The sequence below is a fragment of the Vombatus ursinus genome, unplaced genomic scaffold (assembly GCF_900497805.2).
Source record: "Vombatus ursinus unplaced genomic scaffold, bare-nosed wombat genome assembly UNPS02009918.1, whole genome shotgun sequence".
In the NCBI taxonomy this organism is placed as follows: Eukaryota; Metazoa; Chordata; class Mammalia; order Diprotodontia; family Vombatidae; genus Vombatus; species Vombatus ursinus.
The window spans coordinates 1,371,156-1,442,964 of record NW_020949696.1 but is presented as its reverse complement, the minus strand read 5'-3'; the positions used below and the strand labels follow the sequence as shown (position 1 = coordinate 1,442,964).

The window sequence follows — 71,809 nt, the reverse complement described above, 5'->3', positions numbered from 1 at the left end:
GCAGCTAGGTGGGCTTGGAATCAGGAATACTCTTCTTCCTGAGTTCAGATCTGGCCTCAGGAACTTATTAGCTGTGTGACCCTGGGCAAGTCACTTAACCCTGTTTGTCTCTATGAGCTGAGAAGGAAATGGCAGATCACTCCAGTATCTTTGCCAAGAAAACCCCAATTGGGGTCACAAAGAATTGGACACAACTGAACAGCAACAACATCCATGTAGAAGACTTTATATTTATCCCTATTAAATATCATCTTATTAGATTTGTCCCAATATTCTATCCTGTGGAGATCTTTTGGGTCTTGACTCTATTGTCCAACATATTAGTTATCCCTATCAACTCTGTAGCATCTGAAAGTTGTTTTTTTTTCAATCATGTCATTGATATCTTCACCTAAGTCATTCAAAAAAGTATTGAATAGCTCAGGACCAAGTACAGTTCCCTGGAACATTCCATTAGAGGCCTCTATCTGAGTTAACATGGACTAAGTTGACATAGACTGAGCTAGGTGGTTCAGCGAGTAGAGTTCTGGGCCTGAAGTCAGGAAGACTTGAGTTCAAATCCAGCCTCAGACGTTACTAGCTGTGTGGCCCTGGGCAAGTCACTTAACTTCTGTTTGCCTTAATCCACTGGAGAAGGAAATGGCAAACCACTCCAGTATCTTTGCCAAGAAAACACTGTGGACAATACTGATGTGCTACAGTCCACAAGGTCATGAAAAGATCGAACACGACTAAATGATTGAATAGCAACAAGAAGGAGTTGACATTAACGGCTACTCTTTAGGTCTAATCATTCAACCAATTCCAAATTCATTTCACTACTCTTCTCTGGCCCACATTTTTCCTTCTTGCTCACAAGGACAGCAGGAGAGTCTTTGTTAAACTTGTATGGATGGATGCAAAGCAAAGTTAGAAGAACCAGGAAAACAAGGCTACCACCTACAATGTAAATAGAAGGAATGGTAGCAGCAAAAATGGAACTGCATTGTGGTCTTATGACAAATCCTGGCCCCAAAAAGAAACTAGAAAATATACCCCCCTTCCTTCTTTGCAGAGGTAGAAGACCTCTTCCAAATCTATATAATGTTATCTGCTGCTGTTTGTCCTTACTTCTTGAAGAGGACCATGACATCAGGAAGGTGATGCCATGACATGCAAGTGAATTGGATTTAAGTGAGGCAGGGCTTTGCAAAAGCACCAGCCTCACTTTCTTCTCCGGAGCCATCTTGGTCCAGTGGCCAAATATGGATCAGGATAACTGGAGATGGTCCAGGATACATTGGGGAACCTTGGCCTTTTCAAGCTAAGGTCCTTAGCAGGTCTCAGTTTGACTGAGGTAAAGTCTATCTATGCTGTCACACATGGATGGATCATGTTTGTGAATGACATTATGCCAATTGCATCAAGCATGGAAACATTGAGGAAGGAGCTTCTTGGAAGAGACCTGTAACCACTGGAAGGAATTTGGCCAAACCATCAAGGCAGGGAAAACTAAATGGACAAAGACTGTCTATTGTCTAGATTATGATATGCAGTTAGGTAGACAGCCTGGAGAGCTTGTCCATCAGTCTATATCTCTGGGGACAAACAATACAAATGAACAGCTAATCAGGCAAGCCCGGAAGCAAACAAGGGAAGGAAGAGCCAACTGGATTGCCTTGAGTCAACTGCAAAGCTCTTCTAATGACCCCAGGCTTCTCTGAAAAACAAAGGCTATTTAAAAAAATAAAAATTAAAACACCAATAGCTTACCTGTGTTGTCAGGTAGCTACAAGTCATTGAACAATACTGCCCCCAAGGAACTAGTAATGAGTATTACCCAAAGGGCAATGAAGGGGCACATGGTGGGTATGGGTTGGCTGCCACATGTAATAAGTAAGGAACTTTGAAGAAAAGCTGGAGAGAAGGAAATGAACCAGTGGAATATAGGGATGAAAAATAAGATAGGTCACTTCAAAGTCAAGAACTGTGCATGAGGGAATGAGCCTTGCTTGGCAACTGTATGGATCTGTTTCAGGGAAGCGTACAGGACTGCTTCTGTCCAAGATGACCTCACTATGTAGGACCAGCCTTTCCTGATACTGTGAGCCGCTAGCATCCTCCCTCCCAAAATTGCCCTGCATTCATTTTGTATGATATATATATATGTGTGTGTATGTATATGTATATAGCACTATATATACATATGCATACATATACACTTAAGTATATCTACGTATATAATACACATATGTTTTATATACATATATCTATGTGTATAATATACATATATCTATGTATGTAATATATATGTATTTATATGTGCCTGTATACAAATAGACAAGTATATATATATATATACTTACATATTTATATGTGTGTATATATACTTCTATAAGTCAACAAGAAGAAGAAATTGATAAAGAAAAAATATTAACATTAATTTTACAAAAAACCAGATTCATTTAACATAACATTACTCTATATCCAAGTTGTTTCTATGCTGGAGAGATATGTCCAAAATGGCATAATCCTCCATACCTCATGACATGACTCTCTGCCCCGAGACAACTTCAGGTGACATTCATAGGAATTTTGAACAAGAGAAACATGTTTTAAAATACAGCCTGGGTTAACATTCAAGAGCTGAGCAACCTCATCTCCACCCCCTTCCTTCTGGAATTAATGTGGTTCCTCCCAAAGATCTATATTGATAATCCAAATTCAATAGAAGGCAGATAAAGTACCTCTTCTTGAATGAAAGAGGGTCCTTTTACAGGGTGGAGCCTGGTCTGATTCTTTGGAGGCATAGAAGAAGGTGACTGTCCCTAGATGTGTCAATACCCTGATCTGGTTCAGATCTAGAGAAAAGTTCTTATCTGGACTTAAAAGTAGTCTGCATTAAGTTTTTGTTTGTTACCCTTAATCTAGTCAAGTAATGAAAGATCCTTTTTCCTTTTGGTCTTAACCTATCTCATCCACCCTTCTAAGAACTTCCTCTTCCCCTTCCCCTCACTTCTGGGAAGAACTTTAGAGAAAAAGAATATTTTTTAATATTTTTCAAGAAACAACAGAAAAAGAGATTTTAAAATATGTTTCCACAATGTCAAGTCAACAAACAGTTATTAAGTGCTTACTATGTGTGTGAAGTGGGCGGCCAGGTGGCGAAGTAGATAAATTGCAGGGCCTGTACTGTAGTCAGGAAGACTGATCTTTCTGAGTTCAAATCCGGCCTCATATACTTACTTGCTGTGTGACTCTAGTCAAATCACTTCACCCTGTTTGCCTCAGTTTCCTCATCTATAAAATGAGCTGGGGAAGGAAGTGGCAAACCACTCCAGTATCTCTGCCAAGAAAACCTCAAATGGGGTCATGAAAAGTCAGACATGACTGAAACAACAGCACCCTGTTTAAAGTAAATGATAAGATGACCAATCCATCCCTTTAATCATGGCCTTAGAAAAAATGCTAAAAGTTCTTTGAACTGGAAAAATCCTCTTAGGAAACAACCACAAAGCGTAACTGCTGATTCAGGCATTGAAAACTTCTTGTAATCTGCCTCCAACTTGCATTTGTAGACTTACTTCAGAGATTTTCGTTGTCATGAACTCTACCTTGACGACAATAGTTTTCTTACCCCATCTTCCTGTCCCCAGTGTCCATCTTTCGAAATCTTTCACATCTGCTAAGGCCCAGATTAGGTACCACTTCTTCCTTGAAGCCTTCCCAGATCCCCTAAGGTTATAAATGATTTTTCTCATACCTCCCTATCTGGATTTCTGCTATACCATTTTCAGTTACATGTTTGCTGAGCTCTTTTTAGGGCGGCTCATTTACCTTTGCTCATTCATCTATCTGGCACTTATTTCTCACCTGTGGCTCCAAGAAGCTATAGCATGAGCAGTGGCCACACCCCAATAAACCGTCTTGACAGACTGGCTAAACCAGGTTGAAGGTAATTGAAGGGCCTCAGACATGTTGGTGAATTGGGGAGGAGGGTGTCTACACCAAGCACATGAAAATTTCCCCTGGTGGAGTGGGCTGAAAAAACAATTTGTTCCAATGGCCATGAAGAAGGTTGAAGCTTGGTCAGACATTGAAGATGCCAAGGTCATCCACTGCATCCTGGGCCATCCTGACTTTTGTCCTGACACTGGACTTGGACGACTTTGGAAGACAGAGCAAAGCTGATGACTTTGTGCAGCTCTGCCTCACTTAAATCCAATTCACACAGGGGTCAAGACATGACCCCATGACGTTATTGGTCCTCTTCTAAAACAAAGGAAAACAACAATACACTTACTATTTCCTAACTTGTGTTATAGCTATTTTGTCTACTTACATCGTTTTCCCTTCTAGACTGTGTTAGTGTGATGTGCTAGAAACATCACTAGGCTGATAGTCAGCCTATCTGTTACAAACTCTGTAACTCTGTTACAAACTAAGTGACCCTGTTTAGCTGAGAGAAGACTTAGAGGGATAGGATTGGTGTCTTTGAGTATTTAAAAGACTCACGTAGAAAATAGATTAGATAATGTTCGATAAATTCAAGTATAGAAACACTGGGGTAAAGATGCCCCAATTCAGCAAAAACTCCTGGGAAAACTGGAAGGTAACCTAGCAGAAATTAGGTGTAGAAGAATACATTATAGAAGATACCATAATAATCTCCAAATGGATACATTGCCCAAATGCTCACACCATAAAAAAATAGAAATGGGAAGGAGATAGCTTTCATAACAATGACTAGAAGAAATGATTGTAGAAGATAAAGTGAGCAAATTTTAATTACATAAAATTAAAAAGTTTTTGCTAAAGCAAAATCAATGCAGCTAGAATAAGAAGAGAAACAGGTAACTGGAAAAATCATTATTGAAAATATCTTTGGTAAAGGTCTGATATTCAAGATATATAGGGATACAAATATCTAAAAACAAGTGTCATTCTTAACTAGTTAAATGGTAAAAGGATGTGGAGAAATTTTCGAAAGAAGAAATGCAAACTTTTGACAACCATAAGAAAGACTGCTCAAAATCATTAATAAGAGGATAATTACAAATTAAAATAGCTTTAATGTCTCATTTCTGCACACCATCATATTAGCAAAGATGACAAAAGATGAACATGGTAAACTTTAGAAGGTCAATGAGAGGACAGACACATGGATGCGTGATGGAACTGTCAAATGGTCCAACCATTCTGGAATTAAAAACATATATTAAAATAGAAAAAAGAGAGGAGTAATGAACTCAATATGTATTTTTTAAAGTTAGAAAACCAACACATAAAATAAATATAAGCAAAGGAGGAACTTTTGAAAATTAGAGGAGAAATAGATGAATTGTAAACAAAAAAATTTTTAAACCTAATAAACAAAAGTAAAAATAAAATTGATAAGCCCTTAACCAATGAGGTTGGCAAATCAAATTAACAATAAAAACCCAACAAGATGACATCACAATAAACCTATTAGAAATAAGAATGATCATAGCCTCCCATACACAAATATATGCTAACGAAACTTAGAATTCAAAAGAAATAAATTACTTACAAAAGCAAAAAATACCCAAATTAATAGAACACCAAATAGAAATGTTAAATAATCCAATCTCAGAAAAGGAAATTGAACTAACTGGGGGGAAAAACAAAGAAACAAACAAATAACTCCTTGCCCAGATGGATTTATAGGAGAATTCTATCAAACTTTAAAAGAACAATTAATACTTATACTGAACAAATTATTCTCAGAAATTGAGAAAGCAGGGTACCATTCTCCTTTGACAAAACAAATACAGTCCAAATATTTAAACCAGGGAGAGATAAAGCAAAGAATGAAATTAATACTATTGATGGATATTGTTTCAAAATTAATAAATAAAATCTGACCATTCTGGCAAACAATTTGGAACTATACTCAGAAAAGGACTAATCTATATACATATTCTTCTTGGCCACCTACATGCTGTGTTACCGGCTTTTACCTCTCTCTGGAACTGATAGTCCCATCCCTGTGACTCTAAGCTCTGACTGGTTAGCTTGCCATGATGTCATCATCCCTTTTCCCTGATTTCCAGCATTGCCTTCTCAGAACAGTGCTCTACTCAACATCGCGGAAAGAATATCTCAATCAATTGTTCTACTATTCCAGTAGTCATTGTAACTGACTTCTAGTAGCCTCCTCACTGTGAGATGCCTTTGCCCTGGGGTTTGCAGCTGATGGGTGACTCCAAACAAGGGACCCCATAGCAGATATGCTCACTTCCTTCCCAGCTCAACTCATTCTCCTAACTGCTCTGTCTCCTCACTATCTGCATCCCTATTTTCATAATGCCAGACATATAGTAAGGGCTTAATAAATTTTCTCTCTCTGTATGTATGTATATATGTATGTGTGTATACACACAAACACACATATAACTGTCATCCTTGGTCACCAATCCTAGAGGGAGTTAGATGGCACATGGACCTGGAGTTAGGAAATTGTTGTTGTTCAGTCATTTCAGCTGTGTCTGACTCTTTGTGACCCCATTTGGGGTTTTCTCAGCAGAGATATGGGAGTGCTTTCCACTTTCTTCTCCAGTTCGTTTTACAGATGAGGAAACTGAGGCAAACAGGGTTAAGTAACTTGCCCAGGGTCACACAGCCAGTAAGTGTTTGAGGTCAGATTTGAACTTGGGCCCTCCTGACTCAAGGCCTGGCACTCTATCCACTGCACCACCTAGCTGTTCCCAGAGTCAGGAAGACCTGAGTTCAAATCCAGGCTCAGATACTTACTAGCTCAGTGACCCTGGGTAGGTTAGCTGGTCAGTCAATAAGAATTTATTAGAATGTCCAGGAGGACTAGCACCTCTGGTGTGAGGGCTTGATGAGTCTTTTTCAGAGCTGCCCAGAAAGCTTTAGTATCCACCTTTGGTGTCCACATTTTATTCAACTCTCACCTGTGGCTCCAAGAAGCTGTAGCATGCACACTGGCCACACCCTGGCAAGCCATCTTGGCACACGGGCTAAACCAGGTTGAGGGTAACAGACATAATTCAAAACTTTTGGTGAGCTAGGGGGACATCTACCCCAAGCGTGTGAAGATTTCCCCTGGCAGAATGGGTGGATGAGAACAATTTCTTCCAATGGTCACGAAGAGCTTGGTCAGACATCGAAGATACCAAGATCATCCACTTCATTCTGGGACATCGCCGGTCATCCTGACTTTTGTCTTGCCGCTGGACTTTGATGACTCTGGAAAAGAGAGTGAGGTTAATGACTTTGTGCAATTCTGCCTCATTCATGAAATAAGTCAAGATATCAACCATGATGTCATTGGTCCTTTTCAAAATGAAGGACAAACAACAAAGAGACAGGGAAAAGGATCCATATGTACATAAATAATTTTAGCAAACTTCTAATTATAGTAAAGAACTGGAAGGAAAATGAGTGTCCATCAATTGTGGACTATGGAATATTATTTTGCCATAAGAAATGATGAATGTGAAGTATTCAGAGAATTGTGAGAAGACCTAAATGAATTGATGTAGAGTGATATGAGATGTTCAATCAACAAGCATTTTTTAGAGTGTCTACTGTGTGCCAGGCACCGTGCCAAGCACTGAGGATCCAAAAAAAGAGGACAAAACCACAGTCTCTGCCATCAAGGACTTTACATTCTAGTGGACGGACAGCATGCAAATAATTATATACCTAGAAGACATACACAGTGTAAATGGATAGTCATCTCAGAGGGAGGGAATTAGCAGTGAGGAGTGACTGGGGAAGACCTTCTGTAGAAGGTCTGAGTCTTGTAGGAGGCTAGGGAAGCCAGAAGGTAGAGGTAAGGAGGAAAAACATTCCAAGAATGGTAGCGACAGGCAGCCCCAAGGTTTGGATGGAGTTTTGTGGTCAAGGAACAAGGTCAATGTAGCTTCATCGTAAAGTATGTGTGTGTGTGTGTTGTGTATGTAAGAAGACCAGAAAGATAGGTTGGGGCCAGCTTATGAAGGGCTTTAAATGGCAAAGAGAGCATCTTATATTTGAGGGAGTCATTGGAGTTTATTGAGTAAGGAAATCACATGGTTGGATCAATTAGGAAGATCACTCTGGCAGCTGAGTGGAGGATGGGCTGGAGTCTTGAAGCAGAGAGACCAACCAGAAGGCTATTGCAATAGTCAGGAGTGAGGTGGTGAGGACCTGCACCAGGGTGGTAGCTAAATGAGTGAAGACAAAGGGATGTATATTAGAGAGAGTGTGAGAGAAAAATAAGACTTGACTACAGATTGGATGGGGGTGGGTGAGGGGTAGATGAATGAGAGAATGACAGCTAGGTGTCAAGCCTGGGTGGCTGGGGGAGGGGGATGGTGGTACCCTCAATAATAACAGGGAAGCTAGAAAGAGTGGAGGGTTTAAGGGGAAGGGTAATGAGTTCTGTTTTGAACATTTTGAGCTTGACATGCCAGAAGAATGGAACAATTTACAGAATGAGCACAGAGCACAATAATAAAAAGGAAATCAAAACTCGGACAAACGGTGTCATGAAGCATGACTTCAGAAGACTGAGAAGGAAGCATTCCTCCTCTCTCTTGGCAGAAAGGTCTTGAAATAAAGGCATGGAATGACACATACCTTTTCAGACATGTCCAATGTGTTGAATTGTTTTGCTTGACTAGATTTTTATATATATACATATATGTAATATAAATTTATAATATAATATAATAATATATAAATATACAATATAAATTTATAATCTAAATATTATATATATATAAAAGCAGGGGTGTGCTGCTAGTTTAAAAACTGACTCTTCAGGAAAATATTATTTTCAAATCCCACCTTCTACAGAAAGTCTTCCCCAGTCACTCCTCACTGCTAATTCCCTCCCTCTGAGATGATTATCAGGAAAAAAAAAACCACAGGCACAATACACATTTATTTTTAATCTGCATTTTAACATTTTCTTTTGCTTTCTAAAGTTTAGACAATCAATAAAGCAATAAATCAAGCCTTCATTTGTAGTGTTTGCCAATTTCTGAGGTGTAAATATTTAATATATCTTAATCTTAATATGTTTAATATTTAATAATTTTATCTTTTTGGGGAGAAGGAAGAGATTTTTCTCTCCTCTCCTCTCATTGACCGTAACTTTTTGCAATAGAACTACTTGCCCAGATGGAGACATCCCACTCCAGTTCAAGGGACTCTAGCATATCTCTGGTTATAAAGGAAAGCTTTTTTTTTTTTTAGCTAGGCAATGGGGTTAAGTGACTTGCCCAAGGTCACACAGCTAGTAAGTGTTAAGTGTCTGAGGCCGGATTTGAACTCAGGTCCTCCTAACTTCGGGATCGGTGCTTTATCCACTTCACCACCTAGCTGCCCCGGAAAGCTTCTATTAGCTGTGTTTGTGTATGGGGGGCGGGGTTTGGGGTGTGTAGAAATGTATTAGAGGGAAGTGATATATATGTTGTTGTTTTTTTTAAAGAGAATAAGTAAAACAAAAATTACACAGTACACAAAAGAAGTGCAGAAAGGGACATGAACAAGGCAATTTTATTACTACTTAGTAAATTTAACATGAAATTTTAAAAAACAAACTATGTAATAAAAGTTGATGATCTTATACAGAATCCTAATTTTTTCTTTGTATATTGTAATGTTTCTTTGTTATGATTATTAGGTTCATACCAAAAGAGGAAAAAAATATTTTAAAATAAAAATGAGTAGACTTGTTCTCCTGAGTTCCAGAGGGCAGAATTAAGGGGAATGGAGGGAGCATTTGAAGAGGAAGATTTGGTCTTGATGTTTAAAAACGTAAATCTTCCTAAAAATCAGAGCTGCCAAAATGCAGCTCTCCATCACTGGAGGTCTTCAAACAAAAGCTAGATGACCTCTTGTTGGGAATGGTATAGAAGAGATTTCTAAGTAGGAGAAAGTAGGATTTAGTGCTCCTTGGAGTGCCTTCTAACTGATTCTCGTAAGCCCCTTCCCTTTTTTGGGTCTCAGTAAAATGAGAAGATTAGAGTCTAACCTTTAGTCTAACTATTAGTTTGCAAAGGTCCTTCTCAGCTCTGACATCCTATGTTCTAAGGGCTCTCCCAGTCCTGACATTCCCTGTTGTAAGGGCCCTCCCAGCTTTGACATTCTGTGTTCTAAGGGCTCTTCTACTGGTCCTCCCAGCTTTGATCTTTTCTACTCTAAGGGATCCAAATCATCACAGATGATGGAAGGTAGGATAATAAGGATAATAATCCACAGCGATCCCTTTACAAAGTATGACCGCCTCTCTCTGAGTTTAAAAGGTTAACATGATTGACTGACCTGAAAATTGTCCAGTCCCCTCAAAGCTTCAAATAGCTAAGCCCTGAAGACAGTTGGTGTAGTTTGAAAGTTTATGGCACAACTTACTCCATGGAGGTGGAAGGTCAACAGGTGTTAAACATTATACATATTTTTGGACTCCTTCAATGTATTGATCAGTTTTACTGATTTTTTTCTTCCCTCTTTAAAAAAATATTGTTATATGGGATAGCTCTTGAGGAGGGCAAAGGATACTGGGGATAGCTATAATGATGGAAGAAACAGAATAAATAAAATTTATAAATAAATAATATTTATATTGATTTATTAATATTAATTAATAAATAATAAAAATGTACAAATAAAAATAAAAATGTATTTAAGAAAAAAGATAGTTTGGGGCAGTTAAGAGGGAGAGCAAGCAGTCAGGCAAGAACCCAACTTTTCATCTTTTTTGGGAGAAGGAAGAGATGTTCCTCTCCTCTCCCCTCATTGACCATAACTCTTGCAGTAGAACTACTTGCCCAGGCAGGGACATCCCATCCAATAACTGGAGAGAAATATTTTCAAGTCAGACAAGGATATAGAAAAGCTGTTACTGGAATCCAGACACACCTTCAAAGAGTGGGACTCCTGGCAGCAAAGAAGACAGTCAACTGCGAGCCCTAGCAATTCATAGTCAAATCGCAGAGAAGGGCAGACTCATGAGTAATCCACACAGCAAAGCTGTTGAGCCCAGGAGAGACCTCCGTGTGTATTCCACAGGAGAGAAAAGATTCTGAGGCCTGGCAGTTTTGGAGTTGTGATTTGCTTTGGTCACATGTGTTTCCTACACATTGTAGAAATTAATTAATTAACTAGTATATATTAATTTAATACAATTAATTGTAGGAAACTACCATTGTACTCTAAATGTGTGCTCACTCTTTCTATGGATTCTATATGTATTAATGGGAGATTGCACTCCAACTTTATGGTATCTTAGTAAATAACCTTTCCTAAAAGAGATATGAAGCTATTGGCTGACTGTGGGGTCTTGTGAGCTATAGTTTTAGAAAGAGCCCGTCACAATAGAACCCAAGGCAGCAGCCATCCTCTGGGGCACCCAAACTATGAATGAGAATGTGGGTCAGGGGAAGCAATTCTATACTATATACTATACGCTTCACCTGGATTTGAACCACAGACTTCTGGAGAAAAATTAATTTTTTTTTCTTCTGTAAATAAGCAGTTTTAAAAAATGTTTCCTATACAAGTCAGGCCAGCTTCTTTGAGCTAGATCTTTCAGTGTTGACTGTTTATGCCCTGATAGCAGGAGTATTTCTCTGCACACCGTGAGTATTAGTAGTAAGGCTTTTGAATTCTTTAAGTACTGCTGTCTCCTAAGTCACAAGAGGCTATGGGCAGTGCTATAGCTATGTAAGCCACCAGATGGTGATCTAAGCTCAAGTTTCATCAATTCATTTCCACCGTGTATGGGCAAGAAGGATCAAATTTCCTTATCACCCCAGCATTTTCCTCTTCATTTTTTCCCCCAGTTTCCATGTTTAAAGTCTAAGAATATAGTGTAGTTTTAGGAGTACAGTTTTAAGCTTTCATAGCTTAAAACTGCACTGAGTCTTTTGGGACAACCTATATATTTTCATAATTTATATAAAGATGTGCTCCACTTGGGACAACTAGGTGGTGAAGTAGATAGAGTGCCAGGCCTGGAGTCAGGAAGACTCATCTTCTTGAGTTCAAATCTGGCCTCAGACACTTACGAGCTGGGTGACCCTGGGCAAGTCACTGAACCCTGCTTGCCTCAGCTCCTCATCTGTAAAATGAGCTGGAGAAGGAAATGGCAAACCACTCCAGTATCTCTGCCAAGAAAACCCCAAAAGGGGTCACAAAGAATCAGAAATGACTGAAAATGACTAAACAACAAAAGCACCCCATTTAGACTGCAGCAAATTTGGAGGTGATAAGGAGTAAGAACAGAGAATTTGAGATATAAAAGTGAGGTCCTTTCAGGTATGATTGAGTCATTCTCTGCCTGATAAAGGGTATGTATGAGGTTTTCAGTAGATCATTTGCACATTTACATCATTTGCAGAGACAAGGAACTTGCTTCCAGAACACAGTTGCCCCTATCTTTTCCCCAGCCATTCATTAGTATAGGTCATCAGTAGAAACTTGGAGTTTTTTAAAAAACTAGAAGACCCTGCACTCCGGAACTCTGTCATGATTGCTGGGCAAACAGCCATTGTCTGGTTATGGCTTAGCCTACAGAGGCAAAGATTTAGGAAATATACTGGTAGATCACCATAAGTTAGGATGAGGTCCCTCATTGAGAAGACCTAACCCTGAACTGAGTTACTGAGAGCAAAGCTTGAACCTTTGCTCTATTAGTTATCACGGTAACAGCTCTGCTTTCTGTGTCTTTTTTGGTGCCCAAAGACACAGAGATGCAGGAGGAAAACCAAAGCCACAAGCTGAAGCATCTTCAGATGAGAGTTATACTCAGGAATCAATAAGGAGCCCCTGAAAATCCACGACATGGTCAGATCTATACATTCAGATTACTTTCCCAGTTGTGTGAAGGACAGATTGGAGAGATATCACCGAAGCATAGGATTTACAGTTGGAAGGGACCTTAGTCTAACCCCCTTCACTTTACAGATGGGGAAACTGAGGCCCAAAGTGACTGGACCAAGGTCACACAGGTAGCAAATGACAGATCAGGGAAAGACTGAAGGTAGAAGACATCAGTTAGGAGGCTACTGCCAAACAAGATGGTAGACTAGATATTTTCTCCAATCCTTACTACCTCTCAAATGTCTCCAGAACAGAAATGATGCACTGAAGATAAAGCAACTTCAGGTGTTTCCGTTGTCTCTGGGACAACAAGAATCCAAAAGAAGGTTAAAAAGAAACCCAGACCCAAGAACTGATGTTCACTGACCCTGAGCTTACTCAACACCCCTCCCTCACCTCCCATGCAGTAAGGCTGCATTAGAAGACCCAAGAACATGACATAGGCTTACATCAATAATTCCTCCTACACTCTGGTTCTCTCTAGAGCCCTGATTCCAGGCTGGAAGTTTCTTTGGGTCTCAGCAGCCAGCTTGACCACAGTCCTTCAAGAGCAAAAGTCTGCTGGGGGCTGACACCTGGAAGCTCCAACACCAGTGCCAAGGAAAAACAGACTCTGCCAAGAGCAGTTGCAGTCTCTGAATTGCTGGTCCTGAGACAGAGAACTTAGGAACAGAGAGCGTGGCACAGGTCACCAGGACAGGACACCGTGCATGTGAGGAGCTGCACAGCATTCTGCCAAGCCCCAGGGAAGAGCACAGCATCCAGCTGGGACCAGTTCTGACCACCCGAAAGTCGGTTGGGGCAGAGACCTATGTTAGTGAACCCTGAATTGCCCGGTGTGGAAGGAGATTGAGACACTTTGAGGTCTAGCCCCCATGGAAAGGGGGAGGGATTCAAAAGTGAATGATAAGGAAAATAAGGAAGGAAAAGTGCCAGAGATTCCAGGAAGAACACTCAAAGACTTTGAACATAAACAGATAAATCAGCAGGAAAAATAGTAACAACAGAAGGAAATATGGCCTCTAATTCTGGTAAATGAGTTCAGACATCTATGAATAAATACTGCACAATGAAGGGGAAATGATCCAATGCTTAAGACAGAGGACCTAGTGGGATTTGAGGAGAACATGGAAATACATCACATTGTTCCTGAGTGGTTTAAATGAGAAACGAGAATTGTGAGAGCAGAATTTATGTCCTGCACAGTAAAAATCACGAACAGAATAAAAAGCTTAAATCTGAAAGGGCAAGCCTCACCAAAGAAATAAGAGAGAGCAATAAATTGGCAATGCAAATGTACAGAAGTGGAGGCCAATCTAGAAGAAGAGAAGCAAAAGAAAAGAAAGAACATTAAAAGAAAAGATGATTATAATGTGAGCAAAAACATACAGATCTCAAAGACAGGATGCATAGAGACAACGTAAGCATAATAGGTGTTCCAGAAGAACACGACGGGACCAAAAAACCTTAACACCATAATAAAAGAAAACTTCCCAGAACTTTGGAACATAGAAAATGAAATTCCAATTGAAAGAATTCATAGATTATCTCTAGGGGAAAAAAAAACCAATAAGCCAAGGCTGTAAATTCCTAGACAGAGTAGTGGTTAAATTTAATAATTTAATTCAGAAACAATCAGCTCTGTAAGCCATCTGGAAAAATACCTTCAAATACAATAGAAAGGACATGTGAATGATGCAAGACTATTCAATCTTGACTAGAAAAAGGAGGAGGGAATAGAATAATGTGTTCCCCGCAGAGCACTGGATGGAGCTCAGGATGTAGTCCAGGGTGAGCTATCCTGAAAATCTGAGCTTAGCCATATAGACAAAGGATGGATGTTTAATCATGAAGAAGAGCTCAAAATATTTTTAGAAAGAAAACAAAAACTAAAGAGACTCTTTTCTTCTCAAATACCTCCAAACAACAGAAATGCCAGAGTGGATAAATGCTGATAGCAATAGAGTGACAACAGAAAGACCAGTGAGAGATTTCTTTCTAAAAGGATACAAGGAGAAGAGATGGGTGTGGAAATCTGGTAGAGGTAACAGAGGAGAGGCAGACAGAAGGCACTCTGGACAGAACCTGGTGACTACAAGTGAATGCTTCTTTTGTGAGACTCCATTACAGCATGGGACAATTCATGAAGGGGGGAAGGGAACAAGGGGATTCTGAGGAATGTGTGATGTGCCTGGGTCAAGTTGAGGGCTTCCAGTGAGGGGAAGATGACTTCTGTGATCTCAGAAAGAGAAGAGATTACAGGAGAGAGGGAGGGAGGAGGGGGGAAAGATTGAAAAGGGAAGGAAAGGAAAGAGGTCTTACTGTGGAGGTGGGAGGGGGTTCCACTGATGAATGCCCCTGTGGTTGAAGGGAGATGAGGACCTTATACGCCATAAGGCCTGGGGGAAGTCAGAACCACAGGGGGCAACTGGCACCGGGAGGAGCAGGAGAACACGGACATAGGAAAGAGATTTCCAGGCAAATGTAGGGGGAAAGAGCCATCAAAAGAGGGTATAGACGGGTTGGGGCAGGGAGGGAAGATTATTGGTGTGAAGGCGTCCTACCATGGGATAGTATCCTCTCAGATAGATAGATTGTTGTTCAGTAATTTCAATTGTGTCTGACTCTTTGTAACCCCATTTGGAGTTTTCTTGGCAGAGATACTAGAGTAGTTTGCCATTTCCTTCTCCATCTCATTTTACATTTGAGGAAACTGAGGCAAACAGGGATAAGAGACTTGCCCACAGTCACACAGATAGTAAGTATGTGAAGCCAAATTTGAACTCTTCCTGACTCCAGGCCCAATGTTCTGTTCATTGCGCCATCTACCCGCCCAATAGCCAAAGCAAAGGCTCAGAGAATCATCCACTGAGCTAGAAAAGCCTAGCAGGAAAAAAAATTAAAATAAAAATAGGAACTGGCCCTAGGCCAGAGCCGCCATTAGCTGGTGTTTAGAAAAATAAGCAAACCACGCAACCTTCAGCTCTGAAAAGTGGAAAGAGTAATGGATTTGGAGTCAGAGGAACTGAGTTCGAATCCTGCTCTTGTTACTTGTGTGACCCTGGGCAAGTCACATCTCCTCTATAGACTTCAGTTTCCTCATCTATGAAACAAAGTCACTCTGAACACCTCTGGGTTCTCTTTCACTTTTAAAACTCTGATTTTATAATTCCTTGAAAACCAGTAAGGGTTTAGACATAGGCTTCTTTCTACGTAGCGTGTGACTCCCTCTCCCTCACCATCAAACCTAGACCAGGACTAGGGTCAAGACCATACAGGCTTCTTGCCATTTGCCCCGTTGCTCTACCCATTTCCCTTGTGCCTCCCCCAGGACCCCCACTTCTACCTTTTGTTTGGGGAATAATAATCAAATCAACTCTGAGCTGAGGTCTACGGCTCAGCTACCATTGCAATTGGGAAGAATGAGACGATATTCCATCCTCCCTAGCCAACTGTCCTCTCCTACTCAGAATCCCTATGATCCAGAGCTCACCTAGGCTGCCGAGGGGAGGCTCTCTCACCGCCCCTTCCACCCTCAACCCCATCCTGATCAACCTCCTCCATTCTGTGCTGCTTCCTCTTCCATCATGCCCCATGGAATCTCCGTTCTATTGTATAAGCCGCCCTCCATATTGGAACTCCTCCTCTCATACTTCTAGGTGGTACAGGAGATAGAATGAACTGGGCATGGAGTCAAGAAGACCTGATTTCAGATCTGGCCTCAGTCACTACCTAGCTGAACGACCCTGGGCAAGTCACTTAACTGTGGTCAAACTCAGTTTCCTCAACTGTAAAGAGGGGGGTAATAATAACACCTATCTCTCAGGGTTGTTGTGAGGATCAAATTAGCTAATATTTGTAAAGCACTTAACACAGGGCCTGGCACATAGTAGGTGCTATATAAGTGCTTATTTCCTTCTATATTTTTTCCATCCCAGAAGTCTAGTACCAAACAAAATACAGTGCATTCCTGGCCATCTTCTCCAGTGCTGGATGTACCATTTCTCATGTCCCTCACACACTGTGTCGGGAGGAGAAGGGAGCATCCTTGATTTTCCTTATAGATACCGCCAAACCTTCCCTACCATTGCCGCTCACCAACTTCTTGTCGGAGGAGGTTGACCCCATCCCGTCTTGGTTAGTAGTCAGATCCCAGGAATAGTTATTTACCAACCTTCTTCTTTTCTCAAGGAATTTAATACATGGACCACAGTATTCCTCTCCTCCCCAACACCTGCCCTTACACTTGGGCGCTTCACTCCATGTGTTGACGTCCCTTCAAACACCCTTGCTTCTAGTTTATCAGACATCTCACACCATCTTAGCCCCATACAGGGATGGTCGTACCCTTAATTTCATCATCCATGAGTGTTCCACCTCCACAATAGCTAACTGAAAATTCCCTCTAACTGTCCTCTCCTAGCATAGTGGGATTTACATCTCTGTAGGGGCATGAAGGGCTTTTACCAGGGAAACTGAGACTACTACAGCATGAGCTTGGGACAGAGGTGAAGACGCCAAGACATCAGAGACACAGGAGTATAAAACTCAGACCTACTACATTTTGCTTTTCATGGATTTTGCTCCTGGATGAAGATTCCCAGTTCATCATTTTATCTCTTCCATGTGAGTGGAGGCTAAGAGCTGTCAGAGTGCTGGGTGGCAATGTATTGTTCCCAAATGCACCTATTTAATACCAAAACACTTTGCCATCAGAGGTGAGACAGATCCTGAAGAGCTGTGCTGGCTGAGCTAGAGACCCTGGGGCAAAAACAGGATCATGGCTTTAGGTTATTAAGACAGACCAGTGGATGGTCAACCAGAGGCAAAGACAGAGCAGAAGTGGACTTGGCAGCTTCCATGAAAGGAAATTCTGTTTGTGATCTCAGCATTAAATCTCTTCTCATCCACTGAAAGACAACCCTCACCTCCCATGTGCCTCCCCACTACTTTTTCCAATTGTTTGTGGTCAGGCTTCTTGGGTTCCAAACAGACCGTTCTTTTTCCTCGTTCATTCAGATAATCTACTGACTGAGAGGACGCTTGGGAGAAATGACTGGACTCAACAATTCCTTTACATTATTTTTTTTGCTCTATTTTAATAAACCTTGTGGCCGCTGAAAAAGCAATTGTGTGAGGCTTAAGAACGAGGTTGATTCTTCTAGGCCTAAACCCCAAAGAGCTCAAAAAAAGAGGAAAAGGATTCATATGTACAAAAATATTTATAGCAACTCTTTTTATGGTGGTAAAGAATTGGAAATTGATACGCATCAGCTGGGGAATGGCTGAACAAATTATGGTACATAGATTTAAAGGAATATTATAAGAAATGAAAGAAAGTTTTAAGAGAAATCTGGGAAGACTTGTAAGAACTGATGCAGAGTAAAGTGACAAGAACCAGAAGAACAATTTATATAATAACAACTGCAGTCATTGTGAAGACGAACAACTTTGAAAGACTTAAGAACCCCAACAAGCACAATCACTAAGCACAATTCCACAGGATGGATGAGAAAGTGTACTCTCTGTCACCTGACACACAGGTGACGAACTCAAAATTCAGAATAAGACATACATATTCAGACACAAGAAATGCAGGAATTTATTTTGCTTGACTATACATATTTGTTATAAGGATTGTTATTTTCTTTTTAATGAAGATGAATAGGAAGGAAAGAAGGGAGAGAGAGACGATAACAAAAAGAAAAGAAAGAAAAGTCAGTGGCATCTTTTTACAAAATGCACAGAATAGAACAAAAGAAGTCCACAAAGAAGCACAGATAAGCAGGACGGCTTTGAAATCCACACATTGAATTTATTTATATATTTTAAAAGAAAGCCAGATGTCCATGATAGAGATTCACAATGTTTCCAGTTCTATCATTTCTTTCTGTTCTACTCTGTATGTGCAAATGCCCATTCTGTTTGGTGTTTAAGTTCAGAATTTTAAAAAATTTTAGGAACAGCTAGATGGCACAGTGCATAGAGAACTGGTCCTGGATTCAAGAACACCTGAGTTCAAATCTGGCCTCAGACACTTGACATTCACTAGCTGTGTGACCCTGGGCAGGTCACTTCACCCCAATGCCTCACAAAAAAAAATTAAAATTAAAGGCAAAAAGAATAATAATATTGTGGTTGGTCAACAGAGAGAAGGGGCAACTAGGTGGCGCAGTGGATAGAGCTCCAGTCCTGGATTCAGGAGGACCTGAGTTCAAATCAGCCTCAGACATATAACACTTACTAGCTGTGTGACCCTGGGCAAGTCACTTAACCCCATTGCCTAGCCAAAAAAAAAAAAAACCAAACCAAAAACAAATAAACAAAAAAAAAAAAACAGAGAGAAGGAAATCCTCAGACAAGTGAGAATGGGGGCTAGAACTATATCATAATTTCCAAAATTTTAATATTTCAGAGGAATATTCTCTTTTCTTTTTCCATACCCTTATATTAATAATAATAATAGCTAACATTTATATAGCATTTTAAGGTTTGTAAAATGCTTTACGTATGTTAACTCATTTGATTAGAGGCTCTTAACCTGGAATCTTTAAACATTTTTTGTTTTAAAAAATTTTTTGAAAATTGTATTTCAATAGATTTTGAAAACTATATTACAACAGGAGAAACTGGTCTCAAATTTTTAAAAAATATTTTTCCCTTCATTGTACTAAAATCTGCCTCTTCTCAACTTAATCCATTATTCCTGATTCTACACTTTGATGTCAAATGCATGGGAGACTGTTGGTAAAAAGGAATAGAACTGGGAGATGGAACATTGGGTTTGAGGAACAGAAAGAAGACCAGTGTCACTGTATCATAGAGTACGTAAAGGGGAGTAAGAGGTAAAAAAAATTGGAGATGTAGGAAGGGGTCAGGCTGTGAAGGGTTTTAAAAGCTAAGAAGAGGATTTTAATTTTGATCCATTGTAGCTTATTCAATAGAAGAATGACTTGATCAGATCTGTGCTTTAGGAAGATCACTTTGGTAACTGAGTGGAAGATGGCCTGGAGTGGGGAGAAACTTGAGGTAGGGAGACCAACCAGAAGTCCTGTAGTCCTGTAGTTCTATTTGCAGGTAATATAATGATGCAGCACCTCAAGGCAGACCCCAACATGCATGTGGAGCCATCCCCCCAAGACAAGCTATCCCATGCCTGAATCCTCTCAAAACCATAGTTCATGACCCCCTAACAATGCATTTGCTCTTATGTGTTTGTTGAGGACACAACTAGTTCAAACCAAAGACATTTCATGAAATAACATAGAAAAACATTGCGATAGAACATCTCTCCCGTAGACCTGGGGCACACAGTCCCACAAATAAACCCATTAGTAAAAAGAATGGATACATCTAAGTAGCATTCACGGAAGGGCCCACGTATAGGGAACATTTGCAGCCCGCATACCTGAAGAGAATGCATGTAGGAAACACATGATCAGAACTGATGTATGGAGTATCAGTTCATGACTCTGGTTCAACAGAGCTGAAGATCTCTTCTGATGATGTTGTTATGCTCTCCAGGGGCCTGATCCCAGCTGGTCTCATGTGGCATGCAGTTTCTTCCAGGTGTTGTGGAGGGTGAAAGATGAAATGACTGAAGAAACAAAGGTTTGATCTTCCAAGCATATTGATTTATTAAGCAATGCATGACAATTGCCCAACAAAGTGTGAGGAGGCCCCTTTCTTAGTTTATGGTTGAACCCCTAATACAAGGGGAGACAGACTTTTATACATTAAAAAATAACTAATCAAATGAGGCCAATTAATGAAAAGAAAACAATACAACATTAGGTAATCTGATTTCTAATTGGAGGAAAGACTAAGGACTAAGACCCTTAGTTAAGGGTCTCTAAGCAACAGGTACAGGTGGTCCAGCTTCCCAGCCACACAGGAGTAGATTGAAACAATGCAATAAAGGTTTCTCCCACTTCCCACAATTGAATAAAGTTTTCTCACACGACAGAAGTTGGATTGTACCCATAATTGAGCAGAAATGGAACTGCGCAATCTCCAGAATTGAGTAACAAGATGGAGTCAGTGTGGTTCACCCAATTTCCACAATTAACCACTTGCTGTCCTAATCCCTTCAATTCTCTCAATTTCCCCCCTTTGATTTATGGGGAATGGGCAATCCACTCCCTCCATGGATCACTTACCTATGAGCCAAATCTGTAAGGTTTTTCATATGTTCATAATCAGAATTACATGTCAGGTTACTTATCAAACAATTTAGAGGGTTCACAATGGACTAATTTTGGGAAGGGAAACGTTATATGTCACCAAGGTAACCAAGAAAACTTAAACATAAACATAAACACTGTGAAACAAAAGGGCAAGCAATACAATAGTAATAATCAATATCAACTAACATCAAGTCCTAATAATCCATTCCCAATATCCATTTAATCAACACCTTTTGAGTCCCAAATGTCTCATGTAGTCATTCGGTTCCAAAAATTTCTTGCACTTTTTGGAACAGGCTTCATTCTCAGAATAGCTCTGAAGGAGCTCAGCTTCTCTGGTTCCAAATCACTTTTAGAGGTTCCTACATAATTCTGCCAAAGTCTGCTAGTAACAAGACAATACAATTTAGTACAGTCTCTTGGATTTGGTTATTCAATCCTGAAACTTTAGAGAATTTCAGTTTTTTTGTACACCACTTGCTGATTCTGTCTTTACCTAAATTCTGTACCTGATATAAGAATTCATAAGCATCTAACTATAAAACAACTCTTTTGTCTTTTTAAAATTAGTGGACAAATACTTTAAAAATGAGAAAATAATTTAACTTTTTTACAATTAATTATTAATACAATTTTATATGTAAAATCCTTAATCTAATTTTGAGAACCTAAAACATACTCAAAGCCTGAATTTCTATACTAAATATATTTGGTAGCCATTCATAGATATGTATACACACACACACACATACATATATATGTATGTATGTATGTATATACACATATATATGTATGTATGTAGTTCTTAGAGAAAACAAATCTAATCCTGTTGCTTTCTCAAAATTTGTTATTCCATTTAAAATTTTGCATTACATCTTTGTCTCATCTCTTGGTCTAATTCCCCCTTTTGGAGGATATGATATCTATATTATAATTTGACTACAAATACATATTAAAATTATATGATTTTTCATACTTGCATTTTATTATAGTAACTCAGAGATGTTCCAGTTATCAATCTATTAATTTATAGATTTAGTATTGTCCTTACAAAACTTCTACAGCTTACTTGCCCTTATTATAGAAATTTACTTTGAAAGGAAAAGGAGGAACATAGTTATAACAATGTCAAGACTTGTCCCCTCAAAAGCACAGACTGACCTAGAATATACCATAACAGGGGAAAAACTCCCTTAGCTCTGTTTGATTCCAGGAATGAGTCATATTTGACAGCCAATTATGCAGTCACAGGGTATCACAAGCAAGGCTCAGGATGACCCAGATGAGGAAAATTCTCATTCAGAAAGGATAATAACACAATGGGGAAACTGAGTCAAGAAGATCCTACCTTAGGCCATGTGAAGGTCATCTCCAAAAGTTTTCCTAGGCACAGACATCCACCTTTAGCAGTTTTCAGACTGCAGCACATGCCATTTTCTATTACTGCCTTCATGACAATTCAGACAACCATCCCTGTAATCAAAACTCAAAACAACAATAAATTATAGTCCCAAGAGTTTTTACCTCAAATAGCAAAATTTCACTAACCACAACTTAGAGCTTGAATATCTTTACTTATATTTCCTTAATAGCTAACATTTCATTTGTCTTTTATTTATAAGTTAAAACCAACCACATTCTGGGACAGCTAGGTGGCGCAGTGGATAGAGTACCGGCCTTGGAATCAGGAGGACCTGAGTTCAAATCCGGCCTCAGACACATAACACTTACTAGCTGTGTGACTCTGGGCAAGTCACTTAACCCCAATTGCCTCACCAAAAGAAAAAAAAACAACAACCACATTCTAATGTTTCAGACATATGGCAAATTTCTGATAGTTGATTTATATTAATGTATTGAAGTTACATCTTTAAACCACTCTATATACTTTCATAATTCTCATAAGCGATAACCAAAAATTTTCAAATGAAAACTCCTTCTTTATTATAGTAATTAATTATTATCATTATCTGTCTTAAAACAAAATATACTCCATTAAATATTTGTTTTCAAATATCTATTTGAATCACATTCTTTTAAAAGCTTAATTCATAATCTAACAACATCCAGGTTAAAAAAACAGTTGTTTTTCTAACAGCATTTCTGATAAAATGATCTCTCAAATTTTACAATATAATTTATTAAACTAAAAAGTTTTCCCACAACCAAAACCAATGCAACCAAGATTAGAAGGAAAACAGAAAGCTAGGAAACAATTTTTACAGCAAGTATTTCTCAAATATATAAAGAACTGACTCAAATGTATAAGAATACAAGTCATCCCCCATTGATAAGTGATCAAAGGATATGAACAGGTAGTTTTCAGATGAAGAAATGAAAGCTATCTGTAATCATATGAAAAAACACTCTAACTCACTATTGATTAGAGAAATGCTAATTAAAACAACTCTGAGATACCACCTTATACCTATCAGATTGGCTAATGTGACAGAATAGAGAAATAATAAGTGTTGGAAAGGATATAGGGAAATTGGGACACTAATGAATTGTTGGAGTTGTGAATTGATCCAATCATTCTGGAGAGTAATTTGGAACTATGTCCAAAGGGCAATCAAACTGTGCATACCCTTTGATCCAGTAATAACACTACTAGGTCTGCATTCCAAAAAGATCATAAAAAGGGAAGAGGACCTACATGTACAAAAAAATTTATAGCAGCTCTTTTTGTGGTGGCCAAGAATTGGAAATTGAGGGAATGTCCATAAATTGGGGAATAGCTGAACAAGTTGTGGTATGTGAATGTAATGGAATACTACTGTGCTATAAGAAATGATGAGCAGTCTGATTTCAGAAAAACCTGGAAAGACTTACATGCACTGATGCAAAGAGAAGTAGAACCAGGAAAACATTGTACACAGTAAGAGTAACATTGCGCAATGATCAACTATGATTGACCTAGCTCTTCTCAGCAATATAAGACAATTCCAAAAGATTCATGGAAAATGCTATCCACATCCAGAGAAGAAACTAATGGAGTCTGAATGCAGATCTAAACACACTATTTTCTCTTTTGGGGGGAGGGGGTTTTGGTTTTTTTCCTTTTTTTTGGTTTCTTCTTTCACAGCATGACTATGCGGAAATGTTTTACACGATTGCACATGTATAACCTATATTAGATTGCTTGCTGTCTTGGGGAGGGGAGGGAAGGAGGAAAGGAGAGAGGGAGAAAAATTTGGAACTCAAAATCTTTCAGAAAACGGATGTTGAAACTATGTAATTGGAAAAAATAAAATACCATTAAATTTTTAAAAAGAATTTTTACTAGAGAATTTAGAAATACAATAATAACATACATAACACCATTTATATAAAATATGAAGCAAAACTTACTACCAGATGATGTCAGTTTAGCTGAATGTATTTCCAAATTATCATATATAGAAAATCATTAATCTTATTGCCTTTGGGATTTTATACTAATCATATCTAAAACCTGGTATAGAGTTATCAAGCATGGAACAATTACATCCAATTAAAGAAATAATAATAATAATAACAATAGTCAATATTTATATAGAGTTTACCATACACCTGTCACTCTGTTAAGCACTTCACAATCATATCATTTTAATCTTCATGACAACCCTGGAAGGTGGGTACCATTATTATTTTCCTCTTTATAGATCAGTAAACTGAGCAAACAAAGAAGAGGGTTGCTCAAGATCACACAACTAATACATTTTCCAAGACTGGAATGTAACTCAGATTTTCCTGCATTTTTCCAGCATTTTTTCCCAACACCTTTATTGGGAACCTGATCTGACATGAGAAAGGTTAACAGGGTCAGAAGAGGAGGGTCTCTAAACTGAGGGAGTCACAGGGAGTGTCTGAATTGGGATAAAATGGGTGGTCTCTGATTTAAATAATCTTTTCTCTTTTCATAGTCAAGGAAGAGATACTCAAGTTTCAGATAAATTTTAAAATGCAAACTGTATTTTTTTTTTTGTTTCTTCATTCTGGGATTGCTTTCAAACCAGCTACCTGCCTTCATTACACTAAAACAATAGGGCTAGCAATCTTGGGGGTGGGGTGGGAAGAGGGTGGTCTAAAATCTGTTTACCCTTAAAACTTTTACAGAATTTAATTCTTATTTTTCCTTAAAACAAATTCTACAGAATAATAACCAAAACCTCACTATGATATTTCAGAAGGGGGTAAATTCCTGGAATTACCCAAAGTCTCAGGAATTCTCCTTGCATTCTTAAAATTATTAATTTCCAAGCTCCTTCATCTCCAAACGTCCAAAATCCACTAAGATGTTCTTAGTAGTTCCACAAACTTTTATTATCTGACTTCATTTCTGTAATTCCAATGTGGCCAAAGCTGAAATGACAGGAAAAAAAGTAACTTGCCAAGGTTTCTCCCACTTTTAGGGAGAGGTGGGCAGAAATCATCACTTAAAACTGACCAGAAAAACCAAAAGTTCATCTGATCAGAATAAGATTTTTAATGACTAGTCTTAATTTCTTTACCTTGCAGTAATTATAAGAGCTGAATTAGTTAAAACAAATTACCAGCTGAATCTATTATAGTTTATGGCAATTGTTACATAGCTCAATTGCATGTTGTTTAGTTATTCTCATAACTATCAGGGGAATTCCCTGGTCCCATGCTATCAAAAATCTATCCAAAGGAGACAGGTATCTTACTACCGCTGGAACCCATCTTCTGTTGCTACTTCTGAAAACCCAAAACTTAACTCTCGATCACCCTATTCCCTGGGACAAACCAAATAAATCCCTAAACTTCCCCAATCCCTGGGGCAATTCCAGATTTCCCCAATCTCTAGGGCAAACCTGATTTAACCCTAAATTTCCCCAATCCCTGGGGCATACCTGAACTCTAAACCACCCCATTCCTTTGGGCAAACCTAAAACTAGATCCAAACCTTTTTAAAAAGCCCCCAATCCTTAAAAATCCCTAAAAAGCCCCAAAAGAACTAAACTTAAACTTCCCCAAACCCTGGGACAAACCTAAAATTTTCTGGGAAAAAAACAACCTAAATTCCCCTCTTCCTTGGGGAGTCCATCTCATAAGGGCACCAAAATCCAAACCTAAACATCCCCAATCCTTGGGGTAAACCTGAACTCTAAATCACCCCACTCCTTGGGGCAAACCTAAAATCAGATCCCAATCTAAAAAAATGTCCGAATCCTCAGGGTAGGCCCTAAAAGAGCTAAATCTAAACTTTTCCAATTCTTGGAACAACTTCCAAGACTTAAAATATAAAAATACTCCAAAACTTACCAGGGCTCAGAAGAAAATGGGTTCAAGAGCAGGAGTCCAACCTCCAAAGGCAGTTTTCCTAGAGCTCTCTAGGGAGTTTTTCTGGAAGGCTGTCAGTTGGGGTCTGAGCCCTAACTCAACCTAGCATAGCTCACCAAAAACTGTGGCAGCGAAAGATGAAATAACTGAGGAAACAAAGGTTTGATCTTCCAAGCACACTGATGTATTAAGCAGTGCATGCCAACTGATCAACAAATTAGGACCAGGACCCTTCCTCAGCTTAGGGCTGGACCCCAAATACAGGGGGAGATAGACTATTTTACGTGAAAAAAATCAAATAAGGCCAACTAAGGAAACAATACAATATTAAGTAATCTGATTTCTAATTGGAGGAAAGATCAGGTGCAATTCCCTGAATTCAGAAAAAGAGATGTCCCACTTCCCCCAGGTGTCTGTAAACTATCAAAGGAACATGGAAGCAGTAACTGATTAATCAGTTCAGGCCAGTTTTCAGATAAGACGCATGGGTTGCTTGAGATGTACAATTGTGAGAAAACTCCTTGCAACAACCTTTGGATTTGACCAGGTTTCTAGTCAGCATAGCCTACGTTCTTAGTTAAGGATCTCTAAGCAGAGGTGCAGGTGGTCCAGCTTCCCAACCGTGCGGGACTAGATTCAAACAATGCAACAAAGTCCTCTCCCAATTACCACAACTGAATAAAATTTTCTCACAAGACAGAAGTTGGACTAGACCTATAATTGAATAGAAATGGAACTGAGCTAGCTCCAGAACTGAGTCACAGGATGAAGTCAGTGTGGTTCACCCAATTTCTTTGGGGTCCTAATCCCCTCCAGTCCCTCAGTTTTCTCAGTGTGTAGAATTTACAGGTCATATGACCATGGCATATCATCTCTATGTCTGCCGGTCTCATGAACTGTCTGCTGGATGATGCTTTCTGGGACAATGTGGTCATGACTATCCCTTTCCAGACACAGCTTCAGTGGGCACCAGGTTGTCAATCAGCCCTCTGTATCCAGCTTCTGCCTTTAAACATCATCCTTAATTGTGGTACTACCTCTTCTCCCATAGAGGAAGAGTGGCTGTCAACACATCTGTCTTAGCTTTTAGCCTGGACAATTAAGTTAGAGATCTTTTAAATAAGTAGGGTCCTCTCCTACCCAGTAATCAGAAGAAGGATAAGTCCTTATCTTTTTTTCTTCCTTAGAAGATTCAGTTAGTTTCCAGAACCTTGTCTGCGAAAGACTTGTCCTCTTCAAAAAGAGAGTCTTTACTCCAGACTTAAGTCCTTTGGAACACAGAATAGCCAACCAGCTAAATATGATGCCAAATTCATAGCCCCAGGTATGAAGTCTAATTTTTTAACTGAGATTCTCTTTGATTTAGGATCGGAAAGTCCCTGTAATGCCCTTCTTAATGTCCAATTATCAAAATGTACCCATTAAAGATCATTTGAGGGGTTGTCCCCCAGCAACTGATTAAGGGCTAGCTGGGCCTAAGGCTCCCTAGTTTTCTTAACCTGAAGATTACTTTTGCTTCTCATACAAGAGAAAGGGAGGAACAAAATCCCCTAGGTGGGAGAACTGTTTTAAGATACTGTCATCTATCTTTGTTTCAAATTCTTGTCTATTGTGTATAAGTGACTGGCATAAACCTCTCTAAACTTTGAACTGCCCCCTACAATGACTTATTTTTAAAAAATCTCTGAGGTCCTTTCCTGCTCTGGCATCCTTTTTGTCAAGAGCCTTTCTAGCTCTGACATTTTCTGTCCAAAGGGCCCTCCCAGTTCTGAAATTCTGTGTTCTAAGGGCACCCCCCAACTCTGACATTCCATGTTTTAAGGCTCCTCCTAGCTCTGACATTCTGTGTTCCAAGGACCCTTCTATGCCTTTCAGTCTTCTGAAGTTTAACCTACAGAACATTTTCCATTCTGTAATTCTGTGATCTTTTGAGAAACAGGAAGGCATTGTAGACTGGTGTAGATTAGCTAACATGACAAAAGCTGTATTAAAACATGTTAATATTGGAACCTTCAGCAGTAGCACAGGATATAGAAGGAATCTGCCTGCTAGAACCAGGAATATGAAATGTTGGGAGTGTAGGCAGGTAGAAGGTCATCAATAAGGTAAGATGGTCATGAGTACAGGCAGGCATACAGAAACTAGGAGAAACACAACAATCAGGGCAAATCATGGCAGAAAAGTGTGAGGCACCAGTACCCAGGAAATGTTTGTATTGACTTAGATAGGAGGCAGTATTTGTAGGGAATTTGAGATTTTCTATTGGCCAAAATATACCACCAAAGCTGGAGGATGGGTTTTTGGGTTTGGGTTTTTTGTTTTTTCCCCAACAGATATACATAATAATTGCAAGAAGACTAGTCTCCAGCGGGTAGAGAACAATGACCTTGCCTTTTTCAAATACCTTTTGTTCTGGTTTCATATACCTGTTTGTTTGTTTGTCAAATTCATATGCACGCTAAACCAGAGGATATCTTTGGGAATTTCTGACCTTGATAGTTGTCTGGGACAAATGCAATTCAATTTGAAGAGAATTTATTAAGTACCTATGACAGGGGTGGGGAATCTGTGGCTTTGAAAACACACTTGGCCCTCTAGGTTCTCAAGTGAAGCCCTGTGACTGAATCCAAACTTCACAGAACAAATTCCCTTAAAGAAGGGATCTGTCCTGTAAAACTTGGACTCAGTCAAAAGGCCACTCCCAAGGACCCAGAAGGCCACATGTGACCTTGAGGCCTCAGGTTCCTCACCTCTGACCTATGATGTGACAAAGGACTACGAGTTTAGTGTTAGACAAAGAAGTTAAAAGAAAAAAACTTGATCTTTTTTTTTTTTTTTTTTTTGCTTTTTGGCTAGGCAATCAAGGTTCAGTGACTTGCCCAAGGTCACACAGCTAGTAAGTGTCAAGTATCTGAGACTGGATTTAAACTCAGGTCCTCCTGCCTCCAAGCCAGAGCTCTATCCACTGCGCCACCTAGCTGCCCCAGAACAAACTTAATCTTAGTCAGGGGAATTTGTAGGCTTGGTATGGTGGCTTATATCCTCTAATTATGGTTAAAGACCACTTAGCCTGTTTTTATCATGAAGACATTCTTGAACTACTACACTCAGCACACTGGAGTAGATGACTGAAGGAAATGAGACCCGGAAGGCAATAGTAGGGAATAATATCAATCAGTGACCTCAAAACTAGCCTAGAAGAGAGTAGAAAGGTCCAGGACACTAAGAGAGCTGGAAAGCATCAGCATTGTGATACCTAGTGGAGAGCAGCAAAGAGATGATGTAATGCCCAGTAATAGACCCAAGAAAGAAGAACATTCACAAGGCAGCAGACCTAGGAAGAAGCCACAGGACATCACCAAAAAAATGAGTTGTTCTGACATATATTCCCTGTGTGTATTTGTGTGTGCCTGTGTGTGTGTGTGTGTGTCCTTCCACATGTAGGCCTTAGGTATTTATACTCTTACCACTGATGATTTATGCATTTGAGGGAGAAGGTATCCCAGGTTTATGGAAGAAATTTTCTATTGGCACTTTTTTTTCTGCGCTAGTTCATGATTTAACTTTGCTTTGAACCATTTGGGTCCTCTGGCTGACTAGCAAAAGAAAACACACGGGTGGGGGCTTATGAGCTATGATTTTGAGTAGATGCAGACCTACAAAAAGGACCTTGAACCTGGGGTAGTTTTTTCTGGGGGGCCCTTCTTGTAAGAGTGGAATGCCCCAGGTGCTACATGTTATGTGCTCCCTCCCCAAATCACACACACATATAATGTATATATATATAGAGAGAGAGAGATACATGTTTAATATCTCTCAAATATGTTATATATTATGTACATACATAGTATATATTAGATAAAATTATATCGTGAGAGATCTTAGCATTGAAGGTGTGGATAGATAATGACTTGGGGAGCATATAAGATATGTACATATACGTGTATATATGTACATACATATACATATATATCTACATATGTAATATATGTGTGTAAATATATACATATATTATGTATACACATACATGGAGCTCCCCTCTGCTTTGTGTGCCCCCTTCCCTCCCAGGACAATAAGCTTTCAGATCAGATTTTGCCCACTGCAGCTTATCCAAATCATGAGTGACTGAGCTTGCCCCTGTATTCTGACCCTGTCAGTTTATGCTAAGGTAAATGGAGGAACTTGGCTAAGTTAGACAATTGAGGAGTTTTGAGCATAGGCTTGACATGGTCACATCTGTGCAGGAAGACTATGATTCTAGTAACAATTCAAAGGGAGGCAAGGGAATGGTGAGCTAGTAACTCTCAAATCACCTTTAAGATATCTCAAACTAGATATCCCAAAGGTACCTCAAACTCAACATATCCCAAACTGAATTCATCCTCTCCTCCCATCCATACTTCCCTCCCTCTTCCCTATTACTGTCTAGGGCACCCCCTCCTCCCAGTCACCCAGACCCAAAACTTCAGTATAATTCCAAAATCCTCACACTCACACCAAATGCCTTATCTGTCGCCAACTCATCATTTCTCCCTTCATAACACTTTTTGTATATATCCCCTTCTCTCCTCTGACCCTGCCACCACTCTGATGTAGGCCCTCATAACCTCTAGCTGGGTGGTCTCCATGCCTCAGGTTTCTCCCCACTCAGATCCATCCTCTACTCAGCTGCCAAAGTGAGCCTTCTAAAGTGAAAGTCTAACTTCGCCACTCCCTGACTCAGTAAACTCCGATGGCTCTCTATTACTTCTAGGATCAAATATAAACTCCTCTGTTTGACCAGAGAGTGATCAATAGTGTCAAAGGCTGCACAGAAATAGAGGAAAATGAGAGTTGAGAAAATGATGCAATGGAGAGAGTCCTGGGCCTGGAGTTAGGAGAGACATAGGTTCAAATCTCATCTTTGGCATTTAATAGCTGTGTGAAAATAGGTAATTAATTCACTTTTAGTTTCTCTTGGACTCAGTTTGCTCATCCATAAAATGGAACTAATAGAACTAATATAGAACTAATCTCATGAGATTATCAAGATGAAATGAGATGAAGCATATAAATTTTTCTGAAACCTAAGGCATGATACAAATGTCCAATGTTTCATATGATTATTATTACATATTCTTCCAGGCAAGGCTGACTTCCCAATTTACCAAGAATATAAAGGAGTCAAGACAATCCAAGGGTCAAAGGCTAAGCTGCACTCAAGACTCTTGCCCTCCTAAGCCCCCATTGAACCAAAAGGCTCAGGTTCAGGTTCAGCTGCAGCATGGCGGTATTTTCCACGAGATCCCCACCTACTATCTCCAGCCCTATATGCTCAGTTTTTACCGCAAAACTCAGCCTTTTAGTAATGTGCTGGTAGACGAGATGGATATGATGTTGACCAAAGCAGCCACAGTTATCCAGTCAGCCTGGCGAGGCCACCATCTTCGACAGAAGATGTCTGTGCAGTCAGAGGCAGGCAAGGCAGCAGAGGCCATTGAGAATACCTGGCATCAGCTTGGTGTCCACCAGAATCTGCAGTCTGCTTGGGAGCCAGGGCGCACAGCACAGGAACAGATCCGGGTCTTCAGAGGGACTTCTTGTTCACAGAATGTAATAACTTCTGAGACAGTGACTGAGACCAGTAAAGACCAAAAGCAGCTTTGGAGACCACTGGTACATTTCCATCAGCAGAAAGTAACGATCTCTACCACTGAGAGCCATTCCTCCAAAAGTACCGTGGACAGACAGACACAAGTCTCCCAGGACCAACTTTCCAAGTCATATCTAGAGACCAGAGCATACTGGATACAGTCTCAGGATCAGCTAGGGGCTAAATCTGAGACCACTAAATCTCAAAGACATTTCAATGATAGAGAGATCAAGGTCCCACCCCAAACATATCCTACTGATACAGTGGTCAAGACCTCTTCTCAGATATATCCTACACCTGGAGAGGCCAAGGCCCCATTTCAGGCACCACCCACAGCTAGATTACCACAGGAACACATAGCTAGAATGACGAAGATCCCATCTCAGGCAAATCTGGTAGCGGAAGTAGCCAAGACCACGTCCCAGACACAGTTCTCAACTAGTGAGACCAAGGTCCTATCCCATGCAAATCTGGCAGCTGAAGGGACCACATCCCCACCCCAGGCACATTCCACAGCTGCAGTGACCAAAGTCTCATCCAAGAAACATCCCGTAGCTGGAACAGCCAAGGCCTCATTGCAGCCACATATGGCGGCGACGGCGAACAAGGCCCCACACCAGGCACAATCCATGGCTGGAACAGCCAAGACCTCACCACAGCCACATGTGGCAGCCCCAGTGAACAAGCCCCCACGCCAGGCACAACTCATGACTGAAACAACCAAGACCTCTCCGCAAACACATGTGGCAGCTCTGGCAAACAAGGCCCCACACCAGGCACAAACCGCAGCTGGAACAGCCAAGGCCTCGTCACAGCCACATGTGGCGGCCACGGTGCATAAGGCCCCACACCAGGCACAACCCATGACTGGCACAGCCAAGACCTCATCCCAGTCATATCTGGCAACTGTAGTGAACAAGATCCTACATCAGGCACAACCCACGGCTGGAGTGACCAAAGTCTCACACAAGGAAAATCTGGCAAGAAGAGTGGCCAAGGCCCCAACCCAAGAACACCCCGTAATTAGAGCAGACAAAACCTTATCCCAGTTACATCTGGCAGCTGAAGGGACCAAGGCCCCACCCCAGGCACATTCCCCAGCTGGAGTAGCCAAAGTCTCACATGAGGAACATCTGTCGTCTGGAGCCAACAAGGCTCCATTCCAGTCACATCTGAGAGCTGAGGTGACTGAGGCTCCTTCTCAGGTATATTCCACATCTAGGGTGAGTAAATCCTCTTCTCAAATACATTCCACAGCTGAAATGGCCAAGACACCATCCTCAGCCTCACCCACAGTTAGAGTGAATGAGTCGTCTTCCCAGACACATTCCATAGCTAGAGTGACCAAGATGCCATCTCAGGCACACCTGGAGGTCAAGGCGACCCAAATCCCATCCCATGAATATTTGGAGGCTAAGGCAACCCAAGTCCCATCTCAGAGTGATTTGAAGATGAAGATAATCCAGGGTCCACCTCAGTCGTACCTGGAGACTCAAATCTCATCCCAAGTCCAACAGGGGACCACAGGGACAAAGACACCATTGCAGGCACAGACAGGGCCACTCATATCCAAATTTGTGTCCTGGAGAGACACGGATATGACCAAAGCTCAGGCTCTCCAAGACCAGGGAGGGATAATGGCAGCTCCAGAAATGGAAAATGAAGAGAATAGGGTGGGAGAGTCCCAGGCGGAAAAGACTAAGCCCTCTCAGGAACAGCTGGGCACTGTGCTTTCCAAGGCTCTCTGCCCGGGAGAGGTGAGGACAGCTTTAACAAGTGCCTTGCCCCAAGAAGTGCTGGGCTCTGGCATGGCCAGGAACTTACCTCAAGGGATGCTGGGGCCCATGCTGACTAAGGCCCTGTCTCGTGGGGCTCTGGGTACAAGTGTTTGGAGAGCCCTGTTCCCGGCGGAGCTGCGGGCAGAGGTAGCCAAAGCCATGTGCCAAGGGAACCTGGCGGAAGCCCTGGACAAGACTCTCACCAAAGACGAGAGGGCTGCTCTCAACCAGGCCCTCTCTCAGGGGGAGCTGAGGACCGTCCTCAGCCAGGTCCTATCCCAGGGTGTGTTGGCAGCTATGGCAAGACCTTTGGATGTGGGAGCTGCTTCAAGCCCACCCCGAAAGGAAGCAGGAGGTGGGGTCACACAAGTCACAAGTCAGGTAGATGTGAGAGAGGCAAAGAGTGCCATCTTCTCAGCAGACCCCAGCACGTCAAAAGTGGTCATCTCAAGGGAGAACACTTGGCAGAAAATTTCCCGTGAAGAGACGTTACTCTCTGCGGAGACCAAAGTGATCAGGGGGGTGGCCCCCAGCCTTCATCAGGATTCTGAGGCCCATGCAGGAGCTGGACCAAGGGTCCGCCAAGTATTCATGCGTAATGGATTGGGCTCAATGCTGCCCTGGGAGCCCATGGCCAGTGGAATGGCCCCAAATATGCCTCAGGGGACTGGGGCTGGTGGGCTTGTCCAAAGTCTGTTGCAGGGCCCTGTGGGTTATGAGGTACTCTCTACTCTGGACAAGCCACCTGTAGCCAATAGGGAGATACCAAATTTGTCCCAGGAAAATGGGACCAGTGGAGTCAAGCTAGGCCTACACCAGACATCTATGATCAATGAAGTGATCCCAAGATTACAACAACCATCCGTGACCAGCAGGATAACGCCAGATTTACACCAGGGACCCGTGGCCAGTGGGGTAATTCTAAGTTTGCATCAGCCACCTGTGGTCAGGGAGGTGACTTCAGGTTTGCACCAGCCATCTGTAGTCAAAGGAGTGGCTCAAAGCCTATGTCCGGTCTCAGGAGCCAACAGAGTGGTACCAAGTATATTTCAGGATCCTAGAGACAGTGGGACAGACCCAAGTTTATACCAGGCATCTATGGCCAGTGAGATCTCAACTATATATCAAGGGCCTGAGGCCAGTGGGTTGGTCCAGAGTATCTCCCAGAGATCTATGGAGAATAGGATAATTCCAAGTCTAAACCAGGCCCTGGTAGCTAGTGGAGTTACCCCAAATCTCTCCAAGGTATCTATAATCACTGGGGTACCCTCAAGTCTCTATAACAGATCTATGACCACTGCTATACCTCCAAATATGTACCAGATGTCTGGGGCCAATGGGGTGACCCCAAGTCTATCCCAGCAGTCTTTAGTCAGTGGCATAGAGCCAAGGCTACACCAGACATCTGTGGCCGGTGAGGTGACCCCGTGTCTACACCAAGTGTCTGCAACCAGTAGAATGGAGCAAAATCTACATCCCATGTCTATGACCAGTAAGTTGCCCCTTAGTTTATGCCAGGGGTCCATGGCTAGTGGATTAACCTCGAGTATGCAACAGGTGTTTAGGGACAAATCTGATTCTACTATACACCAAGTGTACACTACTAGGGACATGGGACAGAGTCTCCACCAGGATTCTGGAGTCAGTGCACAGGCCCCAAGTCTATATCAGCATTCTTTGGCCAACCGGACCTCAAGTCCTCACCAAGGTCCCATGGTCACTAAGGTACTACACCAGGAGTCTCTGGTCAGTGGGGTAGCCCACAATCTATATCAGGGATCCATGAATTCCAGGGTGGATTCAGGCATACCCTGGGATTCTGAGGTCATCGAAATGACCCCAAATATGTATCAGAAGTCAATGACTACTGAGAGTATCCCAAGTAATCCCAGAGGGGCTCTAACCAATCTACACAAGGAATTCATGGCTAGAAGTGTGACACTAAGTCTACCTGCAGGCTCTTCAATCTGTGGTGAAGGGCAAAATGATGCCCAGGAAGTTAGAGCTGGTTGGGGAGACCCAAGTTTGCACCAGAGCTCTGTGGTCACAAAAGTAGAACCTCAGGCAGCCCAGAAGTTCATGAGCTACAAAGTAGGCCCGAATCTGTCCCAGGAAGTAATTCCAAGTTCACACAGGATACCAGTGGTTAGGGAGGGGACTGCAAGTCAGGGATCTGAGGTCAGTGTGCTAACTCCAAATGTGCACTGGCAATCTGAAGTCAATGAGGTGGTATCTAAGGTGCACTTGGGATCTGGGATCAATGAGCTAGCCCCAAATGGACATAGGGCAGCTAGAGCCATTGAAATGGGCCCAAATATGCGCCAAGGACCCAAGTTCAATGAGGCAGCCCTAAATATGCCCTGGGGATCTGTGGTCAGCAAGGCAGCCCCCACCATTCGACAAGGGTCTGTAGTCAGTGAGGAGATCTCAAGTGTGCCTCGGGTAACTGTGGTCAATGTGCACAAGGAATCTATGGTCAGCAGAGTGCTTCAGGTATCTGGGGTCAGTGGGGTAGCCCCAAGCTTGCCTCAGGGATCTATGGTCAGTGAAGACATTCCAAATGTGAGTCAAAGATATATAACTGGTGGAGTGGCCCCAGCTGTGTGTCAAAGACCTATGCCCAAACCAGTGTCCACACAAGTGCATTGGAAATTAGCAGCCAATCAGTTGGTACCAAGCCTATTCTATAAATTTATGCCCAGCAAAGAGGACTCCAATGTGGCCCAGGAGTCTGAGGCCACAGGGATAACTTCCCATTTAAATCAGGTCTCAAACATACATCAATCAGCCATGGTCAATGGAATGGTTCCAAATGTACACTGGACATCTGTATCCAGTAGGGCAACACAGAATAAGAATGGGAAATCTGTTGCCAGAGGAGTACCCCCTAATATACACCAGGGACCTGTGGTCAGTGCAATGGCTATGGCCAGTGGGGCAGTTCCATGTGTACATAGAGGACCAATGGCCAGTAGTGTGGCCCCAGATGGACACAAAATTTCCGAAATTAGTGGAGTGGCCCCAAGTGTCCAAGAATCTGGGACCACTAGGGTAACTCCAAATGTACCTCAAGAATCCAAAGCCAATGCTGCAACTCAGAATGCAAGTTGGGGTTCTGTGTCTATTGGAGTAGCCCCAAGTATACATCAGGGATCCATGGGTGGTGGGGTGGCCCCTAAATCAAATTGGAGATCTGTGACCTATGAGTTAGCCCCAAATGTTCGTCAGGAATCCATGCCAACTGGGCCAGTCCAAAGTGTGAGTTGGGGTTCCCTGACCAAAGGGGTAGTTCCAAGAGTAAGTTTGGGACCTATGATTAGTAAGTTAACCCCAAGTGCAGGTCAGCAATCTATGGCCAGTGAAGTCATCTTGAGAGGACCTGAGGGATCCATGACCCGTGCAGTGGCCCCAGATGTGAACTTGGGATTAAAGGACGGTAAGATAGCCTCAAGTATACATCAAAAACCCACGGCCAGTGAGGTGGTCTCAAATGCACATCGGGGATCCTTGAGCACTGAGCTGGCCCCAGCTGTAACATGTTGGAGATCTGTGACCAGGGGCATAGACCCTAGCATACATCAGGGATCTGCAGGTGGTGGGATAGCACCGGCCAGAAGAGTAGTCCCAGGTGTGAGTAGGGGACACATAGCCGGTGGGGGAATCCCAAGGCTGTATCAGGGATCCATGGCCAGTGGCATGGCCCAAAGTGTGAGTGGGGAAACTGTGGCCAGTGGGGTAACAAGAGTAACTCCAAGTCAAGAATCTGTGGCCAGTGGGGTAACACCAAGTATCTACCAGAGGTTCCCAGAAAGTGGAGTGCCCCAGGGATTCATGGCTAGTGGGATGCCCCCAAGTATGTATCAGGGATCTCCTGCCAGTAAACTGGCCCTGATCCAGGAGAGCTCCAGCATCAGCAAAGTGACCAAACAGGTGATTGGCACAGGGGTGACAAGCATGCAACAAGCATTTGTGGGCAGTGGAGTGGTGCCAATTGTTAATCCAGGATCTGGTGCCAGTGGGGTTGTCCCAAATGGGCTTTGGGGACTTATGACCCAAAAGGTAAATCCAAGCACTGTGCGGCAGGGGTCTGGGGATAGGGAAGCAAAAACGAGTTCAGTTCCAGAGAAAGAAGTACCTCATCTCCCACGGAATGGCCGTAGCTGGAAACCAGAAATATCGGAGGCAGCCAAACATCGGGCAGCCTCTGTGATCCAAGGCGCCTTCAGGGGCTACAAAGTCCGTCGCCATCTGAAAGTACAGCACCAAGCGGCCTCCCTCATCAAGGCCGCATGGAAGGGCTACCAGGTTCGGAAGTCTCTGGCCAACCAAATGAAAGCAGCTACCAAGATCCAAGCGGTCTGGAGAGGCTTCCGCACGCGTCAGAAGCTGATGAATCAGAGGTTCACAGTGGACCCACTGCCAGAGCTGGGAAGCCTGGACAAGCAGATCCCGCCCCACCGCTGCTTCCAGTCCTGCCAGCCAGAGTCCTGTGTCCTCTGTGAGAGCCTACGGAGGAAAGTCGAAAACGGCCCTGCCTGCCTGACACTGCTCACACAGCCCAGCAAGAGGACCTGTCATATCTGTCAGCGCACATACCAAACGAGGCTGTTCTTCGGCCTGGGCCAGGGCAACGAGGGCCTGCCTGGGCGGAAGGTGAGCTCATCGTCCACCCGGAAATCTTGCAGGCCACTTAGTCCACAGAAGGCAGCTGTGTTGATCCAGGCTCTCTGGAGGGGCCATCAGACTCGGAAAGCCCTGAAAAAGCAGCAGGCAGCAACCATGCTACTACAGGCTTTCTGGAGGGGCTACATCACCCGCAAAAATCTTACTGAGAAAGTAATGCTCCTGGGCCCTTCCTTGGCCCCAGGCTAGAGAGCCAAGCCACCGGGACCCTGCAGGTTCGGGGTGGGCTGTGGGTGAGATGGCTCTGGAGGAGGATTCTTTCCTGGGATGATCTAATAAAGCCTTCCAATGCCTTGATCCTAGTCTGACTGTGCTATTCGGATCGGGCTAGGTGGGAGGAAATGAAGGGGGTCACTAGAAGAACCTGGAGGCTAACTAGGACTGGGGCCCCAGCATAGCACCTTCTTAGATAGGCCTGTGCCTCCTTCACAAACCCCTCTAATTCCACGCAGGTAGTGCCTGCCAGCTCCTAGAAATGCAAGGGGGTGGGTGCTAGAAACTGCAAACATTAAGAGGACAGCAAAATTTCATGAATGATCCCTCTGAGAGTGGGCACTTTAAAACAAGGGACTGTGCTGCTTTGGGGAACCATGGAAGACCAGGTCAGCAGGGTAGTCCAGGAGGTATCCCATCCACTCCAGAGAGGCACATAATGAAGAGATAATAGACCAGCTGCATAAAGGGGTGGGGGTGAATGTCACCCCATCTGTGACAAGGAATCGAAGCTAAGATTCCAGGGCTGAGTGGCGAGCCGCGGTGCCTGGGAGAAGACCTAGATGACTGCCCAGTCTTGACTTCTGTGATAAAGTACTCACCGAGCCACACTGGGAGTGTTTGGTGGCTGATAGAAGGGAAGGCTCTGAGCAGAGGATTCCATTGCTGGAGGAATGGATTTCCCTTCCCTTGCGAAGTGCAGCAAGGGGAGGGAATAGATGGTTCTCTTTTCTCCCCTCTCTGCAATACCCTCGTAGAGCAAGAGCAGATAAGATAGCCCTAGGAGCAGGAGTGTACCAAAGCCAGCTCCAAAGGGCTCCCTAGCACTTACACCCTGGAAATCTTACAAACTGGGATTTGGTTTATTATTTTGTTGATTGTCCAGACCAGAGGAGGGGAGCTGGTGCTGCACTGAATGGTGTCCAGAGTTCAGGAAGCCAGACCTGAGCTCAATCCAGCCTCAGACACCTCCCAGCTGTGTGACCCTTGGCAAGTCACTTCACCCTGCTTGCTTCAGTTTCCTCATCTGTAAAATTATCTGGACAAGGAAATGGCAAATCACTACAGTATATCTGCCAAGAAAACCGCAAATAGGGTCATGAAAAAGAATCAGTCACAAAAAAAAGAAAAAGAAAAAATCGGTCACTACTGAACATACCATAGGTGTCAAATGCAACATCAATGCTCATACTTTACGAAATACAATAAAACATTATATTTTATAATAATATTATTTTTTAATTATTTAATAATATTATAAATTTTAAAACAAAATCAATGACCTGCAGCAGGAATCCGTATGTACTGTTCAGTTCTTCTCCCCCTTCCCCATTCTTATTTGAGTTTGATACCACTGGTCTAGACCATATACCATTCTTTATTTGTTTGTTTGTTTGTTTTTTTGTTTTGTTTTGTTTTTGGCTAGGCAATGGGGTTAAGTGACTTGTCCAGGGTCACACAGCTACATATACCATTCTTTAAAACCATGCTTAGCTTGCAGGCGGCCAGCTAGTTTGGCCCCCTGGCTCTAGTTTGCTGAACCCTGGTCGAGATTTAAGAAAGCGACAGAGAAAATGTTAATAATGCAAACTAAGCTTAATGGTGTGCTGTGCTTGCACGGTCCCCCGGAGAGCTGGTTGTTAACCGTTTCCCAGTACATCCTTGCAGAGGAGGCACCTTGCCCAGGAGAGGGTTGTTGCAGAGAGGGGAGCTAGAGAGAAAAATAAGCCTAGGGAACCTGACGGAGAGATTTGGCCAACATAAGTGCAGCATCCGGGGATAAGCAGCACGAGGTCGTTAGGATCCTGTGAGATCAGAGACAGGAATTGTGTGGTAGGTGGAGGTAGGCCTTGGCCACATGTATTACCTATGACTCTGCCTGTCTACCAGAAAGTTTTTTTTTTTGTTTGGTTTTTTTTTTAGGCAATTGGGGGTTAAGTGACTTGCCCAGGGTCACACAGCTAGTAAGTGTCAAGTGTTTGGTCTGAGACTGGATTTGAACTCAGGTCCTCCTGACTTCAGGGCCAGTGCTCTGTCCACTGCATCACCTAGCTGCCCCTACCAGAAAGTATTTTGGGGAGAAGTTTATGAGAGCACTGTTTTGTCACTGCTGTTCTGTTTGCCATTTCAGTAAATGACTGGGCTAGTTGTGTTCGTTCTCTGACTGTTGGAGGTAGTAAACTCATTAAGTTTTAAGATTGCACAGCCAAAGGACTTTGCACCTGGTGGAATTGTCACCTAAGGAACCCAAAGGCAAATGTGAGTCAGGAGTTGGGTGTGGGGTAGTCCAGAAAGGGCTCTGACTTTCCACCTTAAACCCTAGGCCAAGTTGAATAGAACCCAAGTGGGTAATGTAAGGAAGAAGAGAATGCTTCCCAGTATGTGCCCATTAGTGCAAACTGGTAGCCTAAATTTATTCGTGTAGGGGGTGAGGCCTAGGGTTAGTAGCCTGAGCTCAGAGTGCCCCCTGGTGACCAATGCTGAGATCGCACCGAGTCATTCTTTGCCTCTTCCAGAAGCACGTGGGCAATGAAAGAGGCTCACCCACTTGTCTTCCTTCCTCCACTGCCCAGGTAAGAGACAGGTGCATCATAAAACAGGAAAACTGACTGTAGCCATATCATCTTACCTGTGGGTGGTGCCTGCCCTCTATACCAGAAACACAGGTCCAATGATAAAGTTCTGGCCTCAAGTCCCAGTTCACCATTCAAAGATGTTCAAGCAGCTGCTTGTCCTACAAGGTAGGTTGCTGTGTCTTCAGAATCACTATAATGTGAGAGATCACCCAGTAAAAGTCAGAGAAATGTGGCATGGGGAATGGGAATCCTATGTAATTCTGGAATCCCTTGTTTATCCCTAGGGTCAGTGTGGCTCTTTTGCGTGGTCAACTATACAATTCTCAGTTTAAGCCCCTGTCTTCTACACCCCATTACCAGATCTTACATGGCACATATAAATCTCATAGTAAGAAAGCATTTAATTAAGACATGAAGCAACATAAAGAACTAGGAAGGGGGGAATCCCATTCTCTGTACTCATACACAAATAGATACAAACTCATTACCTTTAGAGGTATAATAATATAGCAACCCTAGAATAATCTAATTCCTTCTTTAATCCTACTGATACCCCACAGAAGAAGTCTTAAGAGAGGGACGTGGCCCCAGGGGTAAGAGTTTAGCATTCAGTGCCATCTGTATCCAATAAAGACTCCTGTTTCCCCTTCTACTTTGGTTCAGGAACACTTAGGTCCATCCCACACAACAGAGTACCTCCAGGATACAGACAGGATCCAGAGGGGTTAGAGCAAGGGTAGGGAACCTACAACTTCAAAGCCACATGTGGCCTTCTAGGTCCTCAAGTGTGGCCTTTTGACTGAATCCAAACTTCTCAGAACAAAAAAAAAAGGGGGGTGGGATTTGTTCTGTGAAGTTTGGATTCAGTCAAAGGGCCACACTTGAAGACCTAGAGGGCCACATGTGGCTTCAAGGCTGCAGGTTCCCCACTCTTGGATTAGAGAGAGTGAAAGAGTCTTCCTTGGCTACAGCTGTTTCATGTCCCACCTGTGAAGCGATGAGTTGGGATCTATCAATAATGGAGAGTGCATGAGGTATAGATATTTCTAGCATGAAAGTTTCCAGGCATAGACAATTTCAAAAAAGGGTGGGAGGAAGGGATATATCCAGAACAAACACAGCTTTTCACAAAAAAAGATTAGGCTCTGAAATCAGAAAACATACACAAATTCTCTCATGCTATTCTTATGAACAAGATGGTGAGATGTGGCCTAGTAATAGTTTGATTAGATTCAAGACTGACTGAATGGCTAAAATCAAAGAGTATTCATTAATGGTCTCCAGTGGAATGTCCCAGGGATCTATTTACCCCTGGGCTGTTTAATATTTTTTATCAGTGACTTTGAGATGGCATGCTCATCAAATTTGCAGATATCACAAAACCAGGAGGGATAGCCAGGGTGTTAGATAACAATCAGGATCCCAAGAAGATATCAGAAGGCTAGAATACTGGCCTAAATCTAATAAGATCAAATTTGAATGAGAATAAATGAAAAGTTGTGCTCTTAGGTTCAAAAAATCAATTTCTCTTATATAAGAGGAAACAAGTCTGGATGGCAATTTGTCAGAAAAAGATCTGAGGACTTCAATGTATTCCAAGCCCAACTGAAGTCACCAGTATGATAGTGAGGCCAAGATGGTGGCCAATACGATATTAGTCTGGTTAAAGAGATGCATTGTATTCAGAAAGTTCTGGGACAGAAAGGAAACTCAAAGGTCAATTACTCCAATTCCCAGATGTTACAGATAAGGAAACTGAAAGCTATAATTGTAGAGAAACTTGCCCAAGAAATTACCAGTAGTGGGCATTGGAAGTAGCATTTGAATCTGGGCCTTCTGATTCTGGAGCCAATGCTCCTTCCCTTATAGGGGGCTATTTCCCATTGGTCTCTCTATGCTTGGTCAGACCCTAAATGGAGAGATACTTTTATTTCTTGGGATCACATTTTCGAAAGGATATGAGCATTTACTAAGTGCCTACTTCATTTATTAAATGCCCACTCCTCTGGACTCCATCATGCTTCAGGAAGCCCTTCCCTTCCACCTTATCAGTACCCTCTGGCTCTGGGGCCCTTCCCTCTGATTAGACGGTAGAGGGTTTCTCTTGGAACCTCCATTTAAGGCCGGACATTTTCTAGCAGGCTGAAATTCTCTGAATTTCTGCATCATTTCCTCCCCTCCCACACACACACCCCAAGAAGTACCTTCCCCCCACCCCGGCCCTACACCCCAACTCCCCTCTCCTTTCTCAGCTTCTCTTTTATGTGTTGTCTTCTCCATTAGAATGTAAGCTCCTTTCTCATACCAGACACTTGAAACTTACTAGCTGTGTGACCCTGGGCAAGTCACTTAACCTCAATTGCCTCACCAAAAAAAAAAAAAAAAAGAATGTAAGCTCCTTGAAGGAGCTGGGGACTGTCTTTCTTTTGGCTTGGATTTATACTCTCAGCATTTAGAAAAGTGCCTGGTACATAGTAAGCTCTTAATGAATGGCTGTTGACTGGCTGGCTAGCCTACTATACGCCAGTCACTGTGCTAAACACTTTCCAAATATTATCTCATTTGAATCTCACAACATCCCCGGGAGGTAGGTGTTGTTATTTCCCCATTTTACAGTTGAGGAAACTGAGGTAGACAGAGGTTTAATGATTTGTCCGGGATCACACAGGGAGTAAGTGTCTGAGGTCACATTTGGATTCAGGTCTTCCCGACTCCAGGCCCAGAGCTCTATGCACTATGGCGCCACCTACCTCAGGATGTCTCATATCACCTAAAGATCAGATGAAGGAACCCAGGATGTTTAGCATGAAGAACAGAAAATTTAAAGGAGGTATTTTAGTTATCTTCTGATATTTGCTGGGCTATTACATGAAAGAGTTCTGCCTGTCCCAGGGGACAGGACTTAGAGGAATGGTTAGAAGTAACAAAGAGGCACATTGATGCTTGAGGAAAGGAAACACTTTGTAACAATGAAAACCATCCCCCAAATAGGCTGCACGGGGAGGTAGTGAGCTCTCTTTCACTGGAGGTATTCAAGGAAATGCTAAATGATCATGGGGTGGGGGTGGGGGGGACCACAAAACCTTGAAAAATTATTTTCAGAAGTAATCATGAAATGAAAGGAATAAGAGCCAGAAAAGAAATGCAGACAGTGAAAATTTTCTTTTGTTAAATGGTATATATAATCATGCCAGTAAAAAGAAATTCTAAAAATACAAAAAAATGCATAAAATAAAAATAGAGCAGAATTTTTTTTGGGGGGGTAACTAGCCCTTATTTGGATGGACAATATCCAAACTTTTTAATAGTATTTTATTTTTTTCAATTACGTGTAAAGACCATTTTTAACATTAATTTAAAAAATTTTTTAATTCCAAATTTCTTCTCTCCCTCTCTTAATTCCCCCCTCCCTAAGACAGTAAGCAATTTCATATGGGTTATATACGTGTAATCACGTAAAACATTTCCATATTAGCCATGTCTCCAAACATTTTTGGCATCCTATCAGTAGAAAGTTTTTTAGTATATGCAACTAATATGTATATATTTATTTAAAATGTCTATAGATGCACTTCTTGCTGTTCAGTCTTGTCTGATTCTTCATGAACCCATTGGTGGTTTTCTTGGCAAAGATACCGGAGTGGTTTGCTATTTCCTGCTCCCGCTCATTTTACAGATGAGGAAACTGAGGCAAACAGGATTAAGTGGCTCGTCCAGGGTCACACAGCCATATTTGAACTCAGGTCCTCCCAAATCCAAGGCCAGTGCCCTGTTTATTTTGACACCTACCTGCCCCATAGATCTACTACTGTGCTAATAATTATGTACATTGTATACAAAAATGGAAAATAAAAAGGATGAGGTAAAAGATGAAATGATATTTGATCATTGAGGTAATAGGGAGCCATCAGAGTTTACTGAGTGTGTGAGTGACATAGTCAGACTTATACTTTAGGAGAATCATTTTGGCAGCTATGTGGAGAATGAATTAGAGTGAAGAGAAATGAGGAAGAGGCTATTGCAATAGTCCAGATAAGAGATTCACACTCCACCAAGATGGTGGCTGTGTGACTAGCACAGACTTATTTTTACTGTGCTCCGCAGACATTGCGGGTTTTTTGTTTGTTTTTTGTTTTGTTTTGTTTTGTTTTTACAAATCGAAGTTTTGTGGCAAGATTGCATTGAACAAGTCTATCAGCTCCATTTTTGCAACAGCATTTGCTCACTTTGTGTCCCTGTGTCACATTTTGATGATTCTGACAATATTTTAAACTTTTTCATTATTATTATCTCTGTCGTGGTGATCTGTGATCAGTGATCTTTGATGTTACTATTGCAATTGTTTTGGAGCACCACAAACCATGCCCATATAAAATGGTGATCTTAACGGAAAAATGTGTGTGTTCTAACTGCTCCATCAACTTACCGTTCCCCATTTCTCTCCCTCTCTGTTCTCTGAGACACAGCAATATTAAATAATATTAATAAATAATATTACATAAAATTGATTAAGTTATAATTATATATCATTATATAATTAATAATAGAAATACATATTCATAAAAATTACAAAGCAGGGATAGGGTTTAAGAGGATTGATTCCAATTTTGAAAGAAGTTCTACTGGGCTAAAATACTACCAGACAGCGTCATCTGCTACAGAGATATCTTTCATGAAAGGAAGAGTCAACAGATGCGACAAACTTCACTGCTGTCTTATTTTAAGAAATAGCCACCCCACCTTCAGTAACCACCACCCCACTCAGCCAGGAGCCAGCAGCATGGAGGCAAGACCCTCTCCCAGCAAAAGGTTTACAATCGATGAAGGCTCAGATGATGGTTAGCACTTTTTAGCAATAAAGTATTTTTAATTAAGGTGTGTATATTGGTCTTTTTTAGACATAATACTATTGCACACTTAACAGACTACGTACAGCGTATATGCACTGGGAAAGCAAAAAATTTGTGTGACTCATTTTATTGCGATATTTCATTTTTTGTGGTGGTCTAGAACTGAACCCACAATATCTCTAAGGAATGCCTGTATAGAGAAGGTAACAGATAAAAGAAGGGCTTTATAAGTAAAAACTACAAGTTTTGATGATTGATTGGCTATGTTGGGTGAGGAGTGATCAAGGATGACATGAGGTTGTGTGAGCCTGGGTAACTGAAGGGATAGTGGTGTCTTTGATTGGGATAAGGGTCAGAAAAGGGGTGGATTTGGGGAAAGAGGTAATGGAATGACATCTGCAATGCAAATCACAACCCAGCTGCTACCTTTGAGCCATCCACTGAGGGGTGCCTACCACAGCCCCATTTTGATCTGGGAGGCAAGGGGGTGGGGTAGGACAGTTGAGTCACAATGGGCAAAGGGGGATGGTAGAGTTATGTTGGAGACAAGCCTCTTATTGGGCATTCTGGGGAGGGTAGGATGCTACAACCCATCTTTCCACTTTCCAATTGGTTGACCACCCACTCCTTGTGGTCATGGTATCATGGTTTCACAGCTCCCTTCGAATCCTATCCTGGTTTCCATTTTAGAGCCAAGTGATCTCAAGGATTTCTAAAGTCCTTTCCAGTCCTGTCAAGCCATAGTCCCATAATAGATTGGATAAATATTTTTGGACTAGGCCTTTTATTTCCTTCTAGACCCTGTGAGGAGACTCCCTTCACCAGTGCAAAACAATGCCTGCCCTGTACCCTGGAGAGTTGCAAGTGCTAATATTTCCATTTTACACATGGGAAAATTGAGTCTGAGAGAGTCAAGTCACTCGGTTTGATTGTGCTCATATATCTACTAATTAGTAAAGCTTCTATTTGAACTCGGGTCTCTCCTAACTTTATTTAGGTCTAGTACTTTCCGTTTTATCTTGATGTTCCATGTTCTAAGGCCTCTCCTAGCTCTGACACTCCATATTTTGTATGCTAGGGGCCTGCCCAGTTTTGAAATTCAATACTCTAAGATCCTTTCTGACTGACAAATGAATCACTGTCTAATGATAGATGTGGGTGGGTGGTAGAACAAGAACTCTTACGTTCCCAGCACCTCCTATCTTTATCTGTGGCCATTCCTTTTGAGGACATCGCTATAGAGATGAAGGACCTGAGCTATCTTTAGCGGAGAGTGGTGCTTTGGATACCCTAAGGGGTCCAGAGTATTCTCAGGGGCTCAGGGTGTCTCTGGGGAGTGTAATGGGCCTGACAAAGCTATGTGAGCTAAGCGATGCTGAGGTTGTCTGTAGGGAGTGGGAGGGGTTCGGATTATCCTTCTGGGTGTAAGGGACCCACGGCTATACCTAGAGGACATGGGCAACCTGAGCCATCCCAAAAGGAAAGTGATAAAGCCAGGGCTGGTCCTAGATTTGTGTGAAGGTCTTACTGCATCTCTAAGGAACACAAGGGCCCAGCATTATCCTTAGAGACTAGTATGTCCTCAAGGTAGCCTGAGGGCACAGACCTTTCCCTAGGGATATGAATTAAGCCCAGGCCCACGCAGAGGGTGGGAGGTGCCCAGATTTTCCCAAAGAGTTTTAGAGGGCAAAGGACATCCCTTGAAGGTTCCTACAGGCCCTGGAAAATGGAAGTGACGTGGGCCATCCCTAAGAGCCCTTGCGACTGTGAGAGGCCCTGAGCAGTACAAGGCACTGGGAAAATAACAATAATAGCTAGAATTTATAGTGAGTTCAAGCTTTGCAAATCACCTTACATATATTGTCGCATTTGATCCTAACAACAACCTTATGAGGTAGTACTATTTCGTACATTTTACAGATAAGGAAACTGAGGCGGAGAGAAGTTAAGTGACTTACTCAGGGTCACACAGTTAGTAAGTGTCTGCAGCAGGTTTGAATTTGAGGTCAGGTGGCCAGTGCTCTACCCACCATGCAAATTGGTTTCAGGGGTCCGGGGTTCCTAGAATGTGCAAAGGGAAGCCAGGATAACCGTTAAAGGCATGACCTTACAAAGGATACAGGGCCCTAAAGATGTCTCACTGTTGTGAGGATGGCAGAGGGCTTTTCTAAAAGGCACGGGGCTACCAGGGCTATCCCTGGGGTTATGAGAAGTCCATGGCCTCCCACAGTGAATAACCTAAGAGTATAAGGGGCCGGGAGCCATCTCTAAGGGATATAATGGGGCTCCCCAGGGACTGGAAGCTACCCTTAGGGTTTGTGAGGGATACAGGATATCCTAGGGCAGGGGTGGGGAACCTGAGGCCTTGAGGCCACATGTGGCCCTCTAGGTCTTCAAGTGCAGCCCTTGGACTGAATCCAAACTTCAGGTGAAGTGAAGGGCGGCATTTGAGGACCCAGAGGGCAGCATGCAGCCTCAAGGCCGCAGGTTCCCCTCCCCCTCAGCTAAACCTTTTTTACAAATATTTTCTCATTTCATCTTCATAACAACCCTGAGAGGTGGATGCCGATATTGTTCCCAGTTTACAGTTGAGGAAATTGAGACAGATAGAGGTTAAGTGACTTGCTCACAGTCACACAGAGTATCTAAGGCCAGATGTGAACTCGTCTTCCTGATTCCAGATCCCTCACTCTATCCTCTTCAGAGCAGCTGCCCCTTTTAAGAGGCCTGAGAGTCCTTAGGACCCATGAAACTCCAGAGGATGTCCCTAGGAGAATCAAGGGGCCCAGGATGTCCCTAAGGGGTGTGAGGTCTCCATGATCTCTCTAGGGTATATGAGGCACCTTAAAAGGCTATAAGGAGCCTAGTACCTCCCCAGAGGGTATGAAGGGCCTGGGTCTGCCTTAGAGGGGATTGAAGCCCTTGGGTAGTCCTTGGATATTTAAGGGACCTGGATTATCTCTAGAGATGCCCTCTCTATGGGAGAAGAGATGTATGACTGGTGAAGGCATACATAAGTCTTCCCTAGTAGATGGTGAAGCTCCCTGATCTGGCTCCAGGAGTGTAAGAGTGTTCCTCTTAGGGCCTCCCTGGGGAAGGGTGAGGTGCCCTAAAGAGTTAGAGGAAGTGAAGCAGGAAGAGGGAGAAACTATGGTTGGAAATAAGAGACTCAATGTGATGTGGTGGAAAAAATTACTGGTACTGGAGCCTAGAGGCCCTGGGTTCATATTCACACTCTGCCATTACCTCCCCATGTGACCTGGGACAAGTCATTTCCCCTCGGTAAAGTGAGTAGGGCAGCCAGGTGGAGCAGTGGATGGAGTGCCCTGCCTGGAGTCTTTCTGAGTTAAAATCTGGCCTCAGATACTTACTAGCTGTGTGACCAACGGCAAGTCACTTAACCCTGTTTGCCTCAGTTTCCTCATCCGTAAAATGAGCTGGAGAAGGAAATGGCAAACCACTCCAGTATCTTTGTCACGCGAACCCCAAATATTAAAAATTGGACAGGAGGAAACAACAACAAAATGAATGGGTCTAAGTGGATGAACTAAGGTCATTTTCAGCTCAAAGTTTATGATCCCAGGCCATTCCTGAAAGATGGGATACCTAAAAATCACCCCTAGTGGGTGACTGAGGGGCCTGCACCTCCCCATATAGCGCTTTCAGTGGACTTAGTAGGAGGTGGGGGGCCTTGTGAAGAAAGTCCTTTTGTAGCCCTTAAAGCAGTGAGCTGCTCTAATTATTACAGCTGTGCTGCTCTCGCGCTTCCTTCTTAGGGGGCTAGGCTGAGCTCCCAGGCACCTCCAAGGAAAGGCTGGGTAGGTCTGAAATTCTGGCTCCGCCCTTTCCCCCAGGTGGGCCTTTCCCCATTCCCGCCCTACCTTCCCCTCCCTCTGGACAACCCCGCCTCCACCAGCACCTCTCCAGGCTGCATCCCACTCCAATTCAGGAGGTGTCCCGGCGCCAGAGGGCAGCGCCTGCCCGCAGGTGTGCAGGTGGGGAGGTGGGACTGCGCGGCTGCGGGCCTGCTGGAGCCCGGGGGTTAAGTGGCTCACCTAAGAGGAACTCGCCGCAGGCACTCAGGCATCCCGAAACTGGGAGCTCGGAACCCTTCCCCAGCTGGGGCCTCGGCCGGAATCTTTCTCCTAGTCATGACCGACCGGCCTCTTTTCTTCGCCCTGCTGCTGCTCTCCTGGAAATTGGAGGTAGGGGCTGGGAACTGGGGGCGCCCTCTCTTAGCTAGACCCTTGGGCAGTTTGAAGGGTTAGCAGTTAGGGCGAGAGTAGGGGTCTGGCCTAGCCTGCCAGAGATGTCCCTCCACTCCTCGCATCGTTCCTTCCACCCCACAAAATGTAGATGATGTAGAAGGAATCATTCCCACTTCATCTCGTCCTTCTTCCTTTCCCAAGGCAGACTTTCTTTAAAATGTCTGCAGCTTCCCTGGCTACTTGTGAACCCTCTCCAGGAAGTGTGTTGCTTGGTGTCGAACAACTGGCTATTGCAATTTAAATCGTTTTCTTTCTGTCATCCTAAATGGCACAAGACAGGCTGCCATTCCCCCAAGACTTGGCCAACCTAGACTCACAAACTGAGAGCTAGAAGGGACCTAGAAATCACCTGTCCCATGCCATCTACCCGTTTCTTAGTGGATCAGATTTTCTAGTTTTTATTTCTGCTTACTATGACGTCCTGGATCTTGCCCTGGTTCTAGACTTAACTGTTCACGTTTGTTAGGTAAGCACCAAACTGTTTTCTCCTTCCAACTCAGCAAGTATTTCTTTCTGTTTTGGTTTTTCATTTCTATTGATATCTTCTTCTTTTTTTTAACATCATCCTCTTTTCTGAATATTAGAGGCAACTAGGTATCACAATGGATAGAACCTTGGCCTTGGAGTCGGGTTTGACTGAACCTGAGTTCAAATCCAGTCTCAGACACTTACTACCTGTGTAACCCTGGGCAAGTCACTTAACCTCTGTTTGCTTCAGTTTCCTCATCTATAAAATGGAGATCATAATAACACCTACCTCCCAGGGTTGCTGTGAGGACCAAATGAAAAAACATTTGTATGGTGCTTTGCAAATCACAAACCTTCAATGCTAACTATTGTTATTAGCTTTGTTACAGGGAATGGCTGATTAGATAGTGGGTGATATCAACATCATCATCAAAATTAACATGATCACCACCATCATCATCGTCACTGCCATCATCATGTCCCACTGCCCAACCTGCCACCCCTTGTAACAAATAATTAAAAAGAGGAAAAAAGCAGGTCAGGAAAGGTAACCACCATCTTGACCAAGTTTGACTCTACATAGAATATTCCACATTCATAGCCCTTCTCATACCTTTGCACACACACACCCAAATGTGGAAGACTCTCCTCTTTTCTCTGGGGCAAAGCTTGGTCAATATGCTTACCCATTGGTTGGTTTCTCATCAAACGTAACTCTAGTGACTTCTATGTGCATGGTCCTAGGCTGAGCTCTGGTTACAAAGGTGTCCATAGATAACCTGATAAGTGCAGGAAGGGCAAAGGAGGGAGTTGGAGACTGCTCTAGGAATGGGGTGAAACGGAAGAGAGCTCCTTTGGTTGGCGGCTGGAGGCTAGAGGTTGCAGTGAGGTGTCCGGGAGAAGGGTTAGGGCTGATTTTGCAGTGAAGATAGCACCCGAGCTGCTGGGGTTAGACTTCAACGGGTGAAGAAGAGGCTTATGGCTGTATGAAGGCAGTGTCCTATGTCACTGGGGTGTAGATTTCTTGAAGGGAAGTAGCATGAGATTAAAGCAGGAGCCTTGAATGCCAGGTTAAGGAATTTCTGTTTTGGTCCGTAGGCAATAGGGAACCAGAGAGTTTCAGGGCAGAGCACATTGCCTTGTGCCTTCACTGGCTTCTTGGTAGGTCCTCCAGTGTTTCCCCCCTCTGTCCATTGGTGGTTCCTCCACCAGGAGGCAGCATGGTCAGGTGGAAAGAGCATTGACCATGGAGTCAGAGGACCTGGGTATAAATTTCACCTCTGATGCTTACTGCCTGTGTGGCCCTGGGCAAGTCACTTAATCTCTGTAAGCCTCAATTTCCTCACCTGTATAATGGGGATAATAATAGTACCTTCCTCCCAGGATTAGTGAGGATCAAGTGATAATATTTGTAAAGTGCTTAGTACAGTGATTGACACATAGTAGGTACTATATATATATATTTATGCTAGCTATTATTTATTATTATTATTATTATTATTAAATGTCAGCAATCATAAAAAAAGACTTAGATATTCATGGATTACAGATATATTCCTAATCACTTAGGAGAGTTAGGGGAAGCTGGGAGTGAAACCATGTGGTCCAGTGGACAGAGCCCTGAATTTGGAGGATAGGAAGCCTGGGTTCTAAGTCCCAGCTCAGCTATTTGCTCAAAGAGCTCATTGTGTGACCTTGTACAAGTCACCCTCTTTGGCTTCAGTTTCCCCCTTTCTAAAATAAATCCGTGCTTCAGGACTCTCAGTTGTTCCTGACAGAACCTTATGAATCCAGAGATCTGTTTCCCGGCTGCTTGGCAATGGAAGGTAAAATAGTTGGGGGGGTGGCAGAGAGGGCAAAGGGAGAAAGAGAGAAGATTGATGGGGAGGAGAAGCAGAGTCCCTGTGCTAATTCAAGAGAACCATGCAGTCTCAGCCAGATCCTTGGACCTTAGCCAGCTAGCTGTTGCAGTGAATACAGCACTGGGCTTGGATTCAGGAAGACCTGAGTTTAAATCCTGTCTGAAGACACTTTCTATATGTGTGACCCTGGGCAAGTCGATGAATCTCTGCCTGCCTCACTTTGACCTTAAATGAAAAAAAAAAAAATAACAGCACCTATCTCCCTGGGTTGTTGTGGGGATCACATGAGATAATATTTTTACTTTTGTTTTTTTGCTAGGCAATGGGGTTAAGTGACTTGCCCAGGATCACACAGCTAGTAAGTGTCAAGTGTCCGAGGTCAGTCTTGAGTTCAGGTCCTCCTGACTCCAGGGCCGGTACTCTATCTACTGTGCCACCTAGCTGCCCCTGAGATAGTATTTTTTTTTCCGTGAGGCAATTGGGTTTAAGTGACTTGCCCAGAGTCACACAGCTAGTGAGTATTATATGTCTGAGGCTGGATTTGAACTCAGGTCCTCCCGACTCCAGGACTGGTGCTCTACCCACTGTGCCACCTAGATAGTGTTTTTGATAAGTGCTTTGTAAACCTTTGTAAACTTTGATAAGTGTCATATAGAGACTAGCTCACTATTTATTAGCGCTTAGAAGACACACCTGGCCAGGTTGCGCTCCTTAAGGTCTGGGAGCAAAGTGGTGTCTGGGGAGCCGTGCCAGGGCTCAAGAAAGGAAATAGCTGAATTTAATTAGGTAAAGAAATATTTACTCACCCACGCCCTGGGGCAGGTCCACCTGTGGAGTTCCCTAACAGGGTGGGGCGAGATGGAAGGAGACCAGCCAACCACAAAATAGTAAAGTTGGCCAAGATTGCTGTCCCTTTCACTCCTGACTGCTCAGGGCTTCCCTTTACAGTAGGGTGACAAAAGCCTTACCCTGTGACTCAAGTGAATTTAAGGTTCTTTCCATCGTTGATGCTGTTCTAAGGGCCCTCCCAGCTCTGACATCCTGGGTGCTAAGGGCCCTCCCAGCTCTGACATCCTGGGTGCTAAGGGCCCTCCCAGCTCTGATATTCTGGGTTCTAAGGGCCCTCTATGGTTTTATGATTCCTGGGACCACAAAACTTATGAAACCACCCTGACAGGCCAGAGGTCAAGAACATTGAGGGTGAGGGTTTGAAGGAAGCCTTCTATTATCCCTCAATTGTGCTTCCAACTTTGCCATGTGTAGGGGGAATCTTGACCAGGGATCCAAAGGGCTAACCCATCTCCTAGGACAGGGACTCTTCCCTCTATTTTAAAGGGTTAATGGATAGGAAGAAGGAGCCTGGAACTCTCAGTTTCCTTGTGGGGGTTGGAGAGAAGAAAGGGATATTTCTAACCCATGAGGATTTAGTATTCTGATATGAAAAACCAACCACATTCTCTCCATTCTTTCTTTAGAGAGCTCTTCTGAAACTACCATGAACACCTCTCCTACCAGCTTCCCCACAATTTCCTACAGTGTCTCCCCCTCCCATACTTCCCAGTCCAGTTCCCCTTCCACCTCTCACAGTGTCTCCCCCTCCCCTCTTACCTCTGACAGTGGCTCCCCATGTCCCTTCCCTTCCACCTGCCACAGTGGCTCCCAGTCCACCACCTCCTCCCGAAGTGACTCTACCTCCCAAACCAGCCGACCCGTCTCCCCAACTACCTTGGAGGGCTCCTCCCCAAACTCCAACACCTTCTCTGGAGATCCATCTGCTGCTACGAGTATGACAACCCCAGAGGAGGGGTCTACCACGCCGGTGATCAGTGCCAGTTCAGGTGAGGGTCCAGCTTTGTTGGGTTACCCCCTCTCAGTCAGGCTGACCTGAGAGGCTGGTCATCATCTGGAAGGGCACCAGGTGGCGCTGCTGCCATGTGGGAACTCAAGCAGGTGTCAGGGCAGCCAGAGTAGAAGTGAGCTCTGCTGGGAAGGTTGTTGATCTAAGGAAAGAGAGATGAAGGTGTGGGTTAGACTCCAGAGTACGCTCCTCTGCTTGAGTAGCCTTCCCTCTATTCCCCACCCCCTTACCTTATTCAAAGGGACCTGCAGGGGCAGCAGCAATGGGGGGAAGGAGGGATGGATGACATTGATGGGGAGAAGGGAAGAGCTTGACTGGGAATTTTCCTCCTCACTCCAGCCCCAGGGGGACCCAGCGTAATCCTGCTGTGGTGATTGTGGTCTGCCTGTTGGTATCCGTTCTGGTCCTGGGCTCTATGGTGGTGGCTGTGAAATACTGCCGGAAGAATATGGGAAGCTTTGAGAAGATGGATAAGATGTCCATGGTCTGTGCCTCTGAGGAAAGATCACCCTGATTCCTGTATGATGAGCCCTTCCTTCCTTCCCCTCTCCTCTCTCTCCTCCTTTCTTTCCCTCCCTCATTCTCTCCCTCCTTTCCTTCCCTCTTTCTCTCCCTCACTCGTTCTCTCCCTCCTTCCTTCCCTCTTTCTCTCCCTCTCCCATTCTCTCCCTCCTCTTTTCGTCTTCTGTCTTCCTACCCCTCTCTCTGCCCCCTTCTTTCCTCTCCCCTTCTTCCTCTCCATTTCCCCTTTTGTTCCTGTCCTTATACCAGCTCACTCTGGGAGAATTCCAGAGGAGTAGGTTGAGACTGGCTGGCCTAAGGCGTTGGTGGCTCCAACGAACCCCCAAACCTAGTCCTCCCTGCCTCCTCCTCACTGCAAGGGGGGCAGTTCCCACCTGAATATCTCCTGTTTTGTTTCGTTTTTCAGGAAACTGTTCAATAGGAATCACCCTTTGCAAGACTTCCCCCTCGGTGACCACAGATGGCAACGGAGGTGGCTTCTGAGGGGCTGTTGGGACAGCTCCTGCTCACCCATGCCCTCCACCCCCTCCCATAAGGATACTGTTGCCTGTCACTGAATAAAATGAAGACTGAAATGAGACAGAGGCTCACCCTGGATCCTTTAACTGGCATCACCCTACTCCACCCACCTCTATTGCTAAAGTTGGGATCCCTCACCTTTGACTTTTGATTAAATGAGATAAGTCAGTGCTTTGTAAACCTTAAAGCATTATATAAATTCTATTATCATTATTATAATTATTATTTTACCTGAGCATCTCCATACCAAGGAAGGGGGCCAGTCTATATTGAGTTAGGTCACTCTCCCCTCTGGTGGGAAGGGCTTTGGGGTCAAGAAGCTGTGCTTTGTACCTCTTCTTATTCCCAGGAAAATCATCACCTTACTCTTGGCCCTAGAGAGTAAGGGGGAACTTAGTGTATTGGGGCGGGGAAAGAGCAGCAAATTTGCAATCAGGAAAACCTGGGTTTGAATTTCTGCTCTGCCTGTGACTAGCTATGTGACCTTGGGGAAGGCCCTTCCACTCTTTGCACTAATTAAAACATTAATAATAAGATGGAAGATAATGATAATTATGACTAGTATTTATTTGCATTTGTTATCACCTCCAATCCTTGGAATCCTCACAATGACTCTCTGAGGCAGATTCCATTTTACAAGTTTACTCATCTGTAAAATGACTTCCTGGGAAATTCAGCTTCCAGCTTAAGCACCCATCCTTTGGGATCCATTTTCAAGACTTGACTGGCTCACCTCCCTTCCATTTAACTGGTTGGGAAATAGTAGGAAATGACTTACCCAAAGTCACACAGCTAGTCATGGGGCAGAGCCAGGATTCAGAACCTTAAACGTATTCCCATAGGGAAGGGAAATCAGTTCTGGAGCCTAGAATCAGACCCCTATACTGGTGTTCAGGGTATTGGCAAGGGATCTAAGAAGTGAGAAGAGAAGAAAAGGGTCTCTTTTGGCCATTCTTGCTTCTGAATCTGACCTTCTGCTTCTGGCTAAGGATTCTTGTTCCTGGGGCACTCACAGCCTCATGAGTCCACCAAGGCTAGAGGGCATGGACTGATTTTAGACCTCAGGGGAAATAGGACCTGAGAGCTTTGGGGAGGGAGATGATGTCCCCATCAGCTCCTTCCCCATCTGGGATCTCTTGCATTCTTTGGGCCTTTGACTGATACCCAGAGTGTACAGAGGCTGAGGTTAGGACCAGCCGGGGTTACCCTCGGTCATCAGGTGGGGGGGGAGGGGGAAGCCAGCTTGGAAGGAGCCTGGAGGGACTGACCCAGGTAAAATATTAACCAACAGCTTAGGGAGAGGCAGGGGCCAGAAAGGCCTGAGAACCTCCCCCTCCAGCCTGTCCCTTTCTCCTTGGCACTGGGTCAGGTGCCTCCCTTACCACCTCCTCTGTCAAAGGAGTTGACTGACCCCAGAGGGGACCCAGGCATCAGGTATGAATCTTTGTCTCTCCTCCACCCCCAGCCCCTATACCAGAGAGAAGCCAGACTTCCTGAAGATGCTTCCCTTGCTTTTCCTCTCAGGGATGGAGGCCAGTAACATTCCCTTTGAGAATAGCCCGTCTGCCCCCTCCCTGCCTCCACTGCATTAAAGGGTCAGAGTCCAGGCAGGCAATCAGAGCCTGGTTCCCATAATTCAGGGCACTCCACCAGTTCTACCCATAAGCTCTGGGCACTGACCTGAATGAGGTCTTGCCTTCCAGGATAGAAAGAAAACCAAAAAGTAAAGAGGCAGGTGCAGTGAATTTGGAATGGGTCTTAAAGGACTTGACTTTGAATCCTGCCTCTGTTTCCTCAACTCTGCATGGAAGTTAGAATACAGACAATCCCTTCTGGCTTGAAAGTTGCCATTGGAGGGTTGGGAAAAGGAAGGGGAATAAATATTTATATAGCGCCTATTAGGTACCAAGACCTGTGCTAATAATCACTTTCACAAGGTAGGTGCTGTTATCAGCCCCATTTTACAGTTGAGGAAACTGAGGCAAACATCAGTGACTTGCCTCAGGATCACACAGCTAGTAACTGTCTGAGGTCAAATTTGAACTCAGGTCTTTCTGATTCCAGGCCTAGCAACCTATCCACAGGACTGCTTAGCTGCCATATACAGGGAGACGTATTGGGAGGAAGATAGGCAGAAACTGACCCACAAATGCCAAATGCTTGTTGACTTGACACAAAAGATAGTATAGGTTAGTGCAAAGAGAACTTACTTGGACTCAGAGGACCTGGAGTTAAAAGACCCGCTATTTGCTACCTCTGTGGCCTTGGCAGGTAATTTCATGTTTCTGGACCTCAGTTTCCTCCTCTGTAAAAGGAGGACTAGATGGTCTCTGAAAGTCCTTCCAGCTCTAAATCCAGACTCCTATAAACAACCTGTCATCACTTCCTTCTTGCATACCCAAAGTCCTAGTCCCCCACTCTGGAATGGCACATTTTTTCTCCCCCCCCCCCATTCCCACTCTCTTTCCCTTGCTGGGGCATACACACAGTCACGCTCTGGGTCTCTGGCCTCTGCCAGCTCACTGGCCCAAATCATCCAGAGTACCCAGAGGAAGGTGGAGGTGGAGGCAGAGGCCTAAGCTCCGGGCCAGGTCCCAGCAGGTTAAGGGGCAGTGCTGGGGGTGGGGTGGGGGCAGCCTGGCTGGCCAGAGCTCACTCTTCCTGACCGCCTCCTCTCAGAGGATTCCTGCCCGAGTCTGGTGCCCACTGCACAGCTCCTGCTCTTAAGCCACCCAACTAAGCCACCCTTTCCTCCCTCACCACACCTGTGTCAGGAGGCAGAAGGTAGGGGACCCCTGGAGGGGGATGCCTTCCATCTGGAAGGCCCAGGGCAACTCCAGCAGAGCCAGACCTTAGCTGCGTAAGGTCTGGGGAGCAGGGGTGGGGGGAAGGAGAGAGGAAGTAATAGCTAAGAACTAAGCTCCCTTGATCCCACTGTGAGGACCGGGACTGGTTTTTGGCCCCTTGCTGAGCTCCTCCTGGCCAGTGACTTACATTCTCTTGGATGCGTGTTTAACTCCCAATCTAAACTTGGCCCCTGGTTATATACACAAAAAAGATTCCTGGCCCTGGACCGGAGCAGGGCGCAGAAGAACAAGGTCCCCTAACTGCCTGCCACTGGGGAGGAAAGGAGAGGCTTGAAGGGCATCTATTTAAACAGGTAAGGGAGGGAAGGGTTCCATCCATCTCTACTGGACCTAGGTGGACCCTACTTGGGGTTAGCGGGGGCATCCCTGAAAATGGGAGTGAGAGGAGAGACCTGATGCTCCCCTTCGGACCCCTTTGTCCATTCCGGATCCTGCTGGGTTGAGGGGCACACAGTGTGTGACTAGAAGGTGTATTTGTCTTTGGCACTTACACTGTGTTTAAAAGGTGCATGTGTGTGGTTCAGGCTATAAAGCACGTATTAAGTGCTCCTGGGTGCCAGGCACTGTGCTAATGGGCGCCTACTTTGGGCTTGTGAAAGTGCCCTCTGGGTGTGATCGTACAATCCTACAGTGCCTTGTGTGTGTAAGTTTGTATACTGGCCCCTCTGGCTAGCCCCTCAGTCGGCAGCGGGGATGATGGGAGGGTCTCACGGGCCCCTTCTCTCCGTAGGCTTGGCCGGGAGGCCCCGAGTCCTAGCCATGAGGCGGAGCCGGACCGCGGCGACTTTCCTGCCCAACGAGGTGAGAGAGCCTGCACTCTCGGTGGGACACAGACCCCACCACGGGCCCCGAGGTGCTGCGCCCCTGCCTGGCCCGAGGGGCGGGGCTGGGGGGCGGCCATTTGTGGGTAGCAACAGGTTTTCAGTCAGCACCCTGGCGGCGGCGGCGGCGGGGGCACCGGGGTCAGTGACTGGACGGCGGAGGGGGCGGGGTGAGGCGCGCCGCCGAAGCTAAACAAGGGCTGGGCTGCCAGAGGAGGAAGCGAAGGGGGGGGGGGGGGGCCAAGACCAAGTACTGGCCCTCCTCCTCCACACCTTTTTCTCCCTCTTTCTCTCCCTCCTCCTTCTCCCTCGTTACCCCTCCCTTCCCTGTGTCTTCACCCCTTCTCTCTGTCCTTCCCCCTTCTTTGTCTTTCTCCCCTTCTCTCTGTCCTCTCCCTTCTCCCCATCCTTTTTCTCCTTCCTGTTTTTCTTTCTCACCTTTCTCTTATTTTCTCCCTCTTCTTTTTATTCTTTGAACCTTTTTTTCTCCTTCCTTCCCCCTCCCCTCTCCCTTCCTCCCCTTTTCCTTTCCCTTTTATCCTCTCTCCCTCTCCTTTCTCGACCTCTCTTTCCCTTTCTCTCTCCTCTTTTCTCCCTCTCCTTCCCCTTCCTTTCCTTCCCTCCTTCCCCTCCCTCCCCTCTTTCCCTCCCCTTTCTCCTTTCCCTCCCTCTCCTTCCTCTCTCTCTCTCCTCTCCCTCCTTCTCCCTTCTCTGTCCTCCTCTTACTTCCCCATCTCTCCCTCCCCCCCTCCCCTCCTTCCCTCCTCCTCCTTCCTTTTCCTCCCTTCTCTCTCCTTCCCCTCTCTCCTTCCTCCCCTCTCTCATTCCTCTTTCCCATTCCCCTCCTTCCCCCTTCCTTCCCTCCTTCACCTTCCCTTCTCTCCCTCCCTTCTCTCCTTCCCCCCTCTCCTTCTCCTCCTTCCTTCCTCTGCCCCCTCTACCCTCCTTGTCTCTCTTTCCCTCATCTCCCCCCTCCACCTTCTTCTTCCCCACTCCCTGCTTCCTCCCTCTCTCCTTTACTTCCCTCTCCTCTCTTCTTTCCCTTTTTCTCTCTCCCTGTTCTACCCTCTTTCCTCTTTCTCCTGTTCTCCCTCTTTCTGTTCTTCTAACTCCCCTCTCTCCCTTCCTCACCTCTCCCTCTTCCCTCCTTTTCTCTTTATCACTCCTTCTAGTACTAGGTACTAGTACTCGTAAGTAGTAACCTGCTGGTGGGGAGTAGAGTGAAGGAGAAGATGCAGAAGTCTGGAAAGGATGAAGCAGAGAGATTAGAGCCAAAACAAATCCAAGTAGGGGCCTTTAATAAACATTTACATAGCACCTACTATGTGCCAAGAACTGTGCTAAGCACATGATGTATATACTGTTATTATCTTCATTTTACAGTTGAGGAAACTGAGATTAGGTGATTTGCCCAGGGGCACACAGCTAATACATGTCTAAAACAAGATTTGAACCCAGGTTTTCCTGAATCCAAGACCAGTGCTCTATCATGGCACCACCTGATGCCTTTGGCTACTGGTCCAGTCAGGGAAAGGAAAAGAGCCATCCTTGGAGGCTGAAATCTGTGTGTGGAGAGCCCTTGAGGCCCTCGGCAGAACTTCTGCTTGGAAGATGGAACTCAGAATCTCTGATTTTTTTCAAGACTGGTAGGTGGCCTTGTCAAGGGCCTGTAAGGTGGTATGAATTCTCTTAACAGTCATCATTGTAGACTTGGCTTCTGGAAAGTGAGGGAGGCAGCACTTTAGCTTAAGGACAGGACCTGGAGAGTCTTCTTGTGGAGAATAGGCATGAGATATTCCATAATAAATGCCCCCAGCCTTCCCTTTCTTCTCTGCCTCCTGCCCACTTTCCTATCATCTTCCACTACCTTCTAAAACTGCCCAGTTGACCTTAAGCTCTGTCTGGGGCTGAGGTGAGAGAGGTCTCCTATGAACATCTCCTCGGTTTTCTGCCACATTGACAAATTGACTCCCCCTACCTAGGTCTTAGTTTCTTGCATGTAAAATGAAGGAGCTGAAAATCCCTTCTTGCCCTGACATTCTTTACTCTCCACAGTCTCTCCCAGCTCTGACATTTCATACTCTGAAGTCCCTCTCAGCTCTAATATTCTCTTTTGTTAAGGGTGTCCCCAGATCTGACATCCTCTGTTCTGAGGACTCTTCCAGCTCTGATAGGCTATATTCTAAGGTCCATCCAGATTTGCCATTCTATATTCTAATCATCTTTCCAACTCTGTGATTCTATCCTATTTTCAAAGGACCAGAAAGCCATGGGATCTGTGAAGGAAGAGGCAAATTTCATTTGTCTCAGTGAGTTGTGAGTGGGGATCAGGGAGTCCAGACTGTCTTGGCACATGGAAGGGCTCTCTCCATTTACTCTCCTTTTCCACCTTGGGGCTTTTCACCACTTCCTTAGCAGTAGTGAGCGGGTTGAACAGTTTGGAGAGACCTGGTAAGACCAAAGAGGTTATGGGGTTCAGTGTCTGAAGATATATGGGTGTGGCAACATTTTTCCATGCATGATAGAAAGATATCTCATAGGGTAAGCATAAGGTTATACAACTGAGGTACAAAAATCATTTTCTAAAGTACAGGATGGGAGAGGCATGACTAGGTAATTTGTCCAGGAAAAAAAAAAAAAAGGAGGATTCGGGTAGACTGAAAGCTTAATATGAGTCAACAAAGTGACGTGACTGGAGGCTAATGAGATCTTGGGCTACATTCAGAGAAACATAGTGTCCAGAAGGAGGCAAGTACTTGTCCTTCTGTGCCCTGCCCTGGTCAGCTCACACCCTGAGTATTATCTCTTATTCTGGGTGCCGCCTTTTAAGTACATTGCTAAGCTGAAGCCCAACTGGGAAAAGATGATGGGAATGGTGACGAACTTCAAAATCAGCTGAAAGAACTGGGCACATAAATAGAAGCTGGGCACTGGGGAATAGGCACTTTTTGGTGGTGGTAAGGATTGAGGGAGGGAGACCAAGACAGTGCCTGTTACACCCACCCACAGGAATGGGAGAAGAGCTAAGTCCTTCCCCAACCCCAGGGTCAGGAACTGAATAAAGCATCTTAGAATGACAGAGATGAAAGAGAGTTTAGAACAAAGAACATAGAATTTTAGAGCAGGGACCTTTAGAATGATGAATGTCAGAACTGGAAGGAGCTTTAGAGATCATCTAATCCAAATCTCCAATTTTACAGTTAAAATCAAAGAGGGGGGGAAAGAGTTTGTTCAGAACTAAAAGAGATCATAGAGCCTGGAATCTCATAGCTGGGAGAATTGTTGTATTATATTAGATATTAGAATATAGAGCACAGGTGGGTATGACCTTGGAATATATGTACATATACATATATAAAGAAGAATAAAGATAGCCTTTAATAAATGTTTATTATATTGAAAAAAAGGTATCCCCCAAAGTCTCTTTCCTGGCCCCTCTTCTCCTCTCTCTATACTTTATCAATTGGTGATTTTGTCAGCTCCCATAGGTTCAATTATCTTTATACAGATGACTCTCAAAGCAATATATCCAACCTTAATTTCTTTTCTGAGCTCCCAACCTGGACCATCATCTACCTGCTAGATACTCCTTAGGCATCCTATTATCATCTACAGCGACACTTGGATATTCCATAGGCATCCCAAACCCAACGTGTCCTCCACCAAATGATGGTGGCTGTATTATACCAAGCCCCAAGTCATTCTCCCTCTTTTCAAAAGAAGTTTAGTATTTGGTTCACCATCTTCTTCTCCTCCCTCAAACTTGCCCTTATAGTAGGGGATCTTAATAGCCACATCGATAATAATAGCTAACGTCTATATAATGTTTTAAGACTTGCAAATCACTTCACATATATGAGCTCATTTGATCCCCACAACAACTATATGAGGTAGGTGCAATTATTATATACCCATTTTATATATAAGGAAACTAGGGCCAAGAGAGGTTAGGAGTCACAAAAGTAATGTGTCTGAGAAGGGATTTTAATTCTAATCTTCCTGACTCAAAGTCAGAAAGTGACCACCTAGCTGCTCCAAATGCTCCCTTAAACTTCCTAGCTTCCAACTCCTCCTACTCCTTACTTTCCGTGATCTACTTTGTCATTCCACTCAGTTGCACATAAGGACAGTCATATAGTGGATCTCATCATTACTCACAATTATTTCACTTCCCTAATTAGAAACCCTTATATTCTGCCTGACCATAACCTCCTATTATTCCATATCTCCCTATGCCTCAGCTCTTCTAAACCTGTCTTGAGCCCACTTCAAAGCCTCCAATGCCTCTACCCCTCTGTGCTTTCTGAAGCTATCACCCCTGCTCTGTCTTCATTTCACTCCCTTTCTAATCTCAACTCAATTTCAACTTTATTCTGTATTCTGTTCTCAAACTCCTTGTCCCTTATCCTATCAATACTCATCTCTTTTTTTGGGGGGGGCGAGGGGTCAGTTGAGGTTAAGTGACTTGCCCAGGATCACACAGATAGTAAGCATCAAGTGTCTGAGGCCAGAGTTGAACTCAGGTCCTCTTGACTCCAGGGCTGGTTCTCTATTCCCCATAGCTGCCCTGACACTCATCTCTTACCAAACCTCAGCCCTGGATTTCTGCCACAATCCATCATCTTCAGTCCTACTTATGAACTCCTGATTGCAGCTGGATGAAGTCTCACAACCATGCTGACTGGAATACACTGCAAATTCATGTTCTCCAATCTTAATTGGGCCATTGCTATGGCAAAGCAGTCCTTTAATTCCTCCCAGTTCCCTGTCTTATTCCCCACAGAAACTCCCTCTTTTCCCATTCTTTTCATCTCAGAACCACTTGCCATAATCTTCCATTGACCTTTTCTCTCCCCCAGTCTCTAAAAGAGAGATGGCCTTTTGCCTTGCCAAGGCCAATACCTCATATGCATTTGATCCCCTCACCTCCCATCTTCTCCAGAAAATTGTATCCCCAAGCATTCTCTCTCTTCCTCTCTCTCTGTCTCTGTCTTTCTCTCTGTGTCTCTGTTTCTCTCTCTCTCTCTCTCTCTCTCTTTGTCTCTGTCTCTCTACATTCTCTCTCTCTCTCTCTCTCACACACACACACCACACACATACCACACACACACCACATACACACACACACATCACACACACACACCCCCACACCCCCACACCCCCCCCACATCTTTCCAACCTCTCTTTGTCCACTGGTTCCTTTGCCTTCAAACATGCCTGAGATTCACCCATTTAAAAAAAAACAATCATAACAATAATAATAATAAGGGCTAGCATTTATGTAGTGCTTTTAGGTTTGCAAAGCGTTTTACAAGTCATGTCTCACTTTATCCTCATAATAATCTTGGAAAGTAGGCACTGTGACTTAGGGTCACACAACTTAGTAAAGTGTCTTAGACTGAATTTGAACTCAGATCTTCCTGACTACAGGTTTAACTCTATCCACAGTAGGGGCAGCTAGGTGGTGCAGTGGATAGAGCATGGACCCTGAAGTCAGGAGGACCTGAGTTCAAATCGGGTCTCAGACCAAACACTTGACACTTACTAGCTGTGTGACCCTGGGCAAGTCACTTAACCCCAATTGCCTAAAAAAAATTTAAAAAAAAAGAATGAACTCTATCCACTGTAGCACCTAGCTGCCTGTACTCTACCATCTTCTTGTGCTATTATCTGATATATCTCCTTCCTTTCTCAGCCAAATTCCTTGAAAAAGTTATGTATACTCACTGCCTACACTTCCTCTCTTCTCACTTAGTCTTCAACCCTTTGCAATCTGGCTTCTAACCTCATCACTCAATTTAAACTATCGATTTGACATTCTCAATTCTCTTCTCTCTTGATTTTTTTTGACATTAATCTCTTTTGGTTCTCCTCCAATCTGTGTGACTGTTTTATTAGTTCATCATCCACATCATGTCCCCTAATCATGGGTGTTCTCTCCACAGTTAGAAGACAGTAAAGGAATATATGTGTCCTAGGTCTTCCTATCTTCTCCCCTACTCTCTTGATAACATCTTCAGCTTCCATACATTTAACTATCATATCTGTGCAGATGACTCACTGATATACATCCAACTCCAGTCTTTCCCCTGAAGTTCAGGGGAAAGTTGCTTATCAGATACCACACCACCAATTGCTTATAAGACATTTCAAATTGGATACTGTGGAACAGAAGTATCAGACTTGCAGCCCATGGATCCATGCCTGGAAAAACTCCCAAGTACAACCCAAAACCCTTTAAAATGTAGTTGGGAAATATTTAACCAAATAAATAAAAATACAATAAACATAGATGATGTTCATTTATGGTTTTCTAAGTCAATATGCCACCTGCAAGGATCTGTTTCTACTTGAGTTTAATACCAGTGCCTTAGAGAGTCAACTCAAGTCAATTAGTCTTTATGAAGCACTTAACTATGTCCCAGACATTGTGCTAAGTTCTGGAGATATAAAGAAATATGGTCCCTTCCTTCAAGGAGCTCAAACAACATCAGTGGCTTTCTATTATTGCCTCTAAGCTCAAGTATAAACTCCTCCCTATAGCTTTTAAAGCCTTTCACAGCCTAGCCCAAATTTATCTTTCCAGACTCATTGGACATTATTCCCCCTCTTTAATTCTTCAATCCAACTAAAGTGGTCTTCTCTCTGTTCCTCCCATGACATTCTATCTCCCATATCCATGCCTTTGCATAGCTGCCCTACATGACTGGAATGCACTCCTTTCTTACCTCACAGAGTCTTTCTTTTCCTTTAAGATGCAGCTCAGGCACCACTTTTTACATGAATCCTTTTATGATCCTCAACTTCTAATGTCCTCCCTCCCAAACTACCATATACTTAGCTACTTTGTATATATTGGCTTATATTTATGCTCGAGATATACACTTATATTTGTGCTTGTTGTCTCAACAATTTATATCTTAGTTCCCTGCCAGTACAGATCATTTCAGTCTTTTTACTTATATCTCCAGAGCCTAGCACAGTGCCTGGTACATAGTAGATGCTTAACAGATTCTTGCTGAGTAATGTCCAAAACATAACCCTTATTTTCCCCAAGTCCATCCTTCCTCCAAATTTCTCTGGTTTTGTTACTAGCATCACCATCCTTCCAGGTACTCAAGTCTCTTATCTTGCAGTCATTTTAAAGTCTTCCCTTTTCTTAATCCCCTATACCCACAATCTGGCTCCTACCTATCTTTCCAGTTTGATTTTGTATTAATCCCCTCTCTGCTTTCTCTTTTTTGGTCAAACTAGCCTATTATCTGTTAACCACACAGCTGTGTCTGTACTTTTTCTCAAGTGGGGTCCCATGTGTGAAATGTTTTCCTTCCATCCTTACCTCTTCCTCCTCAAATCCCTAAATTTCCTTCAAAGCACAGCTCACATACATCTCCTATGAGAAGCCTTTCCTGATACTCCAAGTTATTGGCAGTCTCTGTCTCTTGAAATTACTTTGTTTTTATTTACTTGCATACATACTAGTAAATTGCAAGCTCCCTGAGGGCAGGGGCTATTTCCTTTTTTTCTTCTTTGTACCACCAGTACCATACACATAATAGCTATTTAATAAATATTTGATGAACTGAATTTGACTTCACATAAAAATTTTAAGCTTTGAAAGGGTTTTATAAACATTACCTCACTTGTCAGGGCTAGAAGGAAATTTAGACCACAGTGTCAGTGATGACAGAATATCAGAAGTAGAAGGGCCCTTAGAACATAGTAGGTTAAAGCTGAGAAGGACTTTAGAGATCATGTATTCCAACTTCATTTTATAGCTTGGGAAAGTGATGGGTAGAGAGTGGAAGAGATTTGTTCAAGGTCACTCCCCAGAGAGAAGATCCCTGGTGAAGGTTATTATCCTTCAAGTCTAGGGAAAGTGAGTCAAAGAAAACCTGTGACATGCTCGGTCCCTTGAACCAACTCTCTTCCCTTCCTTCATTGCTTTTAACATAGACTCCAACTTAAAGATTTCCTCTTCCTCCCCTCTCTTTCTCTATCCTTCCCACCCTGCTTTCTCAGCCTGATCCATTCCCATTTTTTCTCTGCTTCCCCTTGGAAGAGCCATTTTTGCTTCTCTCCCCAAGCAGTGAATATGACCTGAGGCAGGTAAAGATTTTTTTGGTTTTGTATAGAAGTAGGGGAAAGGTGTTGGAACGAGAGTCCCAATCTTCCTTCTTGCAGACCCAAGGGTCCCCTTCTTCCCTTCCCTTCCCTGAAACTGCTTCACTGCCTCCCTCTACCATGTATTTCCACTCCAGCCTTCACAACTTGAAATGCAATTTATTTCAAGAGTCAAGTTAATTAGCACCAGTACTGAGTGGCTTCAGGAAATGGAGGTTATTCCTGCTGGCTGGCAGACAGATGGGCAGGAGTGCTCTAGAGATGAGGCTTTCTCTCCAGATGACGGGGGTGTGCCCCCCGTAGGTCAAGCAGACTTCAGCCTACATGACCTGAATTCATGTATGCCTTGAAAGGACCAGACTAGTTTTGCTTGGCCCTAGGAAGTAGACCTGGAAACAAATGGTTATGGGTTGGGGTGGTGTTGGTGGTGACAGTGGTGGTGAAGGAGTTGAAAAGAGAAAGATTTCAACTTGTAAGGAAAAATTTCCTGAGAATTACACCTGTCTCAAAGTGGATAGCTGCTTCAGAAGATGATAGTAAGCTCTCCCTCATTGGAGGGCTGTAAGTAGAGTCTGGGCAAGTGGAATTTGGATGGCCACTTGGGATACTATAGAGTGATTCCTGTTCAGGTACCATTTCAACTAGATGCCCTATGAAGTCTTTTACAACTGTAAGATTTTGGGACCCTCTGCCCCATATGTCTTTACTTCAAGATATTGTACACTTATATGCCAATCCCTAAAGGGCAAGACGTCCCTTCCCTCTCCAAATCCTCCCCATTAATGGATGATGGGTAAGCTATTGATGAGATTTAGATCTGGAAGGGATCTTAGAGATCACTGAATGTGAAATGATCTTGTTTTGCTAAGAGAGAAAACTGAGTCACAGAGTTGGGAAAGGACCTACTGGAGATCAGTTATCTAGAGGCATTACTAGAGACAGTAGAATGTAGGCCTCAAGGGCCTTTTGTTTTGTTTTGTTTTTGTTTTTAATTTGGTGTGGTGGAAAGAGCCCTAGATTTAAAGTCATGTTGGCCTAGGTTCAAATCCCAATTCTACCATTTACTCAGTGTGTAAACTTGGGCAAATCATTTTACTTCTCTGGACCTCAGTTTCCCACTTGTAAAATAAGGTAGACTGCATCATCTGTCCCTTCCAGGTCTAAATCTTATGACTGCTCTCTCTCTCTCTCTCTCTCTCTCTCTCTCTCTCTCTCTCTCTCTCCCTCTCTCTCTGTGTGTCTCTGTCTCTCTGTCTCTTTGTCTCTGTCTCTCTGTCTCTGTCTCTATCTGTCTGTCTGTCTGTCTCTCTCTATACAGTCCTGGAGAGGGTGAGGGGGCAGCCAGGAGAACAAATTTCCCTCTCCAGTTCGGCCTCCACACTAGCTTTCTTGTAAGGGGCAGTATTGAGAAGTCTCTGTGTGTCTAGGGGAAAGGGCCTGAGGCTTCAGCACTACGGACAGCTTCCAGAGAGCTGGACCTAGGGAACCTACTACCTGCCACCCCCAAGGTGGGGAGGAGAGGATTAATGAAGTGGTGGGGTGGGGGCAGGCACACTAAGCTTACTAGGGGACAGCAAAGGTGGGGCAAAGAGAATGCTCCCCTTTAAGCCTGCAGCCCCTTCACTACTCTGAGTCACATCCTACACACCGAGGAGGAGTTGAGGCAAGAAGCACCCTTCCCAGCCCTGACCCGGGCCCCACTAGCCTCCTCTTGTCCTTGCAGCGAGCCCGAGAGGCAGCAGAACTGAGCCCTGCCGCTGTCGGCCCCCCAGGCAGCAGCGCAGTCCGCAGGCGCTTCTCTGGGACCCCGCAGCTGCCGCCGCTCACGTGGCGCCACGGCCCAGCGGGAGAAGCCGCCCGGGCCCTAGAGCCCGAAGCCAGTACCCGGGTCGTGTTCAGCATTGAGGAGCGAGTGTCTGAGCGTGGCAACCCCCCGGCTGGCGGCAGGTAAGGGAAGAAGAAGGGGACTTCTGCCCCTGAAGGGCAGAAAGGAGAAATCAAATTTAGTGGCGGGGGGGAGGGAGGAGTCTCAGAACAGGGCTGGGGTCGGACGTGGAGCGGAGGGGCAAAAACCTGTCTCAGCACAGGCCATGAAGGGCATCGGGAGAGGATGGAGTCTCAGGGTGCCGCTGATAGTAGAGCCGATTGGGAAAGGGGGAAATCGTCTGGTGTGCTTAATCCTCTGTGTCCAAAGTTAACCCAATTCTGTGCAGAACACTCGAATTCCTCCCGCCGCCCCCTCACCCCCACCTCGCGCGCCACTGGGAAAGGATCTATGTCCCCTGGTCGGATTTGTAAAGAGTCCGTGGGTTCCCTAAACACGAGGATCAGAGCTCTGTAAACTCTCCTGAGGGCAGGGGGGCTCCCGGAGAATGGAAGTTATGTCTGTGAAATCTGCTTGCTTTCTCTCCAAGCCCCGACCTCTCCAAAATCTTTCTGCATCACAGCCTCCGGGTGGGGTCACCCCGAGCCCTGATGGACCCTTTGCCCTCTCTTCCTGCATAGGCTGAATCTATGTGCCCCGACCTAGTCACTCAATTCTCAGTTCCCTCTGAGGTTCGAGGTCAGGTGATCCAGGCCTGGCTCTCTCCGCGGGACACCTGGTCTTTATCACAATAGGCAAACTATCTTAGTTCTTGCCTCCCAGGGAGAGCTGTGGAAGCTGATCATGGGAATGTTGATGCCTCCTCTGTTTTCCTTCATTGCTGTGGGAGTAGCAAAGCTTGTTTGAGGTGCCTAAAACTTGCCACGGGAACTGAAGAGGGACGTGTTCGGTCCCCCAACTAGGGGCTATGGAGTAGAGCTAGCGTAGCCAATGAAATTCGTTCTCCTTATGGGGCCTTGGGAGTCCGGGAATGCTATAAAAGTGGCGATTGGCCCTTCAGCAGGGACTGGACTCAGGACTAGCGCTTTCCCCATTCGGGACCGGGCCACCTCCGCTCGCCTGCCCGCCCTCTCTGGCTTCTCTACTTCTGGCCCTGCGAGCATCTAGCGAAAAGCCATCTGACTTCCTTTGGAAGAAGAGATCCCCTTTTCTCCTCCCTCCGTAGAGTCTTGAGGGAGAAAGCCCAGCGGGTGGGTTCACTCCCCCCAACCCCTACCCCGCTTCCGGGGCACTGGACCACCCAGCTTGTATTTGTGTGGTGGTGGTCGGGCTGTCTAGGAGAGGCCGACCCAAGCTCTGGCCCACTTCGTACATAGCCAGATCCAGCGGCTCCCGGAACCCGGAACTGAGCCCTTTGCCCACCGCCCCTCAGACCCAGACACTGAACGAGGTGGGGGAGGGAGGAGAGGAGAGGAGGGGCAGGATTCTGCATCTTCAAGGCGGACAGCTTCCCGGCTTGGAGTAGGCGCCTTCTCGAAAAGACAGCCCATGGCTTCAGCACCTCAAGAACAGACAGCTCCCCGGAGCCCAACCTGCTGAGGGGAGCCAGCCGGGGTACCCGGAGCGCTTTAGCATCTACGATGAGGATAGCTCTTGGGTTTACAGCTTTCTGTTTACCCCCAGAGGCTCTCGAAACGAATACTGAGCCTACCTGTCTAGAAAAGCTCTCCCCACGGCCGCTGCGAATTCAGCACCGGCTCGGGGACAACTCCCTGGAGCGTGAGCTGCTGGAAGAACTGGCCTTGAGGGTGAGTCGGCTGCAACCGAACATCCAGCGCTGACAGCTCCCAAGCGGGGAAGCCGGAGCCGGTATCTAAGCCTCCGGGAGCTGGAGGATTTGGCATGGAGAGCCCAGGAGGCGGCGGCAGCGGCGAGGAGGAGGCGGCTGCGGAGGCGGTAGAGGCAACAAGGCTGTGCCGGGCTCTTAGCCGGGAGGGCGCCGGCTCCGCTAAGCCCCCCAAGCACCTGTGGCGGCAACCGCGGACCCGCATCCGCATCCAGCAGCGCTTCCACTCGGATACCGACAAGTACCTTTCGAGTCGTGGCTCCCGACCCAGCCTCAGGAAGTCCCGGCGCTCGTGGCCCTCCTCATTCCACAAGCGGTAGGTGAACCGTAAGGGGAGGCCCGGACCAGCGCAGACAAAGCTCACCACCCCATCCCCACCCTACCCGTAACTATCCAAGACCAGGACTCCAGGCTCTCTCCTCAGATAGGGGAAAGAGGAGGAATCAACTGGTTTGGGAAAGAGAGAGACCAATGAGAGCCTTCATCCTTGGTCCTCCTGGGTCTGGGGTCTACTGTCTCCTGGGCCAGCAATAGCACAGTATTCAAGTGAATGGACTCGGTGAAGCACTGGGATTGTATGTGTCCTTGTGTGACCTTGTGTGTGTGTGGGGGGGTGTCTCTGGATGTATGTGAGAAAGAGAGATTATGGGTATCTAGTGTACTGTACTGGGGTAGGGGGGCTTGTGTACCCGTGTCTACACATGTGTCTCTGCATATATAAATAGGTGTATATGAATGCACAAGACCTGGCTGCTTCAAAGACAGGGAGAGAAAAAAGAAAGGGTAAA

General features: G+C 44.2%; 2 protein-coding genes across 2 annotated transcripts; both read left to right on the top strand.

The window, feature by feature from the left end:
- The first annotated feature begins 27,200 nt into the window (after nucleotides 1–27,200).
- On the top strand, nucleotides 27,201–38,673 carry IQCN (IQ motif containing N). The gene is made up of 3 exons (XM_027853122.1): nucleotides 27,201–27,282; nucleotides 30,945–30,985; nucleotides 31,548–38,673. Exons 1-3 carry the CDS (start codon nucleotides 27,201–27,203, stop codon nucleotides 38,589–38,591), a joined length of 7,167 nt encoding a protein of 2,388 aa, XP_027708923.1. The 3' UTR covers nucleotides 38,592–38,673.
- A 2,655-nt stretch (nucleotides 38,674–41,328) lies between these two features.
- On the top strand, nucleotides 41,329–55,692 carry LOC114036573 (putative protein TPRXL). Its single transcript, XM_027853121.1, has 5 exons — nucleotides 41,329–41,356; nucleotides 49,896–50,246; nucleotides 54,115–54,477; nucleotides 54,837–54,981; nucleotides 55,426–55,692. Exons 1-4 carry the CDS (start codon nucleotides 41,329–41,331, stop codon nucleotides 54,869–54,871), a joined length of 777 nt encoding a protein of 258 aa, XP_027708922.1. The 3' UTR covers nucleotides 54,872–54,981; nucleotides 55,426–55,692.
- Nucleotides 55,693–71,809: the final 16,117 nt, after the last annotated feature.

Excerpts from the sequence above, each read along its gene's own strand:
- IQCN (XM_027853122.1), top strand. The coding sequence starts at position 27,201 with ATGAACTGTCTGCTGGATGATGCTTTCTGGGACAATGTGGTCATGACT. Across the intron at positions 27,283-30,944 it reads ACAGCTTCAGTGGGCACCAG|GTTTCTCCCCACTCAGATCC; the intron begins GTTGTCAATCAG and ends TCCATGCCTCAG. Across the intron at positions 30,986-31,547 it reads TCCTCTACTCAGCTGCCAAA|GCTCAGGTTCAGGTTCAGCT; the intron begins GTGAGCCTTCTA and ends TTGAACCAAAAG.
- LOC114036573 (XM_027853121.1), top strand. The coding sequence starts at position 41,329 with ATGTTCAAGCAGCTGCTTGTCCTACAAG. Across the intron at positions 41,357-49,895 it reads GCAGCTGCTTGTCCTACAAG|GTGGGCCTTTCCCCATTCCC; the intron begins GTAGGTTGCTGT and ends CCTTTCCCCCAG. Across the intron at positions 50,247-54,114 it reads TGCTCTCCTGGAAATTGGAG|AGAGCTCTTCTGAAACTACC; the intron begins GTAGGGGCTGGG and ends TTCTTTCTTTAG.